Here is a 51993-nt window from a genome sequence, read left to right on the forward strand (position 1 = left end):
AGAGGGTAATTTGACTATTTTCTTTATTTACACTTCTTTATTTACACTTTTTTACCTATTGCAGCTCTTGTAGGTAATTATCTCTTCTTTTTTTTTTTTTTTTCTTTTTGAAGCAATTCCACTAGGCTTTGGGGCCTAGGGCTATTTTATTTAAATTTTCAAAAACGCAAGCATAAGTCTTTACAACTGTGGCCAAAATGGCTTAAAATGCAAGAAACTAAAATAATAGGCATCCTAGGGGTAAACAGACCCAACATGCTACTATCTAATGCCAAAGATATAAATAAGTCTAGACTAAAACTCATGCAGCCTTGTCCTCTCTATGTGCCTTGTGTATATCAAAACTGCATGGTGTATATCCATGGTATATACTAGTATATCTGCCTGAGAGATCCTGAATATAGGCCACTCTTCATTGCTGAACCTTGTATATGACATGAGAATCAAAATGGGATGAAAAACCATGCAATATGCAGCTGATATACCCCAGCATACATGAAGTACACTGCAATCTATCTGATGGCTGTTTATTACACAATTAATATGGTGTCCCATCAGTCTTTCCAGCTCTAACTTTGTGTTCCTAAATGATGTGCCTCTCTTATACTTGTCACTACAAGATCCACATATTAACAAATTCTCTGCAGATTGAGCACAAGGTGCTAATACCACTGCATAAAAGCCTGTCAGCATACAGATCTTGCATGATGTACCACAGTCTAGCAAAGACACCTGATAATTGTTGATGACCTAAACTTCTTTGAATAACTTTGCATTTCCTTTTGAGGTGCAACAATTTGACTATCTCAATATCATTTCCTGTGCCTATAGGTGTCACGCCCCGAACCATGGTCTGGGCGTAACACGGCACTCGGTGCCTGATTGCATGTGACCGAGCGAACCACATGGCTTGCTGAATCATCATGAGGCATACATGAGCGGAATTATAAAGTGAAGTGCATGATGAGTTTTTGTAAAACTTAATAAGTCATAATATTAAACAGAAGTACTTGGTTAAGTCATGAATGCGGACAATATCATAAATGAGCCAAACCGGCTAACCAATTCTGAAGTCTAGCATGACACTTGTCTTGTCTATGAAACCTCTAACATGAGTCTGAAATACGTAACATACTTGTCGGGACAAGGCCCCCAAACATACCTTTAGATGCAAAACTAAATAAAGAAAGACAATGCCTAAACCCCGAATGAGATGGGGCTCACCAATAAGCTGGTACGTGCAGATCCTAATGAGCAGAGGCGTCGTCCTGTAAATCCGTACCTACATCGTGAAATGCAGGCCCCTGGCAATAAAGGGGGACGTCAGCACATTGAATGTACTGGTATGTAAAGCAACTGAATGAAATAACATGGGACATGAAAATAACATAACCGAGTCGAGTCGAAACATGATCATGAACATGAGTACATATACATATATAACATGTGTAAAGTATCGTGAGTAGGGAGAGCAAAGAATATAACCGACAACATGGTCCGGTACTTGTGTCCTACCAAATAGAACACTCATACCTTGCCAGGGACATGAGATTTAATAATATTATGAAAGGATCGGTCATTATGAGAGATTGTCCTAAGCATGGGTGGAGCAATCCTCATCCTACGGTGGTTACATAGTTTCAGTGTCGTTTGAAGCCTTCTCGATAATTAATGCAACTCCCAAAAACATGAACATGTAAAATAGGTGGCACTTGTCGCCCATGGTTTTCATGAATATAACTTGCTTGTACATGGATATCATGAAATAACTTGTAAACGTGGTTTCATGAAATAACTTGTATTTAGCATTTATGTATCTTGTATCATAGCATGAAAGTAATTATATAATATAGTTGCATGAAAACTTGTAGACATGTAGGATATTCATGAAATAATCATTTTAGCTAAAACATGCATGCAAGAACCCATGGAATACAAGATATAGGTTTTCATGGATTACGGACTGATTCTCAATAATCATATGAAGTTATTAAGAACACAATGATAGAATAATAGCAATTCATGCATAATATAATCATGGACATAGGCCTAGGGTTATCATGAGCATGGTATAGAACCCTAGTTTTAGTAGAGAAACATAATTTATGGATTTTGAGGCGTGGGGAAGAACAATGGTGTTCCCACACGTAGATAGTAACCCTACATACCTGGTAATGCTCCAAACTTGAATCAAAGACGTTAACTTTGAAGAAGATTTCCAAAATCTTGAATTCTTGAACCTTGAGATGGGTTTTCTTGAAAACCCTAGGTTAGGAATGATGATTTCTTGTTTAGATTACAAGGATATATATTAGAATTAACTTGGAATGATTATAGTAGGCTTACCTTGGTGTTTTTGATGATGGGAGAGAATAGAAGGTCATTCTAGGGCTTGGGGGTGTGAAGAATGAAGTGAAAAAGCCTTAAAACGAAGTTTTATAATTGCTGTCGGACCCATTTTACGCCCTATTTTACATCCCGTAAAAGTTTTATGGATCGTATGTCTCACCGTAAATCAATTACAGTGATTTGGGCTTTCTGGGCCAATTTTACAGTCTGAATATACGGCCCGTATATTCCACCGTATATTGGCAGAACACTATTTTAGTAAAACGGGCATAAATTTTTGTACAGATATCTGTTTGACCTCCATAATATACCGTTGGAAAGATATTTCAAAGATTTACAACTTTCAAGAAGGAAATTTTCCCAAATTCCTTACAAATTTTTCCGTATACTCATTTTAATTGAGACGTGGTGCAAACTCACTTGAAAACACGCTCCGTAGGGTAGCTTCTGACTTTCCTTTGCTCAAGGACTCTTCTCATGTCTTGATTGGGTTTCAAACACCATTTATACACTACTCAAATTGGGTTCATTATACCCCCGTCTTATGAGTCAAATCTTAGCCCGAATGCACAAGGTGTTACAATAGGATCAATGAAATAGGTGAAAACAAGCATGTATCATCTCCTCTCTGGCCAGGATCAATGATACACAACTAGTCTGTATATGTTGTGATCTTGGTGCAGACTATGTCCCATAAATGCAGCCTCCAAATGAACTTGTAACCTGCAAAATAGAACACAAGGTTAGTAGAAAAAAATGTCCTTATACTCTCTTCCATGTGGATTTGAGTATAATGACCACCAGATCTCTATTTCACCACACCAGCCTCCATACTCCTCAGTACCTCCTTTTTGTTCTGATCCTTAAGTAGGGGCATAGCAACTTATCACTATTAAGAATCTTCCTCTCCTTTGTGTCAAGTTCTGCAAATCCATTGGCTGTCACCTCACCAAAATCAAGAGCAACATTGGCTAGATGATCTGCAAGCTGATTGCCTTCCCTCATTATATGCAGAACTTCAATTTCAGCATTGTCTATAATCTCAAGAAATTCTTCTACCATTATCTTCTTCATCATCATTGAGTCTGTTTCCAATATAAAGGAATACATATGCTTGGAAAGATAGAATTTAGTAGCTTCTAACAGTGCTATGGCTTCAGATTCTGTGTTAGTAGCCTCTCCTATTTCCTTTGCTCTAGCATACACCAAGTCACCTAGACTATCTCTAACACAAAAAGCATAGCTACTTCTACCAGGATTGCCCCTGGTTGCACCATCAGAGTTACATTTCCACCACCCTTCATGAGACAGTGTCCACCAAACCTGAGTGACCTGAAGTTTTGGCTTAAATTGCTCCAAAATTCTTAGAATATCTGGCAACTAAAGTGGCACATTCTTAATGCCAGGTTTCCTAATTTTCACTAACTTCTGAATGTCAGCTGATGCTTGATACGACACCCTTGCATTTGATACCTTGTTCTTGTGTTTGTCTCTATTTCTTTTCTTCCATAGCTGCCAAATAATGATAGAAGGCACCGCATAGACAAATTGTACCGTTTCATCCTTGATATAATAGTTGTATTCCACCATGTCATAATGACTTGATGCAGTTGCATTCCTGCAATGTTCAGACCTGCAGCATGTGAAAAATAAGTCCAAAGAGTTTGGGCAATCTCACACCTTAAGAATATATGTGGAACAGTCTCTTCTTTAGGATCAGCAGGACAGCATAAACACTTCGAAGGGAGATTGTAACCCCAACTCTTCACCACATCATCCAATGGTACTTTTAGATGCCAAACTCTCCACATGGTAAAAGCAATCTTGAAGGGAAACCCCTTGACCCATATTTTGTTATACACCTCCTTCTTCTGACCCTTACTCCTCACATGATCCCATGCAGATTTAACTGTGAATTCTCCATTTGACTCTAGCATCCACCAAGGTGTATCCAGTACACCCTCTCTAGCAGGTGGTTTGATGTCATTAATGACGAAATCTGCTAGTTCCTCAGGTAAGTGATTTCTCAATGCAGCTTCATCCCATCTTCCTTGAACAACCATATCACTCACATTCTGAATATCTTCATTGCAATAAAAATCAGGTAAGGTTAGAAAATATAATGGCCCTGCTCCAGTCCAATTGTCAAACCAAAATAATGAGGAACCCATCCTCAATTGCCACCATATGTGATGATCCATGTGATCTCTAGCTTCAAGCATTTTCCTCCACACCAATGAGCCTTGTTTCCATAGTTACTAGCACCTGATTATTCTTCTTGAGATATTTGTTTCCCATATATGCACTCCATAATGATGGCTTGGTTCTGAAGTTCCACCACAGCTCGGCAAATAATGCCAATGACATGTCATACAAGGATATAAAACCAAGGCCACCTTCATCTTGAGGTAAACAAACTGTGTGCCATTTAGTCCAATGCCTTCTCCTTTCACCCTCAGAATTGCTCCAAAAGAATTGAGCAAAGATCTTATGTAGTTTTTCAACCACAAAAGATGGAGTATATATGGCAGACAGTAAGTGCATGGGCATAGCCTGCAATACATGTTTCAACAGGACTGCTTTACCACCAAAAGAGAGCATTCTCCCTTTCCATCCTTTGCAACCTTGTCCCTTATTCTTTTAAGAAGTTCAATAGAATGACATCTTAGCCTTGCTATAATATATAGGACAACCAAGATATATAATAGGAAAAGCTTTCCTATTAATACCAGTTATCCATTCCACCCTCACAAACCAAGATTCATCAACTCTGTCATGCAAGTACACAACACTTTTACCTCTATTAATTAGTTGTCCTGATGTAGTCTCATAATCAACCAGTACCCTCATAATCATTCTCAAGGATATCTCACAAGCTGATGCAAATATAATAGTATCATCTGCATAGCATAAGTGATTTATCCTTGGGCTCCACTTTGGCAAACCAAATCCACAAAAACCATGATCATGATGCAATGAATTCAAAGCCTTGGAAAGAACTTCTGCAGCTAGAATAAACAAGGTAGGTGATAAAGGATCACCTTGTTTAACCCCCCTACTAGAATGGAAAAATCCATGTGGTTGTCCATTGATCAATACATAATACCAATTGTTGGCAACCAACTCCCAGATGTGTCCAATGAATTTCTCAGCAAATCCCATTTTCCTCAGTACAGCAGTCAAAAAGCCCCATGACAGCCTATCATAGGCTTTTGTCATGTCCAACTTCATTACTACATTAGGCACAAACTGCTTGTTACTTCTTTTAGTTCTCATACTCATATCTGTGATAATCTCCTGAGCCAATAGAAAATAGAATGTTCTCAACTATACTTCTTCCCTTTACAAAACCTGCTTGATTTGGAGATATCAAGTCAGGTAATAGGGTGGCAAGCCTGTTATGAACCACTCTTGAAAACACCTTGTTGATGAAGTTACTAAGGCTGATTGGCCTTATATCACCAAAAGTCTGCACATCTTTTTTCTTGGGCAACAATACCAGGTTGGTGTGAGTCACATACCTTGGTAGTTCTTTGCCTTGAAAAAAAAAAAGCACCATCCTGAATATGTCTTCACCTACCACATCCCAACAGGTTTGGAAAAACAAACCTGTATAACCATCAGGACCTCCAGCACTTGTAGGATTCAGGCCAAATACAGCTTCCTTTACTTCTTGTTTGCATGGCATTTTGACCAACATCTGGTTTTGATCTGCTATTATCATGGAATCAACATGTTGTAGGATATCAAATGATGTTGAATGTGTATCCTCATGGAATTGATCCTGATAGAATCTAACAGCCTCAGTAGCAATTTCTTGATCATTTTCCAACCACACCCTATTAACATCTTGAATTCTTCTGAGTTGCAGCACCTTCCTTCTACCATTTACATGAGCATGAAAAAATTTGGAATTTTTGTCCCCATCCTGAAACCATGACATACCTGACTTTTGTTTCCAGTATTCTTCTTCAACTGCCAAAACCTGTGTGTACTCAGCATTGACTTTCATGAGCTTTTCCCTATGAACAAAGGAAGGATTTGCCTCAAACATAGCCTCATGAGCCTTAACTACCTCTTCCATGTTTTTCACCTTCTGAAAAAAATCTCCATAAGTTGATCTACTCCATGCAGACAAAACCTTTCTCATATTCTTCAGTCTTGTATTAAATCTCCAAAAAGAATTGCCTTCAACTTCAATATTCAAATTTGCCTTAATCATGTCTATGAAAGATTCATGTTTGGTCCAGAAATTCAAAAATTTGAATGATTTTCTAAATTGTGGCACTTCTCTATTAAAATCAAGGAGCATGGGAGAATGATCTGATCCATTCTTGATCAAGTGACTCACCTCCAAACCTGGATATGTTTCTTGCAATTCAAAACTACCTAAACACCTATCCAGCCTCTTAAAAATACAATCATCCCCACCTCTCCCATTATACCATGTAAAAATACTTCTTTTATAGCCCAAATCTGTCAAATTGAAACTCTGAATGCAACACCTAAAATACTCAACCTCAGCTAGTGATACTAGCAAGCCACCATACTTCTCCTCCTCATCAACCACTACATTGAAGTCACCTCCCACAAGCCATGGAGTTGTCATATCAGAAGCCAAATAAGTCAATGAGTCCCACAATTTATTCTATCATTCCTGTCACACTTTTCATATACAAGTGTAACCACCAACTCAATGTCAAGATTCCAGTTGAATAGCCTCAAAGTAAGCTGCTGTACACTGTAAATGAGAACAGCAACCTGATACTCTTCATCTACAAAAGCCTATATCTTGCTAGACATATTTTCAATAGCAGTTTCAAGACCAAGTCTTCTCCTATATGATTCCATTTTATAAGCTTGTTAGAAAGGTTCCATCAAGCCAATAAGGAAAAAATGATGTTTGTTATGCATTGTCAAAAGCCTCCTAAAGGTTTTTTTATTATTTACTGACCTTATATTCCAAATTAGTGCATTTATGACCACTAATTATTGGATTTAGATACAGTTCTCCTTGTACTCACCCCAGGAAACTGAGATGCAGTATTTTCCTTTCCAGCCTTCTTCCTTGCTTTACCAATCACCTTTGCAACTTTTTTAGGTGAGAGATCACCTTGCCTTGCTGCATTCATGAAATTCTGAGTTATGGATTCCTCATCAAGATCAATTTGCCCTTCCTCAACTTAAATACTTAGTACAGCCACCTGAAGTCCTCCTTTATCATTTTGTGAGTATGCAACTTGAATTTGATTCTTTTTAGATGAACCAGCTTCATGCTGCACCATTTGTTATTTGTTCTGCATCAATTTACCACCTGATCCAACTTGTCTTTTATCAGGAGATTTGTTATGCTTCTTAGAATCTGCCTGATTATCCTTTTGAACTACATGACTAGCTGGCACATCATGCACTTCATTAGGAGTAACCATCCCATCTGCAACTCTATTTTCAACAGCTTTCTCTTTTGATGTATCATCTGCACCTAATGCTGAAGGTAAAGAGTTTACCAATTCTTCATTATCCATCACCTTTTCAAACATCTGATTTATTTCCTGAGATGAAGTAATGGATGCAATAGAAGGGCTCTTCTCAGCAATTTTGTCATCTGATAGCATAGCATCCTCTTCCATCTCATCACTCCACAACTTCTTTTCTCCACTATTGTTATATGTACATGGCACAGTTACACCAGCTTCATAAACCTCCATAGGCTTAGCAGCTTCTACCCATTGTTGTGTCTTGATAGGTGATCTACTCTTTTTTGCTGGAGTATAAGTTGGTGCCTTGACATTGAGAGGTTTTATAGCCTGATTAAGTACCTCATCAAACTCCTTAGTTGTTGAAGCAATCAAAGGTGCTAATTATTGTACAGAAGTCTGATTTATCTTATTCACTCCCTTCTCCATTTGTCCACCATTACATTGCTTAGCATTTGCTTCTACCTGTTGATCTACAGATTGAACTGTATTACTACTTTGCACCAAATTATCATGCTTTGTGCCATCTGCTAATACCATTTGTTTGTCTGCATCAACCTCCACATTGACCACCTCAATTACCTCTTCTTCCTCTCTAATCTCACCATCTTCCAATGCTGCAAACTTGTTGCTAGTTTCCACATCTTTAGCCATAATACTTTCTGAGTTTAGCACCTGTTTTCCATTAGTTTTAGCAGCTGCTACTTGATCTTGATCCTTATTTCCTTCATTCACATCATGCTTTTTTTATATTCTTTCCTCTATATAGGTCACTAATATCACCAACAATTTTACCACTAGGCAGCACCTTGATCACATGCTTATATCTAAGATTAGGTCTTGCATGCCTAGGGTTTGCATGATTTGCATGGCTAGGGTTTGGCTCCTGCACATTTTTATTCTTCTCACCTACCTCTTTATCTTTATTTGTATCCTGAATTTCCTGCAATTTGATGCCACTTTCTTCAACTTCATCATCTCCTTCTTCCTTTTCTGGTACTAACTCTAGGTGAATCTTCCAACAAGTTTTCTCATCATGACCTTGTAACTTGCAATTCTTGCAATACTTAGGCATAAAATCATAGTTAATTTTCACCCATTTAGATTTCACAACACCAGTCTTTATATTAACAACTTGCAATTGAACCCTCTTAGGATGAGTAGCCAACAAGTCTACCTCCACTTTTACCCTTGCACAGCTTGGCCTAGTCTTGTTCCTTGTAGCCAAATCCAACATTAATGGCTTCCCCACAGATGATGCCATAGAAAATAACTGAGACTTTCCATAGTAGTTAGGTGCTAAGGTTAGAAACGATATCCATGCAATGGTAATTGAAGTCTCTTCCTCAGGATCAAACCAAGGATCCCACTTCAATGTGCGCATGGGATGATACAATTCAAAAACTTGGCTTGGATAATAGATTAACATAATCTTCAAACAATGTACATCTAATCAAAATATGTCTATTGCACAGAAATCCTATAGTTGCTTCTGCCTTTAACTCACATTGTTTAGCCAAATTATCACGTAGAAATTGTAGTTCAGGCAACCCATACGTAAACTTGCCTATCACAGCATATTGAAGTCCCTCTTGTTTAATCATGCAATCAATTTCCTCCATCATATATTAAAGTGTAGGCTCCCCATGCACGAACACTATGTTTTTCATTGGAATATCTACAGCAGCCGAAGTAGAAGCCTCATTGGCATTAAAGTCGTTGGTTTAAATATTTTGGCAAAATCCAAAGGCTGTTTTGGATCGTTGGTTGTTTGTGTGGTTTTTGTAGGTTGTTGTGGTGGCTGGGGTGGTGGCACAGCCTCAGGAAGAGGCTGCACGATGGCCTGAGAGGCCATTAATGGCCTTTGAAGCTCCAAACCCTAATCCAAGTCGCCTGTCACCAGGAGAGAGAAGAGAGTTTTCACTGACTTTTCTTTCTTACTTCTCTACTTCTTTTCTTTCTTTTCTCCTTTTCTTTTTTTGTTGTTTTTTATTTTTTTCTTTTTTGTTCATTTTTTTTTTTCCAAATCATGTTATTCTTTATTTTATTTTTCATTATAATCTGATCCTGTAGTTAATTCTTGCTCCTTTATTTTCTTTTTTCTTTTTTCTTTTTTTTTCGTTTTTGAACTTCTTGTTCCTTCTTGATTTCCATTAATTCATTTTTTTCCCTCCATAATCTGATTTCATTCTCTTTTAGTTATTTTTCTTTTTAAATTTCTATATCTCAAAAATTAATTTATTATAGCACATAGTATACCAATTCAGTAGCAGTTGAAGTATACTGTTGTCGTATATTATGATATCCACATGGTATATGTCAAATACTAATAGGGTATCATAGAAAGATGGGTCATTCCTTAAAAATATATTGGTCAGTCCTCTATGGTACTCACATGGTATATCATATACGGGTAGGGTATCATAGAAGATTTGTCCATTCCTTCAAAAAAATATTTGTCCTCTATAATACCCATATGGTATATCATATACTGATAGGATATCTAGAGACTGATGGTTCATTCCGTCATGAAAAGTATTCAGTCATCTATGATAACGGTGTATAACATATACTGACAGGGTATCATTGGTGAGTAACCATATAATACATTATCATTGAGGACTAGCAGTTCATTCCATCAAGAAAATACACTCAGTCCTCTATGATACAAATTTGGTAGACAATATACTGACAGAGTATCATAGATGGCAGATTCAGACCAACACTACTCGGTCCTCTATGATGCCCTTACATACTGACAGGGTATCATAGAGGATTAGTTCATTCTTCTTGAAAAACACTCTTCAATCCTCTATGATACCGACATGATATATATCATATGCTGACAAGGTGTCATGGAGGACTGGTTCATTCTTTCAAGAAAACACAATCCAGTCCTCTATGACATCCATAAGTATATAACATATACTGACAAGGTATCATAAAGGGTTGGTTTATTCCTTCAAGAAAAAGAAAAAAACTCAATCCTCTATGATACCAACATGGTATCATGAATGGCTTACCCCACATGATAATCATATATTGACTACTGACCCCACATGATAATCATATGCTGACAAGATATCATAGTGATAAGGTGCACCCTATGATCATATGTTTTGATAATTGACAAACTGATGGGGAACCGACAAGTGACCTGGTCTGCGATCTGTTTTGAATATACCGTGCGCACTCAGTGGCACAGTTGTAAAGCTAGACTGTACAACAGCATTGTTCTAGCTCATGCCTCGGGTCAAACTTTGGATGAGAAGTCTCTATCACATCCCACATGTTCCTAATATATATTCAACATGTCCCAACATATTGTGCATCACTTGGAAAACCTAAAATCACTTTAGAATGTGTAGCCGTCACAAGATTCCCAATTGTTCAACTAACAGAGCTGAGAACAAACTGAAGGACCAGATGCTAACTCTGAAGATATCCTAGTCTCTTAGTTTGTCATAAGCTTTGTTTCATTTGTACTTAAATTATAAACCTACTCCAATTGCTTGAGAAGCTGTTTGTAGGTATTTAAAAAAAAGTCTCAAAGGTAGCTTGTTGGAAGTGTGTTTCTACAAGCTTTTGAGTGGTACATTAGGCTAGGATTAGTCTAAGTGTATTAGTGTCCTTAGCTAGAGTTAGCTAAGTGGAGTTGCTTACAATTGGAGTATTGCAAGGGTTGAGGGACTATGTGAGTTAGTTCCTAGATTACATAAGCGTTATTATAAGGGTGAGGGGTTATCGGAGTTAAATCCTGGCTTAAAATAGAGTTGTAATCTGAAGTTGCTCGGTCAGTGGAGTTGAAATCCTACTGGGGTAGGTCGTAATTTTTAATCCCTTGAGCAAGGAGTTTTTCACGGTAAAATCTTGTGTCCTTTACTTACTGCACTGTACAAGGGAACTGATAGATGACCAGGTTCCTTCATATTCTGTTTGGTAAACGCAAGGCCTCTATCACATAGAGTATTGATTATTCCTTCACAATAAAGCTTAGTCATCTATGATACCCACATGGTATATATCATATACTGACAGGGTATCATGGAGACTTGTTCATTCCTTAAACAATTCTCTATGATACCCACATGATATATATCATATACTCATAAGGTATTATAAATGACCGATCCATTCCTTCAAAAAAGAGCTTAGTCATCTATGATACCCACATGGTATATATCATACACTATTAGGGTACCATGTAGACTTGTTCATTTCGGGTATCATGTAGACTTGTTCATTCCTTAAACAATCTTCTATGATACTCACATGATATGTATCATATATTGACACGGTATTATAAATTACCGATTCATTCCGTCGGAAAAAGCTTCTCGAATCTTTTATAATACTTACATGGTATATATCATACACTAACAAGGTATCATAAAGGACAAGTTCATTGCTTCAAAACAAAAAATACAAAAGAAATTCAACAAATAGAGATTAAGCTTAGTTTTATATTTTATACTCCCTCAGTTTCAATTTATGTGAACCTATTTCCTTTTTAGTCAGTGCCAAAATGAATGACCTCTTTCCTAATTTGGGAACAAATTCACTTTATGAAATAATTTACAGCCACACAAATTTTCAAGACTTATTTTGAACCACTAGTTTTAAAAGTCTTCACTCTTTCTTAAATGTCGTGCCCAGTCAAATGGGTTCACATAAATTGAAACGGAGGGAGTATAATTTTTAGCAAGTTATAAAAAAAATTCAAAAAAATAGAGTCACGTTTTAGATACATATAATTTTTATTTTCATTTGCAAGAGAGAAAAAACTTATAAAAATATATTTTATATTAATTTAAATTTTAATAAATAAACTAGTGACTTTAGTATGTTTTATATATTATTCTTGTAGTAGTTCTAATTATTTAATTTTTCTATATTTTATTTATCTAAAAGTACTGAGTTAATATTTTTATTGTTGTATTGTATTTTATCTTTAAAAAAAAAAAAGGAGGAAAGACAAAAATAAAGAAAGAAAAAGACAAACTAACAAAAAAGGAAAACGAAATAAAGAAAAAACAAACAAAGTATACTAAAAACGGAGCCAACTAAGATTTTAATGGGGAATAAGAAACAAACCCTTGTCAAAAAATAAAAAGAAGATAAGAAAACAAACCAAAAGAAAAAGGAGTTGGGACAGACCCAATTACATTGGGAACTGCCACAACAAAGCTGAGCCGCGGTTCAAGCGGGGATGCGGGTAACATTTTTGTTGCGTATGGGCTACAATTGCAATAAAATTGTTGCGTATGGGCTACAATTGCAATAAAATTCTTGGAATTTTTACAACCCATAACTACATCTAAGACTTATTTATTAGTAATAACTATCTTTTTTTTAAATTATATTTGGTAGCTTAATTATTTATCAAATTACCATCGGTAACTTATTTTTCAGAATCGCAAAGCGTATTTCCCTAAAAATAAGTACCTTTCTCCCACACCCACAATCTTTTTTTTTTTCCAAATATTTTTCTCTCACCTATCAAACTTATTTTCTCCCTCACCCCTCTTTCTCTCTCAGTTGGCACACACAGAGATTATGGAAGTAGAATTCTCTTCACAAGCAGACTCTAAGACGTGGCTTCACAAGTTAATTGCGATGGCGTTCATCTCCTTCGATTCCTCTCAAAAGAAGAATGTTGGGAATTGCTCTAGTTGAAGATATTCCCAAAAGAAAGTTGTCCTTTGGAAGAACTAATTGAAATTGGATACATAATTACAGAAAAGTGCCAAGGCCTTCCTCTTTTTGTTGTTCTAGTTGCTGGACTTCTATCAAAGATAGAAAGATCTAGAGATCGTTGGGAAAAGTATGAGGTAAATTTGAGTTCAAAACAGTTGATGGACTTAGTAGATATGAGCTATCAGAATTTACATCCACTCAAGTCATCCCACGCCTCTAACTAATCCAATTGAAAGTCTTTATCTCCGGATAACGTCCTTTTTGTAGCAATCTAAGATGACTCGCTTCTTTCCCATGAGAACACCATTGATGAGAGTTGTGGAGCTTCATGCCCACCAAGTGTTTAATAAAATGTTTCAGTATATATTTCAATGTATTTCTGTGTATTAACAAACAGTATATTTTAGTATATTACTTCGCTGTATTTCAATGTATTTATCTTTTTTTGGTGTAAATATAGTGAATGTTCCAAATATAAAGTCGATTTTTACTACACTTTGTTTTCACGACTTTTGTATTTCGCTGTATTTCAATATATTTCTGCATTTTGTATTTCTAATTTATGAAACAGTTTCTGATATATTTCATTGTATTCCATTGTATATACGCATACTACAACTTTATATTTCTTAAAAAATTAACCATATTTCATTATATTTCAATGTATATTTTTCGGATGATAAAAGTTGAGAGAGAGATACGTAAGCTTTTATGGAAGAACAACCGTTATGCGTGATTTATGGGAAGTTTTAAATTGAATCCCATAATTTAAAAAAAAAAAATGTTCCATAAATAGGGCCTGATTTTACTCTTCAGTGATTTGTGTGAAATATGGTTGATTTAATTTGACTTACTATTTAAAAAAGAAAAGAATATTATGTTCCAAAAATATAACCTATTTTTTCTCTCAGAATTTAAAAAAAAAAATATGTTCCAAAAATAGAGCCTAAATTTACTCTAACGTGTTTTGTATTTCTCTGTATTTCGCTATATTTCACTGTATTTCAAAAATGCGAGATACAACTGAAATACAGTCAAAAGCAGCTACGAATTGTAAATGTTCAACTTGTAGCTATAACTAGTTAGAAGCTATTAAAAGATAGCTATTTGTGTAAGTTTTACAAAATTCTTTGGGGGCAGAGCCTGGTAAAATTTTTGCTTCTTATGGGTATTTTGTGTTGTTGTTCTTGAATTTCTTCGGGTCATTTGCACAAATGCATCTATCTTCGGGTGGTCTTTGATTTTTGTCCCTGAAATTTGTGGCTTCTAATCTTTTTCTTCACAATTTTTGGTGCATCGGAACTTCCCTAGTTAAAGTAGGAAAACAAGTATCGCAAGTGACATTTTCACATTGATTATGTTCTCCATACTCCCATAGCGACCCCCACACACCTACCTCCATCCTGGACACCCATAGTATCTTTTTAGATTATATACAAATGCTTTTAGGATAATATTTTTTATTACGTACCGAACACTACAAAATACATTTTCCAAGACTTCATACCGAACACACCCTAGGTGATTTCTTTCCTTTCTGTCCAAGCCTTGGTGGATAAACTTGATACCTGTCTTTGGTGGGATGTAGCATGTGCCCGGTGGAATTAGTCGAGGTGTGAGCAAGCTGGCATGGATACCAGGTTATCACTCAACATAATTCTAAACGACATAAGTTTAGATTTCGTCCGGCAAAATTTACATTTAGCTTCGGCATATATATCATACATCCACACAAGCTATGCCGAAAAAGGAAAAAACTTTCAACACTCAACATAATCTAGAAAATATACATAACTTATGCTGCATAACTTAATTCCTACATAACTTGGCCAAGCAAGACAAAAGTTCAGTTTCCAAAAAAATTCAAAATCACAAATATGAGGACCAAGATTAAAGACCTGTGCGTTTGAAAGGAATCCGTGCAAAAAAGTGAATTTGTTCTTGCCTCTTAGTCTGTCTGATCTATATTCTGTGATTTTTATCGTTTACACTTGGTTTAAGATAAATAATTTTTTACATAATAAATAGTATATTAATAATTTTTTTCAAATTTACTCTTATTTAGATAAAAGTGAATTTTTATAACGATAGGCTGATGGCTATTAAGATAGTAGTTGGAGGGCATACCTTAAACGCGGTTAGTGCTTACGCACCACAAGGGGCCCCAGATGAGAAGATCAAAAGGCGATTCTGGGAGGATTTGGACGAGGTTATGCATGGTATTCCGCACTCAGAGACTCTTTTTCTTGGAAGTGATTTCAATGGCCACATCGAGACGACTGCTAGGGGTTACGATAATGTGCATGGAGGCTTCAAGATTGATGATAGGAATGAGGAACGTACGTCGCTATTAGATTTCGCGAGAGCTTTCGACTTAGTGATGGCAAACTCTTGTTTCCAAAAAAGGGAAGAGCACTTGATCACCTTTCGAAGTACGAGGGCCAAGACCCAAATTGATTACCTACTCTCTGATAAATGCGCGAATTACAAGATTATCCCGAGCGAGAACCTCACGATCTAGCATAGGCTCTTATCTATGGATCTGGAGATAAAGAGGAAGAGAAGAAAGAGGGTTGTGTATGGTCAAATTCTAATTAGATGGGATGCTTTGAACAAGGACAATGCCTAGGATTTGGGTAAGCGGTTGAGGGCATTGGGAAGAGAGGTGCTAGGGGTCTCGAAGGGTTACTCTGGTAGACACAAAGGGGACTGGTGGTGGAACGGAGAGGATCAAGGTAAAGTGAAAACTAAGAAAGCAACATATTTAAAGCTAGTGGAGAGCATAGACGAGGAGAAGAAGAGGAATAATAGGGAGCATTATAAGAAGAGGGGGAAAGAGGTGAAGTTAGCGGTTACGGCGGCTAAGACTATTGCGTTCGGATGCTTATATAAAGAACTTTGGGAAAAAGGCGGGGACAAGAAGCTATACAGGATAACCAAAGAGAGGGAGAGGAAGGCTCATGACCTGGACCAAGTGAATAGTATCAAAGACAAGGAAGACGAAGTTTTGGTGGAAGATGCCCATATTAGACGAAGATGGCAGACGTCCTTTCATAAACTCTTGAACGAAGAGAGGGATCGAAACATCCTACTAAGAGAATGGAAGCACTCCGAGAGTCTCCATGATTTTGGGTACTATAGGCGGGTCAAGGTTGAGGAGGTCAAGGGGGTTATGCGTAAGATGAGCAAAGGAACAGCGACCGGGCCAAATGAAATCCAGGTGGAATTTTGGAATAATATGGGCAGGGAAGGCTTGAAGTGGCTTACGCGGTTGTTGAATGTTACTTTTAGGATGTCAAAGATACCTGAAGAGTGGGGATGGAGCACCATGAAAGAAAGTTTCAAGTACCTGGATCGATCATCTAAGGGAATGGTGAAATTGATTACTATCTCACCCATCGTATTAGAGCGGGATGGATGAAATGGAAGCTCACATTAGATATGTTGTGCAACAAGAAGGTGCCGCCTAAACTTAAGGGAGAGTTCTACAAAATGGTGGTTAGACCGACTACGTTGTATGGGATGGAGTGTTGACCAGTTAAGAAAGCTCATGTCCAAAAGATGAAGGTAGCAGAGATGCGAATGCTGAGATAGATGTGCGAGCATAGCAGGAGAGATATGATTCGAAATGAAGTGATTCGGGACAAGGTGGGTGTGGCTCCCGTGGTGGACAAGATGCGGGTAAGGAAGGTTGAGATGGTTCGACCATGTGCAGAGGAGATGCGTTGATGCGCCAGTGAAGAGGTGTGAGAGGCTGGCAGTGGTGAGCCTGAGGATAGGAGGGGTAGGCCAAAGATATCCTAGGGAGAGGTGATTCATTAGGATATGGCGCAGCTTCAGCTTACCGAGAACACGACCCTTCATAGAAGGGTGTGGAGGTTGAGTATCAAGATAGATGGGTAGTAGGGGGCGCGGGGATTTCTTTTCTATACTAGGAGTATTATTATCATTGTCTTTTTCTTTTTTTCCTTTTTTAGCTTTGTATTATAACTTGATTCTTTCTTTCTTTCTTTAAATGAATTTATCTTATTATGTTGCTAATACTGCCTATTATTATTGTTTTCTTGTCACCTTTTCTTGAGCCGATGGTATATCAAAAACAGCCTCCATACCTCCCAAGATAGGGGTAAGGTTTGCGTACACTTTACCATCCTCACACCCCACCTTGTGGGATTATACTGGGTATGTTGTTGTTGTTGTACTATTTAATTAAAGGTAATTTAGTGAAAACACCTTTTAAGGGTAAGTAATTCTTTAAGGGGTGTGACCAAGCTAAAAAAAACACCGTATAAATGAATCATATGGAATCAATATATATTTTAGTAAAAGGTAGCTAACTTTGGAGCCATGTTTTTGTTTTCAATTGGAGCACTTATAAGATCTTACTAATTACCCTCACTTCATTTCAATTTATGTGACACTTTTCATTTTTCAAGAGTCAATTTGACTAAGTTTTGAATATAAATTAAATTAGATCAACTTAATATTTTATATAACATTTTAGATATTAAAATTTGTACAAATTGTACTACAATTATAATATTAACTAAAATTAAAATTTTAAATATAAACTATATACGGAGAACTAAATTGGGTCTTGAGGTTTATTTAATGAATTTATATTTTTTCCTTAATTTCGTCTAAAACTAACGTAAACTCTTGCAACATGAAATATCATGAGTAAAATTAGAACTTAATAAATACCAAAATGATATATTTTATCTATAAATAAATAAAAATTATATGCTCACAAATTCATCAAAAATGCAAATATTTTTAGTTTATGATTTTCACTGAGTTGTAATTATTTTACATAATTTAAATCATGTTATATCACAGAATATTGAGTCGCTTGTGTCCCTATGATATTTGACAATTATATAATTAGGTTGTTGAGATTAATGCAAAGTCTTTAATTGTTGGAGTAATGTAACTTCTTTGAATGAATGAATTCCTTTCATTCATGACAAACTCCTAATCTTTCAATGCATTTTTCGTTGAATGGAGGAATAACTCATTTACGATAACTCAAGTTATTAAACATCAATAACTGATGTATTGATTTTTGTAATAACGTATTGTCTGTAAATGCTACGCATTAGCATTTCCCTATAAATTAAAGACCTTTGAGAACATATCAACCACCAAAAATTATCCTTTTCCTCTATCCTTTTTGTTACCTCTAGAAATCTGGGCAATTGTATTTTGTGCAAAATACTCCAACTTCCAGCCATGAGTACACGTTTCTGGAAGAACTGTGAAACCTTGGGGAGCGACCGGCTGTGAACGATTTGTACAGGTGTCAGGCCAAAAATCGCTTTCAAGACAGTTGCTTGCCACGATACAGTGTTTGTGATAATTTGGTTACTATTTTTTAATTCCAAGTTCAATATCAATATTGTGCTATTTTTCCTAACAAATTGAAAGCGATTTTACACATACAATATTGAACAAATGGCTATTTCCTTGAACAAAACTCTTCTTGATCTGTCTAAGCTCAAGCCTTTGGACGGAAATAATTTTAAACGTTGGTCACAGAAACTTCTCATTTTCTTTGAACAATTAGAAGTTGATTATGTTTTGTTTAACGAACCTCCTACTCTTGGTTCTAACACTGTTGTTGATGTTTCTAACACTACTGTTGGTTCTATCACTGCTATGGTTGTTGATAATGCAACTAAAAAGAAGTTTGAAAAAGATAACAAAACTATTAGAGGGCATTTGCTGAACCATATGACTAATCCTTTATTTGATTTATTTGTTACTTATAAATGTGCCAAGGAAATATGGGACAATTTGGAAAAGAAATATGGTGTTGATGATGCAGGGAAGAAAAAGTATATTGTTGGGCAGTGGATTAAGTTCCAGATGGTTAACAATAAGCCAATTATGGAACAGGTTCATGAGTATGAGAACTTGACTGCGGCTGTTCTGACCGAGTGCATGAAGATGTGTGAGGTTTTTCAAGCCAATGTTCTGCTTGAGAAATTCCCGCCTTCTTGGAGTGATTACAGGAACCAACTGAAGCATAAGAAGAAGGACTTGACCCTTCAGGAACTGATCAGTCACATGAGGACTGAAGAGGCAAACCGTCTCAAAGATAAGATGGAAGCTCTTTCCCTTAACTCTCCTAAAGCTAACCTTGTGGAAACTTCTGGTACTGTTGTGAAAGACAAGTTCAAAGGCAAGCAGAAGAAAGTACGTAAAAAGGGAATGGGATGAAGAAGAATCACTTCAACAAGCCGGAGAGCCAAATCCAGAAGTTCAAGGGACCTTGTTTTGTATGTGGGAAACTTGGTCGCAGGGCTGCTCAGTGTAATCAAAGACAAGGGCAAAACTCGAGCCAGGGAGAACAAGGTATTGCCCAAGCCAATCTTGCTGAGGGGAATGAAGTTATTGCTGTTGTGGTCGTTGAGGCGAATCTGGTAGCTAACAAGACTGATTGGGTTCTGGACACGGGCGCTTCAAGGCATCTTTGCGCTAATAAGGAGTTGTTCCATAACTTTGAAGAGTCTACTGATGGTGAGTGTGTCTACATGGGTAACTCCACTACTGATGGAGTTATGGGTAAAGGAAAATTCCTACTTAAATTAACTTCTAGAAAAACTTTAGCCTTGAACAATGTTCTGTATGTACCCTCCCTTCGTAGAAACTTAGTTTTTGGAGCACTTCTCAGCAAAGCAGGCCTTAAACTTATTTTTGAAGCTGATAAAATTATTATTTCTCGTGAAGGAGACTTTGTTGGGAAGGGGTATCTTAGTGGGGGTTTACTTGTACTGAACATTGTTCAAGAGATTATCAATAATGAAAATGTTTCCCGTTCTACTTATATTGCTGAGTCTGTTGATTTATGGCATGGTAGACTAGGTCACCTTAATATTGCTTCTATAAAAAGACTTAGAAAAATGGATTTAATCTCTGCGATAAAAGTTGATGAATTTTCTAAGTGTCCTGTGTGTTTAGAAGCAAAACATGCTAAGAAACCATTTAAATCTGTTACTAGTAGGAAGACACAATTGCTTGAACTAGTACATTCAGACTTAGCTGATTTCAAGAACATGATTAGTAAAGGTGGTAAGAAGTATTACATTAATTTTGTTGATGAATTTTCTAGATACACTAAGGTATATCTTCTTAAGTCTAAAGATGAGGCAGAAAGCATGTTTTTGAAATTCAAAGCGGAAGTAGAAAACCAATTAGACAGAAAAATCAAGAGACTTAGATCTGATAGGGGCGGTGAATATAGTACCAATACTCTAGAGGATTTTTGTGAGAAAAATGGTATTATACATGAAGTTAGTGCTCCCTATACTCCCCAACAAAATGGTGTAGTTGAACGCAAAAATCGAACCCTTAAGGAAATGATGAACTCTATGCTTTTAAGTTCGGGTCTGTCTGACAACATGTGGGGGGAAGCTGTTTTGTCTGCATGTTATATTCTTAATAGAGTCCCTCATAAGAAGTTAGACAAGACTCCATATGAGTTGTGGAAAGGGTTTTCCCCTAACTTGAAATTTCTGAAAGTGTGGGGGTGTTTGGCTAAGGTGGTTTACCTGATTTCAAACGGGTAAATGTAGGATCTTTGACACTGTTTTTATTGGTTATGCTCAAAATAGTGTTGCTTATAGATTAATGTATTTGAATGATTATTCTGTTTGTGAATCTAGAGATGCAGAATTTTTTTAGCATGTTTTCCCGTTGAAAAATAATATGCCTAGTGATGTGCAAAATAATGCTTCTACATATATATCTGTTAATTCTCATGTTGTGCCTTTTTCTAATGTTGTTGATAATGAGCATAAAATTGAACTTAGAAGAAGTAAAAGACATAGAATTGAGACTAGTTTTGGTCCTAATTTTATTACTACTTTCTTGACTGAGAATTGTGATATTTATGTTTTAAATGATGAATTAGTGTCTATTTCTTAATAGAGGAAGACCCTAAAACTTATGATGAAGCAATGAGGTCAATAGATGCTATGTTTTGGAAAAAGGCCATTTAAAGTGAATTGGACTTTATAGTTTCTAATCACACTTGGGACATGCATGATTTGCCTAAAGGTTCTAGACCCATAAGTAGCAAGCGGATATTTAAAAAGAAATTGAGACCTGATGGTACAATTGATAAATATAAGGCTAGACTTGTAATTAGGGGCTTTACCCAAAAGCAAGGTGTTGACTACTTTGATACTTATTCTCCTGTGACTAAAATAGCGACCATTAGAACTCTTATTGCCTTAGCTGCTATTCATAATTTAGTGGTACACCAAATGGATGTTAAAACGGCTTTTCTAAATGGTGATTTAGAGGAAGAGATCTATATGACTCAACCGGAAGGTTTTGTGGTCCCACGATAGGAAGATAAAGTGTGCAAATTGAGAAAGTCCTTGTATGGCCTAAAGCAGGAACCTAAGCAGTGGTATGAAAAGTTCAATGGCACATTAGTGGCTGATGGTTTTGTTGTTAATGCTGCTGATACCTGTGTTTATTCTAAAATGATAGGATCAGATTGTGTGATTATATGTTTATATGTGGATGACATGTTAATCTTTGGCCCTAATGTGAATGTTGTTAATGAGACTAAGAATTTTTTGTGTTCTAAGTTTGAAATGAAAGACCTTGGAGAAGCAGATGTGATTTTAGGCATTAAAATCAAAAGAACTATTAATGGCTTTTCTTTGTGTCAGTCTCATTACATTAAGAAGATGTTGAAGAAGTTTGATTGTTTTGATGTTGCTCCAGTAAGAACTCCTTATGAGCATAGCATACACTTGAAAAAGAATAAAGAATCCAGTGTTTCTCAAACTAAATATGCTAAAATAATTGGGAGTGTAATGTTTCTCATGAACTATGCTCGCCTGATATAGCTTATGTTCTTTGGTAGATTGAGTAGATATATTCATAATCCCAGTAGTGAATATTGGAATGCTCTTCATCGTTTGTTAAGGTATTTGAGAGGTACTATGGATTGGTGTTTGCATTTTAATAAATTTCCCCCCGTTGTTTTAGAAGGTTTTTGTGACGCAAACCGGGTAACCGACAATGATTTAAGTTAGCTCCACTAGTGGCTATGTGTTTACTTTCAAAGGTGTGTGCTATTTCCTGGGGGAAGTCCTCCAAAACTACCCGTATAACACGTTCCTACTATAGAGTCCGAGTTTATTGCTCTTGAGTTGGCGGGGCAAGAAGCCGAGTTGTTGAGAAACCTTTTTGCAAAGTACGTGCCATCGTGGCGAAGACAAGCTTCACCGCCTCCACATTGTGACTCACAGGTGGTAATTGGGATTGCTAAGAACAGTGTATACAATGGAAAAAGGAGACATATCCGCATCAGACGGTGAGTTAAACAGTTGTTGAAACAGGGTAGTGTTTATAAGGTTGAGCTCAATAAACACTAAATTTCCTATCCCTATGACGCGTAGTAGTGTTTATAAGGTTGAGCTCAATAAACACTAAATTTCCTATCCCTATGACGCGTAGTAGTGTTTATAAGGTTGAGCTCTTTACTCTTAATGATTCCATCCTTAAGGTGGTCTATGAGATAGACTTGATGGAATCACCTACGCGAGTGTAGCGTGGTCGCCTTTTATGAAAGACTTAGGCCATCTTTCTAAAGCACTCATTAGACCCAAGGTGTGTACGACCATAAAGGCACTTTGTTAGTATCGCTGAGGCTGCACAAAATTAAGGATATGGTATGTTATAGGGTCTCAAGTTATATCTATTCACCAAGAGTACTTCACTTTGTGGATATTAGTTGTTGCCTCATTTCACTATGTTTTAATTCAAATCGAAAGATATTGACACTTAAGTATATGTTCCTTCCTTTACTTAATTTGTTCTTAATCTTTATCTTTGCATTAGTGGGGGACCGTTGGAGATTAATGCAAAGTCTTTAATTGTTGGAGTAATGTAACTTCTTTGAATGAATGAATTCCTTTCATTCATGACAAACTCCTAATCTTTCAATGCATTTTTCGTTGAATGGAGGAATAACTCATTTACAATAACTCATGTTATTAAACTTCAATAAACTGATGTATTGAGTTTGTAATAACTTATTGTCTATAAATGCTACGCATTAGCATTTCCCTATAAATTGAAGACCTTTGAGAACATATCAACCACCAAAAATTATCCTTTTCCTCTAACATTTTTGTTTCCTCTAGAAATTTGGGCAATTGTATTTTGTGCGAAATACTCCAACTTCCAGCCACGAGTACACGTTTCTAGAAGAACTGTGAAACCTTGGGGAGCGATTGGCCGTGGAACGATTTATACCTGTCGGGTGAAAATCGCTTTCAAGGCAAAGGCTTCGCTATGACACGTTGTTTGTGATAATTTGGTTACTATTTTTTAATTTCAAGTTCAATATCAATATTGTGCTATTTTTCCTAACATAGGTGACTAAAAATTTTTATAACTATGAAGATTTGTTAACAGTACATATTTAACGCGCCATTTAATTATATTAATTATGTAAAATATGATACAAATTATATTTCTTTAATTAAAATATTAGTATTTTTATATTTATAATTTTAAGCCCAGACCTCATGTAACTAGTATATATATCAAAATTAGACACCCAAGTTTCTTTTGAAATAAAGATAAAAGAAATCAAACTAGCATTAGAGTTACCACCAAAGGATGTGGTGTAGTGGATGGGGTTGTTCCTCCCTTATCAAGAGGTCTTGAGTTCGAGTCCTGGGTATGAATAAGTTCTTGATAGAAGCGCTTCCCCCCAAATGGGGCCCTACACGGCGCGAATCTGAATATAGTCGGACTCCAATACGACTGGTGGAAAACCAAAAAAAGAAAAAAGAAACTAGCATTAGAGTTAGTAGCACAAGAAGTTCGAAGCAAATAACAAACTGAATTAGTAGCACAAGAAGTTCGAAGCAAATAACAAACTGAATTAGTTAAAGTGATCCAACAAGCACAAGAAACAGGTTCAACTAGCATAGTAGCGCTCTGATTTCAGCAAGCTGGCGGTTAGTTAGGTTATGACTTTCTTCAACAATGTTAATTATATTCATGTTTTCTTCATAAGTAAGGCGAGAGTTGTTTCTGTGTGTCAATTTCTTCTATCCATTGTCCTTTCCTTCTTTGCAGAAGCTTGTTATGCTGTGTGTAAAATGTGGACTGATGCGCGTCACTTGTGTTAAACTCTATTAGGAAATGGGACTTTTTGAAGCTATTCCTTTGGATGTTTTCTTACTAGTATCAAGCCATATGTTTGCTTCTCGCTGATGAGTGTTTTGTCCGTGTCTCGAATATCTGTTGCGTGTAGCAGTGTTCAAAAATCGCTTTTAACCGATCAATCTAACCAATAAAAATGCTATTGGTTTATAAATAACGGGTTATTGGGTTAACGGTTTGTAAACGGTTTTGTAATTTTTTTTATTGGGTTATCGGTTTGGTTCACTGTTTTAAGGATTTAATTAATGGTTAAACCGATAACCCAATAAGCTTATATAAAAATTATTTTTTATCCATAATTATATATTAGTGGCTTTAAATTTTAATTTTTAAATACAAATCTATATCTAAACTACTTACTGGAGGCATGCTTATTCTCTCAAAGTCTCAATTCTCATACGAAACTATGACTTACCGCAAACATGCTTATTCTCTCAAATTAAAATCTCAATTCTCATATGAAACTAGGGCTTGTGATGGCTTTCTGTCTCTGCCTCTCTTTCTCTCTCACTTCTCAAATGAACAAATGGGGGTGGCCTTGTATATGAAGTGTGAACGGGCCTTGTTTAGTTTTTGAAAGATTGCTAGAATGCATTTTATATTTTTTGTCTTGTAATTTGTGTAGACTTTATGCATGAAGGCAGTGTATATATGAACATATGAAAACAAGAGAAAGCAAAAAAAAAAAAAAAAAAAGTGGAGCATTTTCTTATTGGTTAAACCGAAACCCTATAACGAAATCTTATCGGTTTGGTTTTGATTTAGCATATTTACAAATCGAAAACGGATAAATCAAACCGATAATTTAGAAACCCGAACTGAACCGAACCGACCGATAAGCACCCCTGGTTGCGTGAATTCTTTGAAGGTAACATAATCCTTGACAAGCATTTGTTTGGTCTCATGATCCACATAATTGTAGTTGGCGTTCCATTTATCATTGAAAGCTATGTAGATGCAGGTAAGGATCAAATGAAAAAAGACATTAAAATCCTTTTTTTTTTAATATAGAATTAAAGCGTGCCTCAGATGCTGTATTTTTACTAGGTAACTAATGATAGGGTAAATAATATGAAAAAATAAGTTAAATGAGGTAAATAATATGTGGGAAAAAAAAAGTTCAGGAGGGTATTAAAACTCTTACATAGTTTATGTGCGTAATTGATAATTTTAATATAATGTAGGGGTGTTTTTGTGCCTTATGCCCCATCGTACAATCAGGTCTAATTTAAAATAAAAGAAGAAGATACTTCCTCTGTCCCAATTTATATTGCATAGATAGGATTTCCAGAGTCAAACAGTTTAATTTCGACCGTAAAATTAAGCATAGAATCTTTAAATTTTTTGAAATAAAATTTCCGTATTTGAAAATTACGTAATAAGTATTACTCCCTCCGTTCCATTTTATACGACACTTTCAATTTTAGATAGTCCCAAAAACAATGATACCTTTCTATATTTAAAAATAATTTAACTTCAAAATGTTTCTTTTATCCTTAACGAAATGATTTACAACCACATAAACATTCAAAACTTATTTGCACCAAAAATTCTAAAAGTCTTTCTATATTTATTAAACTTCGTGACGGGAGCATAAGTATAATTCAAATTTTTTGATAGATCATGAAAAAATTAATAAAAAAATATACTTGTTTAAATCTCCAAATCATAGTAAATTCGGAGGGAGGGAATAAGAGTGCCGTCCCGTTTAATTTGACTCTTTTGAGGGAGTAGAACGATAATGGAGTTGCTGCTAGTGAGAATGGAGAGCAGATAATAATAAATACATAGGTTTGGAGTGGCAAAGATAGACACGACACGACACTATTACGTTTAATTTAATTAATCTTTTAATATAAAGACTGACATTTTTGACCCAAAAAATACTCCTAACAAAACTGGCACAATTTGAAGCGAACTCTTAGTGCAAAATATGGCTATTGGAACAATGCTCTCTGCATTCAGAAAAATTTCTATCACTTCACGTATAACCCCTTTTCGATCTGTAAGTCCTTTTTTTTTTTTCCTTATTCTTACTGTTCAATTTTTTTTGTTCACTCATCAGAAATAGTGTGGAAAAAAAAAATCTTTTTAGTCTTTCTGGCCTGTGTGTGCGTGGCATTCGAACTAGTTGTTAATTTTTCCTTTTAGCTTTTAGTGGAAGGGCTGTGTGTAGCTCGGAATTGCAAAATCATTTTAGGTGTGTTTGGCATGACGGAATTTTTTTTTTTCCAGGAAAATAAAGATTTTCTTATTTATTTTTCGATAAGTAAGAAAAAAGATATTATCCAAAACATTTATATATAATCTAAGCAAACACTACGAGCTTGGGGTGAGGGTGCGTGTGGGGGAAGGGTATGGGGCTGGTAGGGACCATGTGAGGGTGGGGTGTGTTAGATGCTACTTATGGAACTTGTTTTTCTTAGAACTAGTTATTTTTTTAATTTTTAAGGAACTTATTTTTGTAGAGAAAATGTTTTTCAAAGCATTTTGATCAACCAAACATGAAAACATTGAAAAATATTTTCGTCCATACCAAACACACCCTTAATTTATGCATCTTTATGCTTAACAAGACCTTGAGTGACTTACGTCGAATTCTTTAGCACAGGCACAGTTAATGTAGTGTGTAAAAGGAACTACATAATAGCTGGTAGTGGATGAATTTTTTGGACTTTGAAGTACAAGAATAAACGTTTGGGTTCTATATATCACTTGTTTCCTTAATTATTGAAAGATAAAAAGGGAGAGGGCAGTATTCTCAAATCAACAACTTAATAAAGAGCTGAACCAATAAGTTCTTCAACTTTAATCTTACTTCTAGTACTATATGAGAATATACTAGGCTAAGCGTCAAAATCAAAATGCAAGTGCGTCAGGAGTTCTGTTTCGACTAAATGAGGAAGTTAAAGGGACTATTTATTGTTTATGATTCCATGGTATAATTATATAGACCAGCTTCATGGTTCCCTAGTTTCTAGAGTTTCACATGAATTTAGAACTGATGTTTTGTAATGTTCTTTTTTTAAGGTAGAGAAAGAAGAATCTCTGAATAGCCTCTGTGTTTGATAGTTGTATAGCCTGAATCGATGTGTACAAGTTTTAGCTTGAATGTTATGGTTCTATAATAGAAGAATTTTGCTTCTTCAAACAATATAAGTTCTTCATGAATATTGTGCTTAAATGTACACCTGTGTTGTCTTGTATCTGTAGCTTAGTACATTGGTTTTAGCTGAACATGAAGGAGGGTTAATCAAAACCTCATCATTAAGTGCTGTGGAGGCTGCAAAATCATTAGGCGAGGACAATTCGATATCGTTGCTTCTTGCTGGATCTGGTCATTCCCTGAAGGAAGCTGCGGAACATGCTGCATCATCCCACCCTTCTGTTTCTCAGGTAACTCCTCTTTGGATGCTAACTTTATGCTCCAACTGTTTCTTTTGCAATTTAGTTTTTTCGCTTTTCAGTAACATCTTAGCAAGGACACGTGAAAGAGGAATAGTTGTATTCTATTGACATGCTTAAGTGATTTTGTGATACACCCTTAGACATGTTTACTTTGTTACAGAGAGAGAATGATATTCCTTTTTTTGTTTTCTTGAACTAAAATTAAGAAAGATGTTTGGAAATTCAGGGAACAATGATTTCTTCTGATGCTTGCATGGATAATCATACTCTTGACTTTTGACGTGTGGTTTCCTTTCCTTTGAATGGCTTGAGATACAGTAAAGCTAATACTTGAGGAGCAGTTGGGTCAATTCTTCTAGGACGTAGCATCTCCCGAAGCGGGTCATACCATGGCCAAACCTAACGTGGTACTTTCCCATCATAAGGATTTCCATCTATAGATTAAGCCAAGATATGAAGTGCTTGGAAATGGTCAAAGTAGTTGAATAGGAAGATCACTCTGACCATATGGATAGATTGATTATTATTATTATTATTATTTATTTATTTTGACAAGAATGGATAGATTGATTGTAGAATGCATTTTTCTTACATATTTGGAAAACAGATTATCTGAATTTCCTGAAAATGTTATTCTCAATTGACTGAACTGAACTTTGGAAAGCGTGGCATAGAACAAAATCCAGGAAGGATGATAGGTGATCTTGTCAAGAGTATCTAGAGTATACCTGTTAATTGTTATGCACAATATCTCACTTTTTGAGGTATGTACACTAAAAAGAACCTATTTGTATCATTTTTCCACATAAGACACAAATATTATTATATGAACGTGGGTTTATAAACAGAAAAGTAGTCCATAGCTCTTGCTGACTGCATAATACTGCTTCTTTCCTCTTCATCTTCAATTAAGTTATTGTGAGAACCATGAACGTTACTTGTTATGAGGCCTTGTTCAAAGATTTTATGATTTTCATTCTTATGCTTCCATGTGATGTGACATGTTGGAAACTTGAAATTAACTTAATTCAATCATTCTGCACTTGGGCTTTGAGACAAATAATCTGTAACGAGCATTTAGAACAGATAAAATATTTCAGCATTCAGCACACAGAAAAAAAAAATGGCTTGAGCAAATCCAACCAATGAAACTCACTATTTTGTTCTTGTTGTTTTTTGTTTCTTTTCTAGGTCCTTATTGCCGATTCTGACAAATTTACATACCCTTTGGCTGAACCATGGGCCAAATTAGTCCATCTTGTTCAGCAGAGTGGTGGCTATTCTCACATAATTGCTGCATCAGGTTCATTTGGGAAAAACATATTGCCACGTGCAGCAGCTCTTCTGGACATTTCTCCAATTACTGATATCACAAAGATTTCTGGATCAAACCTCTTTATTAGGTGATTTTTTAGTGGTTTCCTTATCTGGAGAACACTACAATGGATAGAGATTCTCTTGTAGATAGTGAACACCTCTTTCAAGCGATTTTCCCAAACTATTTCCTAACTATTTCCTATGTGTGATTTGTAATATTGAGATACTGGCATTACCCATCGCTGTGGTTGAATGGGAAGTTTCCTGTTATTAGATTTTGATGACACATGTTCCTATTACATCTTGTTTCATGAGTATGACCATTTTATCATGTTTGTTTGATGACAGTGAAGATGCACTTTGGTTCTTAACAATTGTACATTTGTGTGAACCTAGTTACAAAGCAATATTTTCCATGGATGATTACACCATTTTCTGGGATTCTTTTAGCTATGTTAACTTGCTATAAAATTCCCAACTTCTTCATATAGTTGTTATAAAACTACTGTCTTTAGCCACTGTTAACGCATTACTGCCAAAAAAAGAGATCTTTTCTGCAGTGCAGACTATATCATTCTTTTTGTCTCCTCAGCTTCAGTATAAGCTGTGTTGGTTTTAATTGAATTGTCTTTAATATTGTGACAGGCCAATATATGCAGGAAATGCTCTTTCCACTGTTCGTTACACAGGTTCCAGCCCATGTATGTTGAGCATTAGAGCTACATCTTTTCCTGTTGCTTCAGAACCAGCTGATTTGAAATCTAATGCTGCCTCAATAGATCAGGTTGATCTTTCAACCTTGGATGAAGGTCAGTCAGTTAACCTGAAGTGGCTGTTTATGCCAATCTTGTTGATATCAGTTACGGGTGACAAATGGGCGGGTTAGGCTGGATTTGGGCGGGTCAAAATGGGTGAGTTAATAAATAGACGGGTCAATGACCTGCCCAAAGTTACTTGGGCTGAAAAGGGTTGCATTGAAATGGGCTAAAAAGTGGGTCATAACCCAACCCACCCGATTCTTACTAAGTTATAATTTCTTTGTTTGTTCTTTTATAATTTTTTTAGTACCTAGTAAAACTATTTTTTTATTTATCATGGCTATATATAACATATCAAATAAAAAAATTGCCTTTGAAAATATTAAGGTTTTTGTTGGTCAATCTGAGCTACATATCAGCCCAATTATTAAGTGGGCTGAAAGGGGTTGGGTTAAAATGGTCTGAACTAATAAATGGGCAGTTCATTTTGAACGGGTTGGGCGGGTCATGTTTTCATGGGCTAATTTTGTCACCCCTAATATCTGTGTTGTTTGCATCTTTTGTAAAGAAACTTGAGTGGATTGGAACCTAAAATGAGCTCAGCTGTTTTACAGATGATGCAGTTGGTAAGTCAACATATGTAAAGCTTTCCTCCCAAATTTCAGAGCGCCCAGATCTTGGAAATGCACGTATTGTAGTTACTGGTGGACGAGGTGTAAAGAGTGCTGAGAACTTCAAAATGATAGATAAGCTTGCAGAGAAAATCGGTGCTGCAGGTTTCCTTCTGCTGTATTCATCTTGTGCTTTTTTCTGCAACTTCTTTATCCTCTATCAATCCATCTTTTATCCATCTTTTACTAATTTCAAATTTGAAATGTTTCCTATTTCTTAGCAATAACATGCATATGATGCAGTTCTGATTTCGAACTGTTTTAATTTGTTCATTAAAATGGATTACTTCTGTTGCGCAGTTGGTGCCACTCGTGCTGCAGTGGATGCTGGATTTGTTCCCAATGACCTCCAGGTAACAGTAACACTAAACATACTTGTTGCTTCAGGACACTTAAGTACTTGCCTTTAGAGACATTAAATGTGTTTTCGCTCAGTTAGTAACCAGTTGCCTATAATATCTTTTCTTTTGTCAAATAAAAGTTTGTGTTTATGGTACTCTCACGAGTCGGACACAAAAATATTGTAAAGTAAAATACTTGAAATAGTTTTAAGTTGTGTGATTTTGTCTCTCTGAAATTTCGTATTCAAGAAACTGGAACTAATTGGTCATGCTTTTAGTGGTTAAATAATGACAACCCGTCATTTTTCAAGTTTGTCCAGCCTTCTTAATGTAGTTCTGTTTTTCCGTTCTCTATATCAGGTTGGCCAAACTGGGAAAATTGTTGCCCCAGAATTATATATGGCATTTGGTGTTTCTGGAGCAATTCAACACATAGCAGGCATGAGAGATTCCAAGGTCATTGTTGCTGTAAATAAAGATGCAGATGCCCCCATATTCCAGGTCAGGGTCGAAACTCATTTGTTTACTTTTTCTTGATGGAGTTCCGATATATTTTATATCAGATGTTTTCATGATAAGTAAAATATAATTTATTTATTGTCGGTTGCTATGGAGTAAAACAGAATATATTTCCTTACTTTAAATATTGGAGCAACTGAAAAAGTTGATGTAGTGGACAGGCCATGCAATTTACCTCTGTGAGCGAGGGACATAACTGATAACCCTCCTCTCACCCTTCATCTTTTCACCCCACCAAATACAGCTATTTAGAAACAACCAGGGACGGAGCTACAGCTCCGCTTATGGGTTCGACAGAATCAGTAGCTTCTACCCAGATCCTGTATTTTGACTGACTTCTTTCTGGACAATGACCCTGAATAAATTGCACATGCTTCAAGGACTTTGCGGAATTAGGAAGCACACAGGTGGGTATACCAAGAGAAATGCGGGTAAGCGACGAGGGAGGCAGTTTAAAAAATTCACTTAATATGGATAAATAATTTATTCAGAACCCAATAAGCTTTATTTATCTAGAATTACTCAAGTCAAAATTCTAACTTTGCCTCCGGAAACAACCTTATACCAAGTTTTGTTGAAAGGCACGGAATCATGTGCCACATACAAAAAGAGGAAGATACAACAAAAACAACATACCCAGTATGATCTCACAAGTGGGGTCTGGGGAGGGTAGAGTGTACGCAGACCTTACCCCTACCTTGGAAGGTAGAGAAACTGTTTCCGATAGACCCTCAACATACAAAAAGAGGAAGATAACTTATTTATGTATGTTATTTCTTCAATCTCAAAAAAAATTATTTATGTTATTTTGGGAACTCTATGGTGATGTTTAAAGTGTGGAAAATGTACTTCAGAAATAATTAATTGGTCATGGCTTGTAAAACAATTTGTAATACCACAACAACGATACATGTCACAAGAATACCATGACCGCCTAATAGCTTAGTGCTTTAGACAATTTGTTTTACATTGGCACTGAATTTTCCCCGTCTAGAAGTTGACTTAGTGCGATCTGTGCTGAGGGTATATTTTGTTCTTGTTATATGGACGAGGTGTTGAAAACGTTGCTTTCTTTGAACTGCAGGTCGCAGATTATGGACTTGTGGGTGATCTTTTCGACATCATTCCAGAGTTATTAGAGAAACTTCCTGAGAAAAAGTAGAAAAAATTACCAGTCAGTGTGTTCCTTTGTGAACTTAGTAAATACAGGAAGGTCAATTTCCCTTCAATAAGATGAAAATGTTGTATGTGCTGGATGATATTATATATACTAATATCATTTATTATTATTTCAATTTTCAACTTTATTCAAAGCTGATCTTCTTTGTTCTGGTTGTTCTGTTTTGTAAAGGACGGAGACTTCATCAATTATTTGGGCTTCTCTGTGTTCATTGGTAGAGGATGTTGGTTCTACCTTAAATCGATGGTAACCATATTATGACGTTGATTAGTTCCAACAAATAACAGGTTATCATTTATATTCGACGTTCAAATGAAATATTGAAGATATAATTTAGCTAATAAAAATGTGTACTATTTTTTAACAGCTTAAGAGTTTAATCTGAAGTAGTCACTAAATTCAGCATGGTATCGTAGTAGATAGAGATCTTGGGTTCAAGTTTCAATATTACCCATTATCTAAAAAAGATCTATGTGGCTTGGCTCATGAAAAAAAAAAAATTAGGCATTGCATGTGAAAGGCATATCAAAGACATCGTTTAGTTGGTGGTTAGAGTTATGAAGGTATTAATAATGCAGAGATTAGTTTAGTTGATTTAGTTATTCAAGTGTTATTAATCTTGTATTAGTTATTTCATCTTTATCCCGCATAAAATAATACTCTACATAATTGACTCATAAGTTATACATATTTTATTTATGTGGGATTGTAAAATGATAACCAAATACCGTACTTGTTGCATTGAATTTTAAACAAAACAACTAAAAAGCTACCAAATATGGTATTAGTTATGCTAGTTTTAATAAATGAATAACTCTCTTCCTAACCAGCAACCAAACGGCTCTGTCTCCAATCATCTCGATGAAATTTTGACGTTAATTGTCATGAGTTCGGCCAACAAACTACGTTCTCACTATCCTCAAGTGAGTACAACTAGTTCTATAACAGAAAGAAAAAAATACTTTCAGAGAGCAGTGTCTTAATACGCATCAATGTCAACAAGAACAATTTAGCAAGGCCATGTATCAATTTAAGACTTCTATCAGTCATGTCATGCTACAACATAAAAACATGCATCCGTCCAATAAATTCGGAAATGAATTCCAATAGCCCATTTCAATCTAGGAACTAAAACACTTGACGGAACAAGGAGCAGTATGTTGCTCGGACTTTCCAAAAAGGTTGTTGTACCTGTATCAGATCCTCCAACAACGCATTACTTTTGGAGAATCTGACACGCACCCATTTACGTTTATGAAGAGTCCGAGCAACATAGAGGAGCACCACTAGCTTGAGCCAATATATGCAGTCGCACAGCTTTCATTTTCATCAAGTGTTCTTTCTTCGCAGTCCAAGAGCAAAAGTTCTATAACTGATATTTACTGTACTCCAGTATCACTCTCAGTCAGCTGCACACCTGAAGTTTGAAGCTCAAACTAAGAATTCCGACTTGTCAGCGTGCCCAATTTCCCGTGTCTACAAAACTCAAGCACATTACGGATTGGCATTACTAGTTATATAAGAAACAACTACAGTTATGTCATCAAGTTTTCCCCCAGGGTACTCAAATCCCGCCTCTTTGGCTGCATCAGAGAAAGGTGACGGCTTAATTGGGTCCATTGCTCTTTGTTGTGCCAATGCTGCTATCTTTTGAGCTGTCATCTGCGGCCCTAAGCCATCTTCCACAGCATGAATCACAACTCCCATGATATCAGCGTCATATAAATTGTCAAAAAGCCCATCAGTACCAGCAACTAGGACATCTCCTGGAGCTACCGTAACTTTAAACACATCGGCCAAGCTAGGCAAATCACCAGCACTGCTGCCTCCCAGTTGATATGGAAAATTAAAACCGTGCTGTTGTACAGGGGACTCAAATATAGCAGATCCATGCCTAACCAACATAAATCTGCTGTCTCCTAAATTAACAGCATAAAGACCTTCATCAGTGAGTGCAATTATACAAGCAGTTGAAGAACCTCTTGCTTTTGTTCTCATGTGAGCTTTCTCTAGGACCCTCATTAGGTCAATGGAATCCTTAGGTTCCTCTTGTATCGCGGATATCGAGTTAGACATTAATTCACGAGCATATTCCCCCGCATCAATACCATGATCAGCCCATCCACCAACACCATCAGCTACACCTATAGCTTGTGCAGGACCACAAATAAGATGGGGAAAATTACTTGTTTGGACCGCTCAAAAGAATAATAATAAGCAAATGTATAAGTTTTGTATATTAAGTATAAATATACAAATACCATACGATACACAAAATATCCATATAATATACATAATCACCTATAGCTTGTGCAGGACCACAAATAAAATGAGCATCCTCTCCACCAGTTTTTGCTTTAGCAGGATGGGGCAGGTAAAATGATCCCGAATTCAGCTCCAGGCGTATCTTTCCTTTAGAAGAATCAACAGTATTTGCAGCTTGTTCCTTAGAGTTATCACCAGACAGGCCAGGAGAAGTAGTTCCAAAGGAGAAACGTGCAGGTGATAAAATGCGAAAACCTTGGCTCGTCATCTTTGCCACACTAGTTCTAAAATATTGAGATAACATGAAGTTGCCGGGTTGGCATTTATTTCTCAAACTAATGTTGGCTTTCCTAACATTCTCAATGCTTCTATTGCTGTAAGAGACGGTGCTATTATTTCCCGACATACAATAATGCAGGCGCCTAGCAGCCATATTGCCAACAAAATGGCCAGTATGAGAAGTTCTTGAACCACAAACAGCCATTATCCGTTGCGATAATCAATGCCGAGAGAAGCTCTGCTTGCAACGAATAAGTTCAGGATGTGAAGTCTGCAAAAATAATCACTGCATTTCTCCCAATAATTAACAAGGTCTCATCATCTATCATAGTTACCTTTTCCTTTTCTAGACACACTAGATAAAGCATGAATACATAAAGTACAGTAAACAGCAAGACTTGAACTCGCAATGTCTCCCTCAGTTTATGCTACCATTATCTTATTCTTTGATTTTATTACTACTGTTTTTTTTTTTTTTTGATTAAGCACCGGGTGTCGAGTCTCTTTGAGCCCGACTAATCCGGGGGTGCAGGTTTCCCGGCCCTCGGCAAGGAGTTTCCCGCAAGTGCACCGCGGGTAATTCGGGGTTTTCGATGGCCCTCAAAAATTGTTTGCACCCGGCGGGTTTCGAACTTGAGACCTTGAAAGGGATTTTGAGGCTCAAGTCAATTGCCACGTGCCAACCCCTGATTTTATTACTACTGTTGATTCTTTTACTTTGGTTATCTTTTATCTTTTATATTTGCATTTCTACTCTACCCCACAAAGATAGGGATAAGATCTGCGTACACACCACCCTCCTAGGGGCGATTTTAGGTGCTAAAATTGGGGCACGTGAACACATGGTCTCTCTGTAAAACTAGGTATTTTATGTATATATTTCCTAAAATTAGTATAATACTACCTCTTTGGAACCCATGCTACAAAAAGGCTAACTATTGCACTTGATTAAAGATTGAGTTATTTACCTAGAGGACTACCGATCAAGTCCCACTTGATACATTTTTTTCCTTCTTTTTTTTTTTTTTTTTTAGTGGTGAACCCATGTTCCACAAATCCTAGATTCGCCTCTACACCCTTCCCAGACCCCACTTGTAGGACTATACTGAGTATGTTGTTGTTGAGTGTCTCCCTCTCAGTTAATCCTAAAACCTTCCCCTTCCCCAATCCCCTAAGGTAAACAACTTCTAAAAAAAGTGGATGTCTATTAATCGGAACAAAATAGTGTTTGTAACTGAAAAAACATAGACAGAGGCGGAGCTAAGAGTTTGAGTTAATGGATTCTGGATTCTACAAACTATAACTTATTGGGGTCTTGATAAATTATTTATACATATTAAGTGAATTTTAAACACAAATATAGGTGGATCGGAGTGAAGTCGTAACATATTCAGGGAGAGCTAATGCTTGTTGGGTATTTTGGTTTGACACTGCTTCACACCCCCAAAAAAAAGGGAGCTACGTCGAGTTAAACTTGGAGATGGAAGTCTTCTTTCCTTTCTCGACGGTGAAGTAAGACCAAGCTTTGAGTCAAAGCTACTGAGTTCTACCAAACACATAAGCGAAGCTCTAGCTCTATGTACACCTGAACATAACTTCTTACAAGCAAGAAGTTCACAGTACAGAGACCATATATTTAACGAGAAGCCAGAACCCAGGCTGTGAATCTTGCACAATGAAACATATTAGAATTAGGAAACAAAGAGTTTACAGAAGAATAATTCAAAGTTGGAGTGGGAAATCAAATTTGTTTAAGATTGGTATTTATTTAATTCATGTCTATATAGAATTTTAGTCAGAATAATACAGGAGTAAGTTTTCTATTTCCTAGCTAAATTAGATTTTGCAGTTGCTAGCTATTTTCATGTAGCAGAGAAGTACTCGAGAATTATTTTATGAATAGATCAGTTTCCTTCATACAGGAAAGACCAATTTCAAACTTCAATCCATCAGATTAAGAAAGTAAGTAAATTCTAATGAAAAGACAATCTTAGGAAGCACAAATACCTGCTCAATAAAGAGAAACCTCAAATTAATTTATTTATTTTTTAAAAAAAAAAAAAAAAAGAAAAGAGAAACCTCAAATTTAATTGAGGAAAAAAAAAAAACCCAAAGGTGACACCACAATGATCCAAACCCAATGCAAGCCTATTTGAGCCAACAAGCAGACACATATATTAGTACTCCCACCGTTTTAATTTATGTGAAACCATTTAACTGAACATGAAATTTAAGAAAAAGAGAGAAGACTTTTGAATTTATGTTATAAAATGAGGCACAGATATTCTGTGCGGCTATAAATCGTAAATAATTTTCAAATATGAAAAGAGGTGCTTCTTTTTGGCACTGACTAAAAAGGAAATAGATTCACGTAAATTGAAACAGATTGGAAACGTCATCTTTATCCTTATAAGCTAACAAGAAACTAAGTAACAGATTTAATGGACTTTTTTTACAAATGTATTAAACTATATAGGAAACAAAATTAAAATAACTTACAAAGAAGCAGAAATGACAAAAAGGAGATGTATAAATAGAAATGAGAAGAAAGAAGGACATACATTACCTGAAAATAGTTTCCTTATCGAAGGCGGCGGCAGCTTTACTATGAAAGCTGCAGCTGTTTCCTTTTGGATGCAAGAAGGACTCAAGGAGCAAGTGGATGGTCAAATGGCAAGTTAGTTAGAGTTAAGTTTGATTACATCAAAATTGAGTTGACTTAAGGGATCCTTTGGTTGCTGACGTCTTGGTTAGCAAGGAAATTAATTATTCATGTATTAAAAGTTCTAAATTTAAACTAGCATTATTAATATTACATTTGGTAGCTTTTTAATTATTTTTGTATAAATTCAGCACATTAAGTATGGTTTTTATGATATAAAGAGCAAAAGTGTAACAATCCGATCCCCGTTTTGAGCATATGCACTATTTTATGTGCTTTGATGCTTTGGTTAGTTCCGTATCGATTTTTTGGACTTAGTTGGAAAGCTTGAAAGCCAATTTTGCAAACCCGACCCCTCCTTTTGAGTTTTAGCGTGTTGTTTAGTGATTCGATACTTTGTATAGGTCTATAATAATATTTTAAAAGGCAGTTTCAAGACTCATTCTGAGGAGGGGCACAAGCAAAACGCCTTAGGGCTCACATTTGGAGCTTAGTTTCTGTGAGGCTTACGCCCTAAGCGCCTACTGTACGTTCTAAACAAGCCTAACGCTCGAGGCTCGCCTAACAGTTCTTACACAAATTATATGTTAAATTCCTTAATTAAAATCGTTGACCCTCACAATTCGTTAACAAATTAACGATACTTAATAGTTTTTCATCTATAGAAATCAGAAGATTTGGTGTAACTCAAATAACAAGTCGTAGTATTGCATATTTACTAATTTGAAAACATCGTGAGGGTGAATATCACTTAATATTTCTTTTAAAAATACATAGCCGAATTGTACATTTTCACTTGTCATTGGTCTTTTGTCCTATGTATTAACATTATCATATTTTATTATTTAATTCGCTTTTTGAAAGTAATTTTATTTTAATTCATGAAGGAGTTACGTATTAATTATAATACTGATAAAGTTTATTGACTATTCGCTTACAAGGAGATAAAATGAATTGTATGATAGTAATATTGTTTTAAGAAATTGTAATTTTTTCATTGTTTGAAAGTTAAGATGTTAGAGTTGATTTGCACTTCCTAATAACTTTTATTTCATTGTATTGTTTATACTTGTGAAATTATGTTATATATAATTATAATTTGTAAGTGACGGATAATAGATTGCTTTGATATTTTTTTTTTTTTTTTTTTTTTTTGTGAGGATCAAACACATACATATTACTACTTAATATAAGAGCTGATCCATGCTTTTTGTCGTCCTCACATATGGTTTGATCCTATAAGGCTGCTACACGTGGCAGTTTTTGGGGATCTCTTTTATCACTTATTAGATCACTTTTTGGGTCATTTGCACTTTTACCCCGGCTTTGTGCTGGTTTTTAGCTTTTGCCCTTCAAATGGGCATTTGACCCTATGAAATTGCTCCACGTGGATGCTACTTTTTCTTTTGTATTCTCATTTTTCCATCATTGATTTTCTTAACACAATTTACGTTGGCCTTTGTAAAAAGTGTAATTTTTTGTGGATTTCTTCTTATCTCTTACTCCATCTGTTTCAATTTATGTGGTATTATTTTCTTTTTAGTATATTAAAAAAAAGTACCTTTTTATAATTAGAAACAATTTAACTTGAAAAATTTTATTTTGCCCTAAATGAAATAATTTATAGACACACAAATGTCTAAGGATTGTTTTAAATCATAAATTTCAAAAATCTTCATTTATTTCTTAAACTTTGTGTCAAGTCAAACGGTACGACATAAATTAGACGGGGGAAATATTAGAGAAACAAATATTTCAATAATCACTTTGAAGAAGTTCAAACTACCTTGAATTTTGGTCATTGTATGATGTCATATTTTATTCGTATTGAATCAGTGAGATTCTCATGTAATTGATTTTTTCCTAGCTAATTTTTTAAACTGCAAAAGAAGATTTTGTGAACAATTTTATCCACAAAACTTATCAACAGCAAATGATTAATCTACCATTAGATTAAATTAATTATGCAGTAAAAAAATGTGACACAAGTAACTATATTTTTTTCAATTAAAATTATTATTTCTCTATCATGAGTTAGCCCGGGCCTCATGGAACTAGTATATACATACACATACACACACACACACACACACACACACACACACACATTCATTTACAATATTCTTTTTATTTTTTATGTAATTTTATCTATTTAAAAATATTTATTGTAATTATATTATTTTATAAAATACTAAAACTTAAATACCCATGGGGCTTACGCCCCATGCCTCGAGGCTTATGCCTCACCAAGACATATGTAAAATGCCCCGCCTTACGCCTCACCTTTTAAAACACTAGTCTATAACATGTTTTGGGAATTCTTGGCATGCTCGAGTTTGGACCCAAGGGGTTCTGGGCTGTTTTGACGCCTTAGTAGGCATTTTGGACTTGGCAGTTTTGGTGGGGTTTGGTGCCTCCTTCACGACAGCGAGGGCACCAGCCGCGATCACGCAAGCCAAGTAGCTAATGTTTAGGGTTTGCCCTGAATTTTCTACCTTATTTGAATTCTTCAATAATTGTATTTTACTACGAATAGGTTTTCTTGGTGGAAAAAGATTTTCTTGGTAAAAAATAATCCTTTTCTATCTATTCTTTTCTTGGAGGAGAAGTTTTACACTTCTATAAATAGAGATATTTTCTTCTCATTCACAACATAATACCAATCACAATGTAGTCGTTTAACGAGTTTTGTTGAGGGTGAGATGTTCTCCCTATAGTTTTTATATTTTTTAATTAGTTTCTCATATGTAGGCCAGTTGGCCAAACCATATCAATATATTATGCCTCTTTTAGTATTATCACGTACCAAACTCTAGCCTGGGCGTAACATGGCACTCGGTGTCTTCTTTGCATGTGACCAAACCAACCACATGACTTGCTGAATCAACATGGGGCATATACTGATGCGGAATATAATATAACATGCATGGTGAGAATGAAGCATAGATTAAGTAATCATAAGTCTGAAATTAAATGATAAATGTTGGGCAATACTGGCTATATGACTCTGAATATCTGACATGACATAATTGAACTAGTCTAGCCTATGAAACCTCTGACATGAGTCTGACTGCTAAACAGTTTATCGGGACAAGGCCCCAGGCATACCTTTCTTTGCATAACTGACAATAAATAAATAAATAAATAAATAAAGATAAAATCCCGAATGAGATGGGTTCACCAATAGCTGGTACGTGCAAGGTCTTAATGAGCTGATCCGTCGTCCTGTATATATGCATCGTGAAATGCAGGCCCCCAGACAAATAAAAGAGGACGGCAGTACATTTAAATTGTACTGGCATGTAAAGCAACTGAATGAAATAAGCATGGCATATCAAATAACAAAACTGAAACTGTAGTTGTATCTATAAGCTGAACATGAACATGAATATCAACTGACATGAATAAGATATTTTAAGTCCGTAAAGATATCTGTGGGAGAGCAATAGTATAGCCGACATGTAACCACCACTTAAGCACGTGGTGTTTGATCTCTTGCCCGATTAGCTAAGCCATCTTGTACCTTGTCGAGGTACAAGACATGAACATGGCATGAATGGATCCAATAACCCGCAATGGGTAAAAATGAAGGAATCGTCCTAATTGGGCGGAGCGATCCTTATCCTATCTTTGGCATATGTAGTTTCAGGTATTAAACCTTCTCGGTAATCTGTGCAAATCCCAAAACATGATCATGGATATAATTGGTTTAGTAGCCCATGAATTATATAAACATGATTCGTGATTATATTATAACATGAAGATAGATATATATTATAACTTGTATGAAAACATGGAAACATGTAGAAGTTCATGAAAATAAACACAAAAGTTCATATCTTGTATTTAAGAACCCATGGAATGCAAAGTATGAGTTTTCATATTTTACAGACAGATTCTTAATAACCAAAATGGAATATTAAGAACACTATAACGAACTATTAAAGCTAACATGGTATATCATGGTACACGTATTTAGAGTTATTATGAACATGTCTAGAACCCTAGTTTTGATAAACTTTCATATAATCATGGAAGAACGTAGCGTGGGGAAGAACAATGATATTTTCACACGTAGATAAACTTGTAACTAATGGTCTGAACTTGGAGAAAAATCCAAAAGCCACAATCTTGAATCCCTTAGATGGGTTTTCTTGAAAACTCTAGGTTAGGAACAATGGATTCTTGTTTAGAGATCATGGAGACATGTTAGAATTCACTTGAAAGACTTGAAATGGGCTTACCTTAGTGTATCTTAATGGTAGGAGGAGAAGAACTTCGTGCTAGGGCTTAAGAATATGAAAAGTGGGATTTAAACTGAAGTCCCGAATTTATACTATTTGATGAAGCGGGGAAAGTATGGGCATAATGTACTCCCGTACAATCTGAGCGTACCTTATGTGTCAAATTCCAGAAACCACGACTTTTAGTCTGTGAGGTACGTGATGAAAAGTACGGCCCGTACTTTAATGTACGTCCTGTATAAATTGTACGGCCAAGAAGTACGACCCGTACAATAATGTACGGCCTGTACATTCACGCCGTACCTGGAATGCCCAATTCTAGTGGTTCTGTTTTCTCCCATGTGAGGTACGTCCAAGAAGCACGGCCCGTACATAAATATACAATTAGTACATTTTGACGTAAAATGTACTTTCACCATTCCAAGGGAAATGTTAATCCAACCACTTCCCGACTTGGTTTCTAAGTCTCGAATTATGAACATAACTTAGTTAGGAGGTACGAGGTGTTACAAGTATAGTTTTGTTTGTTGTCCGATTCATCGCGTTTAATGTTTGCAATTATTAGTTTCCGCATGACGCCCTGTTATTTCGATCCCAACAAGTCGTATCAGTGCCAATGGTTCAAAGACGTTGAAGACAGGTTCAAGTTGCAAAAAATTCGACGATAGTAAAGATTTTTGTCCAAAAGAAAAAAAAATCTGGAGTACTACATGTGGGACAATTTTCAATCATATTTTCGATAATCCTGTTACTGCATATTTTTAAAACAAAAATAATTTTTACTCATGCTTACTTTAACGCATGAGCTTCAATTTTCAACTCATGCTTACTTTTAATGTACGAACTCAAATTTTGAACCCTTGCTTACTTTTAACGCTTGGGCCAATTTCAACCGCTGTTTACTTTTAACGCATAGGCTTCACTCTCAACCCATGCTTACTTTTAACGCACAAGACTCAAATTTTCAACCATACCTACTTTTAACCATGGAAAGTAGCAGTGATGAAGATTATGTGAAGGAGGATGAAGATTATTTTACTAGAAAATTCAGGCCAAGGGGAGATTTGTTAGGGTTTGCCTGAATTTCCTACTTATTTGGATTCTTTAATAGTTGTATTTTACTCCGAATAGGTTTTCTTGGTGGAAAAAGGTTTTCTTGGTAAAAAAAGAATCCTTTTAAATCTATTTTTTTTTGGAGGAGAAGTTTTACACTGCTATAAATAGAGATATTTTATTCTCGTTCACAATATAAAAGCATCCACAATGTAGTTGTTTAATGTGTCTTGTTTAGGGGGAGATGTTCTCCCAATAGTTTTTATATTTTTTTAATTAGTTTCTCATACCATATCAATATATTATGCCACTTTTAGTAAAGTTTTCTTTGTTATCCGATTTACCGTGTTCAAGGCTAGCAATTATTAGCTTTCACATGACGCCCTGTTATTTCGAACTCAATAGCTAAGCCACATGGATTTCAGGTTAAACGACTGCAAAGGGTTGTGAGGTCAGACCCCAATCGACGCCTCTTCGCTACTGGAAGGTCTAATCATGACTGCAATGCCTGGACCAGTTACAGTCCGCGATCATGAAGAAGGGTTGCGCGACTGTGAAGAAGTATCAGATGTTTTCAAATTTCAAATTAGTTTTTTAGCACATTTTGATATTTCGGGGCGATTGCGATTTTGTGAACCAAAAGGTGGAATTTTATCCTAAGTCTAGGTACAGATTCCTAATATAGTTGAATGGCGTAAACTGAAAAAGAAAAAAAGGAGCATCGAGACTCATAGTCTAGCCGAGGGTAGTAAAATTAGTCTATTAAAATTTCATTCATCCAATCTATTTGAGTTTGGGCGGATCATTTACTGATTGTGCCCTTTTTGATACTTTAAGAATTTAGCTGATAGGTAGCCCAAAATGATCCATGAAACATCTCGTCAAAATAATATTTTCAAAAAAGTGTTGATTTGTTTGATGTGATATATATATATATAGGCATAATAAGAAAATAAATTTCTATTAGGTACTCACTCAGTCCATTTTACTTGTTCTCTATATTAAAATAGATGTCCATTTTTACTTCTCCAGGCTTTTTAAAAATCAAAAGATAATTTATCATTCCATACATGTTTTACCTTTACTATTAATTAGTGCATTGGAAATATCAATGAATTGTTAGTGGTTGTACAACTTTTAAAGTATGCTTGATTGATTTCAATTAGTATTAGATGACTTAATAATAATAATTAGGGGTGATATAATAATTTTTTATCCTATTTATGGCTTCTTAATGGGTGTGTCAAGTTAATACAGGACAAGTAAAAATAGTCGAAGGGAGTAGTTAATAAATTATAAAAAAAACTTAAAATCTAGTAAAAATTGAATTTTAAGCTATTTATTCCATTTATTTCAATCCAACTTTCATTTCTTAACTCTTAACTTATTTTGACCCCTTAAATTCGACCACACCTAGCCATGGGACACATCCCTATCAATAACAATCTTCCACACAATATATATAAAAGGTCTTTTTAAACAGTTGGTGGGGTGGTTAACAGCCACTGTTGTCTGTTAGTCAGTGTAATATAGTTTCTACATCTGTGGTTCTGCCCCTACAACATATAATAGTAATAATCTGTTTACAGCTGAAGTGAAGTTGCTGTATCATCAAGAACACACAATGGTGTGCTACAATTTAGTGGTCCAACAATCACCTCCAATTCTTCTTCAATCACAATGTCCCTCAAAACCCAGGTACAATCTCCACTCTTTTTTGTTTCTCATCCTCAAATTCAAGAATTCTATTCTCTATTAGCTGTAATAGTTCTGTGATCTATTAAAATAGTACTCCCTTTTCTCAATTTATGTGGCACTGTTTGACTTAAATTTAAAAAATAAAGAATACTTTTAAAATTTATTGTCTAAAACTAACCTTAGACATTTCTTTAACTACAGATCATTAAGGGTAAAAGAGAAATTCTAAAGTTAAATTATTTCTACTTATAGAAATGTGATATTCTTTTTTGAACAGACTAAAAAGAAAAGCCTGTTGCATTATTTCCCTTTATGGTTGTTCAGAATTGAGTAACTAAGTAAAGCAAATGCTAAATCCTGAAGACATTAGTACTAAAGCCAGTCCCAGTATGTACTTCCTTTAGAAGGAAAGAAAATGAGGAAAGAGAAAGCTGTAATTAAGCTCAACGAAATCTTGAAGCTAAAATGCCATAACCAAGGCAAGAATGTCGGATTGTAGTGAATCTGTTTGACCTTTTTTTATTACTCCCAATTTGTTTGTCTTAGTTTGACCGTGCACAAAGTTTAAGAAAGTAAATAAGACTTTGGAACGTTGTGGTCTTAAATTCAAGATATGTATGATGTACCAAAATGTCATTTAATCTTGTGGTCTTAAACATGCCAGGTGGGATATTAAAATTAAACAGTTTCCAAATTCGGAAAGAGGCATTTCTTTTAAACAGACTAAAAAGAAAAGTTTGCCAATATTTGATAAGCAATGTGTGTTTGGCCAAGATTCCAAAAGTGTTTTGGAGGAAAAAACTACGTTTTTAACTCTTGAAGAACAGCTTTTGCTTCTGCCCAGGCACTTACTTTTTTTCTAAAAGCTTGATCAAACACCTCAACTCTCTAAAATAAACACTTTTAGCTTCCCAGAAGCTTGGTCAAACAGGCTATAAGCCTCAATCCCAAACGAATTGGAGTTGGCTCTATAAACCCTCTACCTGATCACATTTCTCTATTTAAACTCTGATACTACAGAATAAGAACCTTTTATTTATTAGTCTCTGATGTGTAAATATTTTTGTTTCTTTTTTGTGGATATCCAGTATGCATAAGAAAAGAATCTATTGCTCATTTGCAGATTCCTTTTTTGACATTGCTCATTTGCTGATTTTATTACCTTGGGAAAATACATATTTTTTTAAACCAACAGCCTAAGTCTTGCTAAACCAACCACTTTTTAGTTAATGGTTAGGTGCTTTATTTCCTTTTCTTGTTATGATGGGGAGTTTTCTGAAATTGGGGTGGTAATATTATTTATCCATTTAGTTGAGGCCATGATCTGATTAGATAAAGAGTAGGGGTGACACCAGAATGGGATTAGATTACATACAAAAGCATATGATAAAAATAGTTTATCATGATAGTGGTGTTGCTATGGGGTCTTCGTAGAGTCGAAGGACCGAAGGCTACTCTATAAGATGAACACCATCCAAGCACCTAAAGCTGTGACTTACTGGTCAATGAAGTGGACTGAGAACCATGAGGTCAGGTTCAAATCCTAGCGGAGGCAAAAATACTAAGTAATTTCTTCCCTTGGTGGACAGAGCTGCCCAATACCTCTGCTGGTGGGAGGTAGCAGGTACCTCGTGGAATTAATCTAGGATATTTCAGTACAAGAAAGTTCCTCCGTCGATGAAATTCCACCTCTGAATAGAAAGTACATCCAATAGAGTGTTTCCTTGTCTGATACCTTGTGGTGTGGTTTGAGGTGTAGTCCGACAGAAGGCATTGCTTGTGTCCTATTCCTTTGTGCAGCGATCAATAACCTAAAACTGGCCAAGCAGGGTAATGCATTCATCTTAGTTTTCATATTATATTTATATGGATGATGTTCTCTAGGAGATTCTTTTTCCTTCCAATCACATTCCCATTCTTCATCTTATGAGAATTATTCTTTCCGTCCTTGTAGGGGGATGCCTGTGAAAGTGACATCTGCCTGCTGCACTGAAAGTCCTATATCTAGTAAGGTTGGGGTTAAACAAGTCATTTCAGGTCTTGCAGCATCGATCCTATGTCTCTCTCAAAGTAACGTGGTTAGTATCTGTACTTTATTTGCTTACTCCTGATTTTAGAAACAAAGACATAGAATGAAAAGAATCCTAAATAAAGTGGTACCGCACATATGCATTTGGTTGATTTAATAGAATGGTTGTGAAAGCTGAAGGCCGAAAATAATGTTTTTCTCTTTATATTACTCCCTCCGTTTCAATTTGTTTGTCTTAGTTTGACTTGGGACAGAGTTTAAGAAAGTAAAGAAGACTTTTGAATCTTGTGGTCTTAAACTAAAGATATGTATAATGTACCAAAATGACCTTTAATCTTGTGGTCTTAAACATGCCATATGGGATGTTGAAATTAAAGAGTTGTCAAATTAGGAAAGAGGCATTCTTTTTGAACAAACTGAAAAGGAAAGTAAGAAAAACAAATTGAAAACAAACAAATTGAAACAAATGGAGTAAACAAAGATAATTTTATGGAAAGCATGACTTCAGTTTCCAACTGCGAATGCTTTCTGTTACAAAATTAATGTAAAGAGAAATTTCCGGAAATAATTTGTAGACTTTCAAGCGTCATCTTCATCCTCTTGGTAGGCTTTTGCAGCAGATCTTCCTCACTACAACAGTGTGTTCCAACTTGCAAATGCCACAGACAGTGCGCCAACTCTTCCTTTGGAGAAGGGAAATGATGGTGGAGGTGGAAAGTTGATGATGATGCGAGGCATGACCGCAAAAAACTTTGATCCAATCCGGTATTCTGGAAGATGGTTTGAAGTAGCTTCTCTTAAAGCTGGATTTGCTGGTGCTGGTCAAGAAGATTGCCACTGCACCCAGGTGAATGTTGAGGGTGTTAACACCTAAAAAAATGCCTTCTTCATTTAATGTCTTTGCATATATTTTGGGGGCTTCTTCCATTTTTGGCCCATCGGCCAAACTTAATTACGGGTGCTAGCCGAAATATACAAAACCTATACATTGATTATATATTTATGTATATTATGTGTATATTATATGTATAAATATATGATATGTATATTTACTTAAATACACAAAATCTACAGATTTGCTGGCTATTTTGTAAATTAGAATATTAGATCACCGAAAGGCATTGGACTGTAATTATCTCTATATTTTGGGTTCCTTGGTTCTTGGACGCTCATACGTAAAGATGTCTTAAATGGACTAATTTGTCTTTATTTCAAATTATTTCAGGGAATTTACACTGTTGATATGGCCGCACCTGCTATCCAAGTAGACACATTTTGTGTTCATGGAGGACCTGATGGATACATCACAGGCATAAGGGGAAGGGTTCAATGCCTTAATGAGGAGGATACGGAGAAAAAGGAAACTGATCTAGAAAGGCAAGAAATGATTAGGGAGAAGTGTTATCTTAGATTTCCTACATTGCCGTTTATCCCAAAGGAGCCTTATGATGTGATTGCAACTGATTATGACAACTTTGCACTGGTTTCTGGAGCTAAAGATAGAAGCTTCATTCAGGTAATCAATTATTTCAGTTTAATTGCTGCTGTGAATCGAAGGATATTTTATTTTGCTCCAATGTGTGAAAATACCTCCGTAACACAAGCTTCTCGTAGTTTCTGCATTTCTCATGCTCAACACAGAGCACCGTCACACACCAAACGTGACTCTATTTCTTCATTACTATGAATCATTTACTAAACACCTCGGTGACAGAGCTTGGGGTTTATGCTATCTGTAGATGTTAAACCTAAACTTATTTAAGAGTTCCCATATTCTAAACTTATTTAAGAGTTCCCATATTCTTTTTAATAGGTGAAAAATAACAACAGCCATTATATTTTTGTCTTGTAAGTGATCAAGCTTTATTTTTTTTTTTTTTGATTAAGCACCGGGTGTCCGAGTCTCTTTGAGCCCCGACTAATCCCGGGGGTGCATGCCCCGGCAAGGAGTTTCCCGCAAGTGCACCACGGGTAACAGGGTTTCCCCAGTCCGATGGCCCTCAGAAATTGTTTGCACCCAGCGGGTTTCGAACTTGAGACCTTGAAAGGGAGCACCCCAAGGCTCAAGTCAATTGCCACCAGGCCAACCCCTGAGGGTTGATCAAGCTTTATTAATTAGCACAATTAGGGTGCGGATATGTACAGCTTTTGAATGACAAAAGATATAAAAGGTGGTATAATAATAGTAGTTATATGTGGGTGGTTTCTTACATATCAAATGATTATTGCTGATTACAGTTTACACCGTAAATGAATGAAATATCCCAACTTAACAACACAATAAGAGGGGGAAACTTGGAAAGAAAAAAACTTTTCTTTTGTATGAAGACATGGATACAGCCATATATTCCTTGGACCTTCTCATATCGGGTCCATTTTCTGGGTATCCGGACTTAGTATGTGAGCATGTTTTAGATAGAATTAGCATAGACTACAGTTTTTGTAAAGGAGGTTCATTGGATAGGTGTCACACTGGATGGCCATGATATGGGGATATATTTTTATAATTATGGATATATGATGTGAACTAGGATAGTTTAATATATTTGGTGATGTTAGTGCTTGCAGGGACGGATCTAGTGAACAATATATGAGTTCATCCGACTACAGTAGTTTCAGCTCATACCCTGTATATGTGTTAAAAATGCACTAAATAAGTAGAAATGATCGATTCCAAATCCAGTAAATCAGATGGTCTATGGTAGAATCCTGAACTTGAACCTATAATATTCAAATCCCGGATCCGCCTCTGAGTGGTTGAATGTCAAGTATCGTTAAAGGAACACTGGTAGAAGCATTTGTGATTATAAAAGAAGTTGCAAAGACATCAACTATGCATAATATAACACAGCATAAATATATATCTAATTCAATGGAGAAAAACAACAATTTCAAGGCATTCCTTCACGAGACCTGGTGATTGAAGGTTTGAAGCTTCAAAGGCCCAAGCTTCTGCCTTCTGTTACTATGTATGACTTCGAACTTCTCCTCTTCTTGTATTTTCAATAGCCCGACTTCCTCCTCCTCCTTCCTCACACAACACATCGAAAGTTTTACCACTTGACCTTTCCTCCTCCTCTTCTTTGTTAGAGCTTTGAACTGCGGAGTCCTTCTAAACCCTGATACTTTTGTGCCTTATTCCGTCTTTTCTGTTAATACATAATGTCACTTGTCCAGTTTCTTTATTTTTCCTTCTCAACTTTCTACTTTGACCCCAGACATATTGATTTAATTTCCATTTTTAGGTTACTTATAGCAAAACCACAGGATACCCATACACTTCATGTAAAAATCAAACAATAAAATGCACACTTGATGTCATACGCAATCTTATTTAGAGCATCTACAATATCCATATGCAACCCGAAACTTAGTGATGCGACTGAAGGGACACTAGTAACTGCACTACCCAATCAAATACATATGAGAAGGATATCATATCTAAAGGGACTAGCAAAACTAGGCATCATTCTTTTTCTTGCGTTGTTCTACACATTAAGTGGCAACAAATAACAGAAACAAACTAAACAATTTTAAAGAAAATAACAAACATGTAAAATGGGTTTTAAATAAGTGTTTGTCATTACAAGATGTCCATAAAATTGATCCTAATATAGTCCCTCTCACATACAATTGGCTCTCAGATACATTGAACCTAAGATAATTAATCTCCTGCTTATGTGGGATAGAAAGGGTTGACCAGAACACAATTCATCAATCACAGAAACAAAAGATATAATTAAAAATCACTGACACAGTCACCACAAAAGTACTAAATCGATCCATTGAGCATATTAAAATGAGGCGTTGGTTTCAACTCATTTTAGTCAAATATCTGCAATAAATAATATTAAGAAACATCGAGAAAATATAAGCAGTTGAGTTCAACATGGCAACAAAGAGAAGCGATTATAAAAACTTGATTTTCCCTCTTGAAAATGGTCTATTTATAGTGCCCATTTAATTAAGGGTTCAGGGAAGGAAAGAGTGCACCCAGGAGGGTGCTTGGTTGCCAATGGCTGGTTGGATGATGGGTTGCCGAGAGAGCGCTGAGGCACCCGGCGGGCTGGCCCTCTAGAATTGATTAAAATATTGCTCTTTAACTTTTTTAAGGTGCAGAGACTCGCGTCATGGCGTGAATTTTTCCCTTGGAATTCTAAAGTCTCCACTTTGACCATTGTTTTTCCCATCTATGTCACCGTTAAACCATATTTTTATCTTGATGACGATTTCTTCATTATTGCACCTAATCAAGAGTAAATAGGTGAATGTATTCAATTAATGCACGAAATACATGTAAAGAGATACCCGCAAGGGTGGCCTGGGCTTAGTCGAGCACGGGTTTCATAACGGAGGTCTCAGTTCAAAACCCCCCGCCTACCAAGCCAGGGGATTCGCCTTCCGGGTCGAGCTGCCGCACAGGCGTGCCTAGTGCGGGTTACCTCTCCGATGTGGTTTGCGAGCTATTGCACAGAGCTGGTTTACCCCCCGTGCGCACCGAATGGTAGCGGTCGGCGGTTCTCGTGTGTCATCAAAAAAAAATGTAAAGAGATGGAACTTAAGCACAGTGGGACATCTATAACACTAAAATGCAGCACTTTATCACAAGTTTACCAAATTATGGATGCTCCCACATCCACTCTCTTTAAGGACTTGTCTATTCTCGATGAACTTGAAGTCACTAAGTCATGGAGAACATGTCAACTCTGCCTTTCCCCAAATGCATAGGCAGGCACGTAGAGAACTGTTTTAAATGAGAATTAAAAGATTGCAAAACCAAAAGTATGTTTCGACCTCCACATATTTCTTGTACTAAATTCACCAGAATGATTTTCATAAATCTC

General features: G+C 35.9%; 4 protein-coding genes across 10 annotated transcripts; 3 read left to right on the forward strand and 1 right to left on the reverse strand.

The window, feature by feature from the left end:
- The first annotated feature begins 18977 nt into the window (after positions 1 to 18977).
- On the forward strand, positions 18978 to 19745 carry LOC132032091 (uncharacterized). The gene has a single exon (XM_059421891.1). The coding sequence runs from the start codon at positions 18978 to 18980 to the stop codon at positions 19743 to 19745; it is 768 nt and encodes a 255-aa protein (XP_059277874.1).
- Positions 19746 to 26458: 6713 nt separating this feature from the next.
- Positions 26459 to 33055, forward strand: LOC132031350 (electron transfer flavoprotein subunit alpha, mitochondrial). 3 transcript variants are annotated; one of them, XM_059421276.1, is made up of 9 exons: positions 26460 to 26730; positions 27939 to 28121; positions 29325 to 29536; positions 30096 to 30259; positions 30823 to 30984; positions 31180 to 31232; positions 31581 to 31721; positions 32120 to 32170; positions 32309 to 32332. In XM_059421276.1, the coding sequence occupies exons 1-9, from the start codon at positions 26659 to 26661 to the stop codon at positions 32315 to 32317; spliced, it is 1047 nt and encodes a 348-aa protein (XP_059277259.1). In that variant the 5' UTR covers positions 26460 to 26658; the 3' UTR covers positions 32318 to 32332. The 3 variants fall into 3 exon arrangements, with proteins under 3 accessions (XP_059277257.1, XP_059277259.1, XP_059277258.1); XM_059421274.1 differs by having other exon boundaries at positions 26459 to 26730; positions 32120 to 32738; XM_059421275.1 differs by lacking the exons at positions 32120 to 32170; positions 32309 to 32332 and adding an exon at positions 32824 to 33055 and having other exon boundaries at positions 26466 to 26730.
- Positions 33056 to 33798: 743 nt separating this feature from the next.
- On the reverse strand, positions 33799 to 38192 carry LOC132031351 (probable protein phosphatase 2C 55). 5 transcript variants are annotated; one of them, XM_059421279.1, is made up of 3 exons: positions 38030 to 38192; positions 35221 to 35734; positions 33799 to 35069 (listed from the first exon to the last, which is right to left on the reverse strand). In XM_059421279.1, exons 2-3 carry the CDS (start codon positions 35666 to 35668, stop codon positions 34414 to 34416), a joined length of 1104 nt encoding a protein of 367 aa, XP_059277262.1. In that variant the 5' UTR covers positions 35669 to 35734; positions 38030 to 38192; the 3' UTR covers positions 33799 to 34413. The 5 variants fall into 5 exon arrangements, with proteins under 5 accessions (XP_059277262.1, XP_059277264.1, XP_059277263.1 ...); XM_059421281.1 differs by having other exon boundaries at positions 35221 to 35749; XM_059421280.1 differs by lacking the exon at positions 38030 to 38192 and adding an exon at positions 37471 to 37911.
- A 6659-nt stretch (positions 38193 to 44851) lies between these two features.
- LOC132031352 (chloroplastic lipocalin) lies at positions 44852 to 48851 on the forward strand. The gene is made up of 4 exons (XM_059421283.1): positions 44852 to 45120; positions 47075 to 47198; positions 47757 to 47996; positions 48375 to 48851. The coding sequence occupies exons 1-4, from the start codon at positions 45047 to 45049 to the stop codon at positions 48834 to 48836; spliced, it is 900 nt and encodes a 299-aa protein (XP_059277266.1). The 5' UTR covers positions 44852 to 45046; the 3' UTR covers positions 48837 to 48851.
- Positions 48852 to 51993: the final 3142 nt, after the last annotated feature.

This window comes from Lycium ferocissimum, chromosome 9 (genome assembly GCF_029784015.1).
Source record: "Lycium ferocissimum isolate CSIRO_LF1 chromosome 9, AGI_CSIRO_Lferr_CH_V1, whole genome shotgun sequence".
Lineage (NCBI taxonomy): Eukaryota > Viridiplantae > Streptophyta > Magnoliopsida > Solanales > Solanaceae > Lycium > Lycium ferocissimum.

Excerpts from the sequence above, each read along its gene's own strand:
- LOC132032091 (XM_059421891.1), top strand. The coding sequence starts at position 18,978 with ATGGCTATTTCCTTGAACAAAACTCTTCTTGATCTGTCTAAGCTCAAG.
- LOC132031350 (XM_059421274.1), top strand. The coding sequence starts at position 26,659 with ATGGCTATTGGAACAATGCTCTCTGCATTCAGAAAAATTTCTATCACT. Across the intron at positions 28,122-29,324 it reads CCCACCCTTCTGTTTCTCAG|GTCCTTATTGCCGATTCTGA; the intron begins GTAACTCCTCTT and ends TTTCTTTTCTAG. Across the intron at positions 30,985-31,179 it reads AGAGAAAATCGGTGCTGCAG|TTGGTGCCACTCGTGCTGCA; the intron begins GTTTCCTTCTGC and ends TCTGTTGCGCAG.
- LOC132031351 (XM_059421279.1), bottom strand. The coding sequence starts at position 35,668 with ATGGCTGTTTGTGGTTCAAGAACTTCTCATACTGGCCATTTTGTTGGC. Across the intron at positions 35,070-35,220 it reads TGGTCCTGCACAAGCTATAG|CTATAGGTGTAGCTGATGGT; the intron begins GTGATTATGTAT and ends GTCCTGCACAAG.
- LOC132031352 (XM_059421283.1), top strand. The coding sequence starts at position 45,047 with ATGGTGTGCTACAATTTAGTGGTCCAACAATCACCTCCAATTCTTCTT. Across the intron at positions 45,121-47,074 it reads CAATGTCCCTCAAAACCCAG|GGGGATGCCTGTGAAAGTGA; the intron begins GTACAATCTCCA and ends CCGTCCTTGTAG. Across the intron at positions 47,199-47,756 it reads GTCTCTCTCAAAGTAACGTG|GCTTTTGCAGCAGATCTTCC; the intron begins GTTAGTATCTGT and ends TCCTCTTGGTAG.